Source organism: Rana temporaria, chromosome 4 (assembly GCF_905171775.1).
Source record: "Rana temporaria chromosome 4, aRanTem1.1, whole genome shotgun sequence".
Lineage (NCBI taxonomy): Eukaryota > Metazoa > Chordata > Amphibia > Anura > Ranidae > Rana > Rana temporaria.
In genome coordinates this window covers 39258819-39319653 of record NC_053492.1, presented here as the reverse complement: position 1 = coordinate 39319653, position 60835 = coordinate 39258819, and the positions used below count along the sequence as shown (strand labels likewise).

At 45.1% G+C, this 60835-nt stretch overlaps 1 protein-coding gene across 2 annotated transcripts; it reads left to right on the top strand.

Moving 5' to 3' along the window:
* Positions 1–6671: 6671 nt before the first annotated feature.
* Positions 6672–49584, top strand: LOC120936143 (cytochrome P450 2K1-like). 2 transcript variants are annotated; one of them, XM_040348282.1, is made up of 10 exons: positions 6672–6765; positions 17602–17794; positions 22045–22207; positions 22352–22501; positions 22932–23092; positions 27843–28019; positions 29515–29656; positions 37844–38028; positions 45086–45227; positions 49150–49584. In XM_040348282.1, exons 2-10 carry the CDS (start codon positions 17621–17623, stop codon positions 49326–49328), a joined length of 1473 nt encoding a protein of 490 aa, XP_040204216.1. In that variant the 5' UTR covers positions 6672–6765; positions 17602–17620; the 3' UTR covers positions 49329–49584. The 2 variants fall into 2 exon arrangements, with proteins under 2 accessions (XP_040204216.1, XP_040204215.1); XM_040348281.1 differs by lacking the exon at positions 6672–6765 and adding an exon at positions 7065–7158.
* The last annotated feature ends 11251 nt before the right edge of the window (positions 49585–60835 follow it).

The following is a 60835-nucleotide window of genomic DNA, read 5'->3' as shown; positions in this document are numbered from 1 at the left end:
TTAAGTTGCCTATTAAACCACTTAAGACCCGGACCATTATGCAGGTTAAGGACCTTGCCCCTTTTTGCGATTCGGCACTGCGTCGCTTTAACTGACAATTGCGCGGTCGTGCGACGTGGCTCCCAAACAAAATTGGCGTCCTTTTTTTCCCACAAATAGAGCTTTCGTTTGGTGGTATTTGATCACCTCTGCGGTTTTAATTTTTTGCGCTATAAACAAAAATAGAGCGACAATTGTGAAAAAAATGCAATATTTTTTTACTTTTTGCTATAATAAATATCCCCAAAAAAAGATATAAAAAAAAAAAATGTTCCCTCCGTTTAGGCTGATACGTATTCTTCTACATATTTTTGGTAAAAAAAAAAAAATCACAATAAGCATTTATTGATTGGTTTGCACAAAATTTATGGGGCCAGATTCAGAAAGAATTACGTTGCGCAGCGGCGGCGTAATGTATCCCATTTACGTTACACCGCTGCAGGTTTCCAGCGTAAGTGCCTGATTCACAAAGCACCCACCTGTAAACTTGCGGCGGTGTAACGTAAATCCACTCGGTGCAAGTCCGCCTAATTCAAATGGGGCGGGCACCATTTAAATTAGGCGCCGCGTGTACTGCGCATGCTCCGTCCGTCAAATTACCCGACGTGCATTGCGCTAAATGACGTCGCAAGGACGTCATTGGTTTGACGTTACGCCGTTGTATCTCTTTTGTGAATCTGGCCCATAGCGTCTACCAAATAGGGGATAGTTTTTTTTTTTCTCCATAAAAGTTTTCATTCATTCAAAATGCAGCGTACAATACAAGACAAGGTAATTATTACATAACAGAAAGTAACACAAGGTTATGAAAAGAGCCTGCTACATGATACAACATAAATGTATTAGTTGACATTTTCAGACAAGAACCGAGGTACAAAAAGTGTAATGAAGCGGATAAGGGCGGAGGATCGTAAACTCCAGTTTTACCCTCCCCCACACCCCCCCCCTCAATCTAGTGCGGAGGGGGGAAAGTGGTGCAAGGCACCATTCATGGTCAATACGTAGGGTGAAGTGTATCATGACAGCCCAAAGGTCACGTGTCAAGAGGGAAAGAAGAGAAGAGAAAAAAAAAAGAAGAAGAAGAAAAAGCCAAAGAAAAGGAGAAGTAGGAGGGAGAGAGAAAAAGGGAGATAGATAGAAGAAAAGGGGAAAGAGGGGGGGGGACAAAAAGGAAGGGAAGAGGGGGGGGAAGAAGAACAAGTGAGCACAGTAGGGGGGGAAGATAGAGTTGATGAGAGTGGATCCGCCCCCCGGGCCCCCCCACAATGTAGACAGAGGAACGCCCGACACCTCAGGTGACTTAGGAAACACACTGACGGTAGCAATCAGTGGTAACAAAAAAAATGGTTCCAGCAAGCCCAAGTGAAGGAATATTTGTGCACTCTGTCTTGTGAGATGTAAATCAGTTCCTCCATTTCTTTTATTGAGGAGATCTGCGCAAGCCACTCTCTGACTGTCGGGACAGTGGTGGAGCGCCAATGTCTAGTAACGCAAATTCTGGCAGCATTGACCATGTGCATGGCCAGGGACTTGAAGTAGTCTTTTTTGGGGAGTGACGTATGATGGAGGAGGAACTGGGATGGGGTGTAGTCCAGGGTGTAAGTTGTGATATGAGGCCGTAAACCTCCCTCCAAAAGGGCTGAAGGGCTCCACAATCCTGCCACAGATGAAGCATAGTTCCCACTGCCGCACCATATCTCCAGCAAGTATCGGGAATGTTAGGGGAAAATTTGTGCAGGCCCGACGGGGTCCTATACCATTTAGTGATTACTTTGTAGCCATTTTCTTGAATGGCCACATTCGAAGAGCCCTTGTGAGCGTATTCATAAATAGTGCTCCAATCCTCCCCTGACAGGGACGTCTGAAGATCTCCATTCCACGAGAGTTGTGTGAGAGTCTGTGGAGAGCCGTCAAACAGGAGAGTGCATAAAAGCGAAATCAGATGCCTTTGCAGCGTTTTACGATGGCACAGGGATTCAAAGGGCGTGAGTTGCCGTGACCAGAGCGATTGACTAGCCGTGGTCGTGAGAAAGTGCCGAATATGTCTGTAAGTCCAAAATCATAGAGAGGACGTCTTAGTAATAGATTTCACAGCTTCAAAAGTCAAGGGCCGTCCAGCGGAGTAAAACTGGAGGGCCAGCACGTCCTCGAAAGGCCATTCCTGGCTCAAGAAATCCATCAACAGGCCTGGTGGAAAATCTGAGTTCCCCGTAAGGATGTCAAGGGGTTCGGGTGAGGGGGCGAGGGCCCTAGTACCGAGGCCTTTTTGAGAGTTAGGAGTGAATGATAAATAAATGGATGGGCCAATAGGGATTGGGGCCAGTTCCTCAAGGGTAACCATGGAAGTAGATGTAGGGGTCCCGGCGAGAAGCTTTTCTCGAGAAGGACCCATAGCTTTGTAGAGGTGTGGATATTCCAATCTGCGATCCTTGTGAGATGACATGCGCTATGGTACTTTTGAAGGTCCGGGAGACCAATACCGCCACCAGACTTGGGTAAGGTGAGTCGGGATTACTTTATGCGAGGTTGAGAACCCCTCCAGAGGAAGGCGGAGCATGCCCTCCTATACGATGTAAAGAATCCAGGGGGCAAGGAAATAGGAACTGATTGCATAAGATAGATTAAGCAGGGTAGAATTATCATTTTGATCAGGGCCGACCGACCAAACCAGGAGACATTCAGGCCTATCCAATCTTTAAGGCATTTTTGAGCCTGAAGAAGGGCAGGATGAACGTTTTTTGAATACAGATCTGCTAGGCTGGAAGGGATGCGAATACCCAGATAAGTCAGTGAATCCTGTACCCACCGAAAGGGGAAAGACTCCCGGCAATGTAACACTTCCTGGGGGGGAAGGGAAACGTTCAGCGCTTGTGATTTTGTGTGGTTAATTTTCAGGTTCGAAAGGGTGCCGAAGTGGTCTAGGTCTTTAAGAAGGTTGGGCAAGGAAACCCTGGGAAGCCGCAAAGAGAGGAGAACGTCGTCCGCAAAAGCAGCGACTTTGAATTCCCTCCCCTTCACGCTAATCCCCAGGATATCCGGGTTGTCCCTCAGCCTATTAAGGAGGGGCTCCAGAGTAAAAATATATATCAGAGGTGATAAGGGGCATCCCTGGCGAGTGCCATTGCTGATGGGGAAGGCGTCCGACAGGTGGCCATTGACTTTCACCACGACCGAGGGGCTGGCATACAGGGCTAAAATGTGCGACAGCATACGGGTCCCCAGACCCAAGGCTATGAGTACCTCCTGCATGTAGTCCCAGGCCACTCTGTCAAACGCCTTCTCAGCGTCAAGTGAGAGAAAGAAGCCATGCACTTTGGAAGTCGTGAGCCAATGATGTAAGTTCAGGGTACGAATGGTGTTATCCCTGGCCTCCCGGCCAGGGACAAATCCCACCTGGTCTCGCGAGACAAATCCGGGAACTAAGGGAGCTAACCTATTAGCAAGGACTTTCGAGTAGATTTTTATGTCCACGTTTAAAAGTGATATCGGTTGGTAATTAGCCACCAAAGAGGGGTTCTTACCCTCCTTAGGGATCACCACAATGTGAGCTGCCAGCATGTTGCCAGGTTTGTTCTGGGGGTCAGAAAGGGCATTGAATATGGCCAGGAGTCTAGTGGCGAGCGTGTCATTGAAAGATTTGTAGTACTGAAGGGAAAAGCCATCCGGGCCCGGAGCCTTCCCCGTATTCATTTGTTTAATTGCCAGATCCACTTCCGACGCCAGTATGGGCCGGGGCCTTCCAAATCAAGTGATTGTTGAGGGGAAATTGTTTTGGGGTCATACCGGGAAAGGAAGTCCCTAATTTGCTTGGACCACAAGTTGGTTTTGGACTGGGAAAGGTCATGGGGGTGGAGATTGTACAATTTAGAGTAAAAGTCCTCAAACTCTTTGGCAATGTCCTCGTTCCTTACCAGACGAACACCACCGGGACTATGTAGATGGTGGATTGTGGATGTGGGTTTTGAGTTTTGCACTGTGCGTGCCAAAAGACGCACTTGTTGCCCTGTTCGTAGAAAATTCTCTGGCCAAGGATATATCATCTCTTAGAGCGTTTGCCCAACTCTTCCATGAGAGAAGCTCAGGCTCGCAGCAAGTCTTGTAGGGTGGCCTGTGTGCGGGACATTTTGTGGGATGTTTCAAGGGTTTTAATTGTCTCAATAAGAGAGTTAATGTAGTCCTTGTATTGTTTTTTGGCCTTTACCGTCAGAGCGATCAATTCCCCACGTATCACGCATTTATGTGCTTCCCATAGGGAAACGGGCGAGACCTCCGGGCATGAGTTTTCTGAAAAGTATTGCTGAATGTGTGTGCATATGTGATCAGTCACGGAGGGGTCCTTAAGTAAAGAAGGATTCAGGCACCAAGTCTTCGTTCTAGAAGACATTTCAGGGAAGGCTAGGGTGACAATGATCGGATGGTGGTCCGACAGAAACATGGGTTCTATTGTGGACTGCTGGAGGAGGGTAAGGTCCGATTGGGATAGGAAAAAATAATCGATCCTTGAGTACTTTTGATGTGGGGCCCGAGAAGAAAGTGTAATCCCTATCCGAGGGGAAAAGTGTGCGCCAGACGTTGTGCAGGGTTAGAGACTAAAGGTGTAGGTTGATCTGTCTCAATGCCTTGTAAGCCAAGGTAGAAGCCCCCATAGAGGAGTCCAATAGAGGGTTCAAGGGGACATTGAAATCTCCACCTAAAAGCAAAATGCCCGACTGGAAGGAGGCTAAGAGGTCACATGTTGACCTAAAGAAGGCCACTGGGCGTTAGTTGGGGCAGTAAATATTGGCAAGCGTGACAGGTCTAGACTCATAAGAACCCTTAAGGAAGATGTATCTTCCCTCCGGGTCAACGAGAGAGTCAGACAATTGGAAATTCGCATGTTTAGATACTAGGATAGAGACACCCTTCGTCTTGGAGGAGGGATTAGTAGCATGAAAAGCAGACAGATAGATATGGTTGGAAAGTTTGGGGATGGCGTCCGAACGGAAATGAGTCTCCTGAAGAAAAATAAAGTGGGCTCTATGTTTAGTGAGGGAGGATAAAACTTGAGATCTCTTCTCTGGCAGGTTGAGGCCCTTTTCGTTAAGGGATAGACATTTCAAGGTCAAAGGAGGCATGGTCTGTGCAGGGGCGTACCAAGTGGGGTGCGGAGGGGGGGGCGGTCCGCCCCAGGGTGCCACACATTGGGGGGTTCAGTGGCCGGGTGACATTGCTATGGGGGTGCACTCTGCACCCGACCTCTCCACCGAGGTCGGGTGACACTGTCTAACAGACTCCCAAGGGAGGCGTGTGCTATGTACAGGTTACAGAATGGAGGCGTGTGCTATGTACAGGTTACAGAATGGAGGCGTGTGCTATGTACAGGTTACAGAATGGAGGCGTGTGCTATGTACAGGTTACAGAATGGAGGCGTGTGCTATGTACAGGTTACAGAATGGAGGCGTGTGCTATGTACAGGTTACAGAATGGAGGCATGTGCTATGTACTGGTTGTAGAATGGAGGCATGTGCTATGTACTGGTTGTATAATGCAGGCATGTGCTATGTAAAGGTTACAGAATGCAGGTATGTGCTATGTACAGGTTACAGAATGGAGGCATGTGCTATGTACAGGTTACAGGGGCCCCATAGTCTTCTATTGCCCGGGGGCCCCATGACTTGTCAGTCCGCCCCTGGTCCTGTCCCATCTATTGTCACTGGCTGCCATGGATGAACAGCATCGGCTGTTATTACAAGGAGTGGGAGGGGATGTCAAAATCCTCCCACAGCTCCGCCCAGGTCTCCCATCCACTCGTTCCCGGCTTCCTGCTTCAACGTTGTCCTGATCCTGCGACGAGTGCGGGTGATCTCCAGCGATGAGAAGATCCAGCGACGGGTGATCTCCGCTCCAGCGATGAGAAGATCCATTCATCCGGAGCGCAGCATCGCTGACCTCCTCTCACTGCTGGACACAGCCCAGCGAATGACGCGCTGAAGCTGTGACATTACTTATATATAGGAGGCAGGACCACCCGTCACGTGACCCCGCACCCTCTGACACGTCACTGGGGAAGCCCAGGAAGAGGGAAGACTCTGTCCCCCCCTCTTTTCTGCGGCCGGCCAGGTCAACGTGCTCGGATAAAGGGTCTGGTTATGGATATTTAGGGGGAACCGCACGTCATTTTTTTTAAATTGACGGCGGGGTTCCCCTTAATATTCGGGTTCGAGTCCGGGTTCAGGAAAACCCCAAAGTCCGTATCGAACCCGAACTTTACAGTTCGGGTTCGCTCAACTCTAGTTACAAGCATAACATATGGAAAAAAGGTAAAACAGTGCAAACCATATAAACAAGTGCAAACGGGATTACCAGGATTCGTCAAGTGCCACCACGAGTCGTTCCAATACAGTCCAGACGGGCACGCATCATCAAGGGGTTGTATGGAGAGACACGGAGAAATAAAGTGGAATAGATTGCAGTAAAAAGAAAAAAAAACAAGCAAAGACATAAGCACATGCACAGTAATATGAGATGGTTTGAATGCCTGGAGTGTCAAACATGAAGTAGAAACGGGTAATTGAGGCACAGGGGCAACATCTGACGGGTGAGCGTAGATTGGTTTATGCAAAAACTGTGAGAGAGCTCTCGTGCACGTTTTTTTAAACTGCAGAGGATACTGGGAAATGTATTTCTAAGCACTATGGTCACATGAACAGTGCAGAGAAGCAGGAAGTGAAGAGCAGAAACCAACAGGTACAATAAATGATTGAATTGAATTGCTTTTTAATCGTTTTTAAAAGGATCCATTTAACTATTCTGTCTCTATACCATGTAAACAGTCATTTTAGCACAAACAACTTTTTGTGTTCAACTCCTTTTAAGTGGTTAAACAGTGTTATCCAAAAGAAATGAATGGAACATTAACAAATGTTTTGCTTGGACATTGTACTGCATGTTGTGTGTTTATTGTAGCAGCAGTGGAGAGGAGGTGTAGCCTGGAGATTTGTGGAGTAAAATATCAACAGGCTGTTAATATAAATCTCCACACATAGATATACAAAGCAGATATACAGTTCAAAGCAGGATAACAGAGAGGAGCATCCAAGAAGAGTTTACCAGCCTGTTTTCAGAACACCAGCAGTGAAGGTTAGGATCTCTAAAATTGTTGCTTTTTTATGTTTATGTTTGTGTGTGTGTGAACAATATAAGCATACACAATATATAGATACCAATAGTATGCCTGTTCACTTTATCTACACAAAGATAAAGATTACAGAGCTGATCAACGTCTCCTGCCTACAATTGAGACTACCACATAAGGAATTGTAAGTAAAGCCCAAATCACGGTTAACGATCACGATGCTGTGCCCTACAGCTGATAAAAATAAAGTCCACACTAACAAGTAAAAACACTGCAGCGCCGCAGTATCGTTTTCTGTAGTTTGAGTGTTTTTAAAATGCTTTTTATTCTTTTGGTTATTCAGATGTTGTCTGGTGTCTATTTACAGTACACCTTTGTATTGTATAGTTTATTATGATTAAACGCCTTAGTGGTGGAAAACACCAGCAGTGCTTCCTTTTTGCTTTTGTTTGCCATAGTTTCTTTATTCTGTCACCATGTTATGCAGTACTGTAGATTTGTGACATGGCCAAGGAGAGGGTGATGGGAGGAAAAAGTCTTGCAGGCACAGCCTGTAGTGCTAAAGGCTTTTTGTTAATACCAGGGGAAATCCAGGCTGCAAATTCTAGATTCCTAGAATTGCAACTATTTAACCACTTCAGCCCCGGAAGGTTCCTAAACCAGAGCACTTTTTACAATTCGGTACTGCGTCGCTTTAACTGGTAATTGTGCGGTCACCCAAACAAAATTTGCATTTTTTTCCCCGACAAATAGAGCTTCCTTTTGGTGCTATTTGATCACCCTTTTGCGCTATAAAAAAAAGAGTGTAAATTTGGGAAAAAAATAAACAATACCCCCAAAAATGATTTAAACAAAAAAACTAATTTCTTCATTAGTTTAGGCCAATATATGTTTGTTTACATATTTTTGGTAAAAAAAAAAAAAAAAATCGCAATAAGGGTATATTAACCACTTAACCCCCGGACCATATTGCTGGTCAAAGACCAGAGCACTTTTTGCGATTCGGCACTGCGTTGCTTTAACTGACAATTGCGCGGTCATGCGACGTGGCTCCCAAACAAAATTGGCGTCCTTTTTTTTTTCCCCACAAATAGAGCTTTCTTTTCGTGGTATTTGATCACCTCTGCGGTTTTTAGTTTTTGCGCTATAAAAAAAAATAGAATGACAATTTTGAAAAAAATAATATTTTTTTACTTTTTGCTATAATAAATATCCCCCAAAAATATATAAAAAAACAATGTTTTTCTCAGTTTAGGCCGATACCTATTTTTCGTTAAAAAAAATCGCAAAAAGCGTTTATTGATTGGTTTGCGCAAAAGTTATAGCGTTTACAAAATAGGGGGTATTTTTATGGCATTTTTATAAATATTTTATTTTTTTACTAGTAATGGCGGCGATCAGCATTTTTTTTTCGGTATGGCGACATTATGGCGGACACTTTTGACACATTTTTGGGACCATTGGCATTTTTATAGCGATCAGTGCTATAAAAATGCATTGGATTACTATAAAAATGCCACTGGCAGTGAAAGGGTTAACACTAGGGGGTGGGGAAGGGGTTAAGTATGTTCCCTGGGTGTAAATTACACTGGTGGGGAAGGGGTAAACACTAGGGGGCGATCAAGGGGTCAACTGTGTGTTCCCTCAGTGTGACGTATAATTGATGCCTTAAAGTGGAGTTTCCATCCCAAATTTTTCTTTTTCATTATTGTGCTCATTAGACCTAAAAAAAAAAAAAAAAAAAATGGAAATGCCTGTTGCTATGCGGTCCCACAAAATCCTATGCGGTCCCACAAAATTCCAAAGGCAGATTTTGTGGGACCGCATAGCAACAGGCATTTCCATTTTTTTTTTTTTTTTTTTTAGGTCTAATGAGCACAATAATGAAAAAAAAAATTTGGGATGGAAACTGACATCATCTCCCTCTAATGCTCCTGGGAAATGTGAGTCATCATTTCCCAGGATGCAGTGCGCTACCCAATTATCACTCCCCATCCAAGACTTCCAGGAAGTAAGTGCTTGTGGGCTTCATAATGCCCACAAGCAAAATGACAACGGTGTGGACATAGTTTTATAAAACTATCTTTTTTGAATAACTATGCGGAGCGGCGGCGGATTGTAAAAAAGTAAGTGACCGGATTTATATTATAAAAACGCATGATGAAAGGACATACATTTAAAAAATGCCAATTGTGGTTGGAACCCCGCTTTAAAGACTTCAGTAAAAGATGTGGACTCCAACTTACACTGTGACCCCCAAGGGCATAAACAGTAGCGCTCTGCATTAAATGCCCTAAGTGGCCAAATAAGAGTTAAAAAAAATCGTAGAACAACAACTGCTCTCAAACAAAGGGGCTAGGTTTAGGTCTGCAAGATGAAACTCAGAGTTAAACACAGAACTGCTCTCAGGATAAAGTGACTGGAATAAGTCTTTGTGATAATTCTGCTGCCAGCTACGTTGGGGCCCTTTAAGAACGTTGGTGCACAGGATAATGAGAAGATTTACGGTAAATTAACTAAGTATTGCAGCAATATGTCTAGGAGTTCAAGTAAAGAGGTAACTCTTTGGTATAGATAAATTCTTCGAAGGAGTAGGCCCAATGGCAGCCACCAGGTGTGCACCACAGTTGCAATAGTTGTATGTAATAGTGGACACAGTTACAGTGTTTAAATGTAATAGCACGCACAACTCCAGCACTCTGGAAGGGGGCCAGAACAGAACCTGGGCTATGTTAGGACACATCTAGAACAGCACCAGAAATTCCTAGGGTAGCGGTGTTAGTTCCATGTCTGTAATTCATTTATAAATGGATGCAGCTCAAAAAAGCTGGTAGCATTGTGTGCCCCTCAACTATTCTGAGTAGTGATGGCCCAGATTGCAGTGGCGTCTCTGGTGAGTATCAGAACAGCCAGTGACACAGAAGACCCGATCCAGTCTAGCCTTCTGCCTCTTGTAAACAGCAGTCTCAGACAGGGGCGGACTGACAACTCATGGGGCCCCCGGGCAATAGAAGATTATGAGGCCCCTGGGCTTACAGATGGCCACCACGCCAGGAGGCAGTGCAGAGGCGGGGCATCAAAAATGGCTCTTCCTGTCACTGGCAGGTCCCCGCACATGGGCGAAAACACGGCATTAACCCAGTTAATGCCATTTACAAAAACGGCACCGCTCAGTGCGCCCGTTTCTGTGAAAATATCTCCTTAACCACTTCCATACCAGGCACTTGCGCACCTTCCTACCCAAGCCAATTTTCAGCTTTCAGCACTGTCGCACTTTGAATGACAATTGCGCGGTCATGCTACATTGTACCCAAACAATTTTTTTATCATTTTGTTCCCACAAATAGAGCTTTCTTTTGGTGGTATTTGATCACCTCTGCGTTTTTTTTTTTTTTTTGCGCAACAACAAAAAAAAAGACCGAAAAAAAAAAAAAAAGTTTTAATTTTTTTTGTAAATAAGTACGTTTTCTACTTTGATTACGGGCACCAATGAGGTGGCACTGATGGGCACCGATGAGGTGGCACTGATGGGCACTCATAGGCGACACTGGGCACTCATGGGTGGCACTGATGGGTACTTATAGGTGGCACAGATGGGCACTGATAGGTGGGCATGGATGGGCACTGAGGGGTGGCACTGATGGACACTGAGGGGTGGCACTGATGGCATTGCTGGGCATCACTTGTGCCCATGTTGCCAGTCAGTGCCCATTTGTGGGCACTGATTGGCATCTATTCAGTTCTTTTTTTTTTTTACTGCCCTTTTTTTTACAGCCCTTCCCTTGTGGTCCAGTGTGGGTTTCCATGGTGATCCAGTGTGGGCATCTGAGGGGGGGCTGCGCTGATAAACAATCAGCGCAAACCCCCCCCTGTCAGGAGAGCCGCCGATCGGCTCTTCTCTACTCTAGTGAGGAAGCGCCATCAACGTCTCTTTCTGTTTACATCGTGATCAGCGGTGATTGGACACGGCTAATCACGTGGTAAAGAGCCTCCGCCGGAGGCTCTTTACCGAGATCAGAGATGCAGGGTGTCAGACTGACACCCGCATCACCGATCGCCGCGCTGCGCGCCCCGGCATGAAATCCTGCAGGACGTCAATAGACTTCCAGTCAGGATTTCACAACCACTTCCCGGACGTCAATTGTCCATTGACCGGGCGGGAAGTGGTTAACCATGTAGGTTAAGGCGATATTTCTTGCACCTACAGGTAAGCCTTAATCTAGGCTTACCTGTAGGTTCAAGTGACAAGAGTGGGTTTACAACCACTTTAAAAAAAAGGGCATCACACTAAGTGTGCCATAGTTCCTCAGTGATTGGTGGGCATGGAGAAATGTAGGTGTTCCTAAGGCTGGGTTCACACCTAAGAGGAAGCCATTGCACAGCAGGGTTCCGTTGCTTCCTGGTTCACCGTTTCATGTCTGATTTCAGCCCGAATTTTGGGCTGAATTCAGCCCTGAAATGGACCAAAAAAAGCACACGTTTTTCCTGCAGAACTCACCAGACCTGCTGTGGAGATATGTGAAACAGCTCCACAGAGAGCCAGTCACATTCTCCTGCTATGCAAATTGGATGCAGAGAAAATCTGCATCAAATTCGCATAGGTGTGAACCCAGCCTAAAGGTTTATGGCGACAAACCTTTCCACATCTTCTGGCATCAGCTTCCTTTGTAGCGCTGGTCATTTTGGTCACATGACACGAGAGCTGAAAAGGAAGTTGGTGCTGGAAGACTTCCATGTCAGATGCTTAGTTCACGGGTCTGAACAGGTAGGTATCTATTTATTGCTCAGGATGTGTCAATGGCTGTGGGTCCCCCTCTGATCAGTCTTAATACTCAATATCCCCCACTAAAAGACCACCAGCCCAATATATCCTATTAATACTGTCCCTGGGTGAAAATTCCCCCTTGCTCCAGTCCAGTCTTCATCTATGCTTTTGGAGGTACACCTATAAAGGATAAGCCTCGTACACACAATCAGAATTTCATAGGACAAAGCGCAAGACTTTTGTCTGAAGGGCGTTAGCCGTGAACTTGTGTTGCATACAAACGGCAAACAATTGTCGGCCAACAAACACGAAACTGTGTGTTTTACACCATTTGGGCAACTTCTGCTAATGTTGTGTTATGGTGAGCATTGCTTCTGTAAATGTGTGTTTGTACTTTGGAGTTTTGTGCAATGGACTTTTGTGTACACACGATCGGAAAATTCGACAAGACACAATTGCTGGCAGACAATTTTAAAGCATGCTATCCCACGTTTGTTGGCAGAAAATCCAACAACAATTGTCCAACGGAGCATACAACAGCCTGCCATCAAACAATTTCTGTCGGAAAATCCGATCGTGTGTACGGGCCTTAAGGATGAGCTTGGGTTTGCTCCAACTGTGACCATGTGGCCATATTAAAGTGGTTGTAAACCCAATCTGCTTCAGTTTGCTTTAGTGCGCGTGTGTCGATGACATTGGCACATACAGGGGATATCTCCTAAACCATGCACATAAGAGAGGGGAGTTACAGCCAGGTGGAGGTTAGGATAGAGCCTGGTGCACGGAGGAGAGGGGAAGTTGCAGCCAGGTGGAGGGTAGGATGCAGCCAGATGCAGGGAAGAGAGGGGAGTTGCAGCCAGGTGGAGGGTAGGATAGAGCCAGGTGCACATAAGAGAGGGGAGTTACAGCCAGGTGGAGGTTAGGATGGAGCCAGGTGCAGGAAAGAGAGGGGAGTTGCAGCCAGGTGGAGGGTAGGATAGAGCCAGGTGCACAGATGAGAGGAGAGTTGCAGCCAAGGGGAGGGTAGGATGGAGCCAGGTGCACAGAAAGAGGGGAGTTACAGCCAGGTGGGGGGTAGGATGGAGCCAGGGGCACAGAGGTGAGGGGAAGTTGCAGCCAGCTGGAGGGTAGGATAGAGCCAAGTGCACAGAGAAGAGGGGAGTTGCAGCCAAGGGGAGGGTAGGATGGAGCCAGGTGCACAGAAAGAGGGGAGTTGCAGTCAAGTGGAGGGTAGGAAGGAGCCAGGTGCACGGAGAAGAGGGGAAGTTGCAGCCAGCTAGAGGTTAGGACGGAGCCAGGCACACAGAAGAGTGGGGGGTTGTTGCCAGGTGGAGGGTAGGGTGGAGCCAGGTGCATGCACCTGTCCCTGATTTGGAGCAATGTCCCTCTTTCCTCCTCATTTTGGTTAAAATAAAATGCACTATTTATTTTTCAAAAAGTGTGCTAAACCTTTCACCCAAATCCTAAATTGCTGCATTTGTAAATTTGAAAAGCTAATCTTTTTTGGGGGTCAATTCTCCTTTAAGGGTGCATGAGGTGTCCCTCATTCCCATCTCAAAAAGTTGGGAGGTATGGTGCATGGAGGAGAGGGGAGTTGTAACCAGGGGGAGAGTAGGACGGAGCCAGGTGCATGGAGGAGAGGGGAGTTGTAACCAGGGGGAGAGTAGGACGGAGCCAGGTGCATGGAGGAGAGGGGAGTTGTAACCAGGGGGAGAGTAGGACGGAGCCAGGTGCACGGAGGAGAGGGAAGTTGCAACCAGGTGGAGGGTAGGACGGAGCCAGGTGCACGGAGGAGAGGGGAGTTGCAACCAGGTGGAGGGTAGGATAGAGCCAGGTGCATGGAGGAGAGGGAAGTTGCAGACAGGGGGAGGGTAGGACGGAGCCAGGTGCCCGGAGGAGAGTGGAGTTGCAGCCAGGTGGAGGGTAGGATGGAGTCAGATGCAGGGAAGAGAGGGGAGTTGCAACCAGTGGGAGGGTAGAACGGAGCCAGGTGCACGGAGGAGAGGGGAGTTGCAACCAGGTGGAGGGTAGGATGGAGCCAGGTGCACGGAGGAGAGGGGAGTTGCAACCAGGTGGAGGGTAGGACGGAGCCAGGTGCACGGATGAGGGGAGTTGTAACCAGGGGGAGGGTAGGACGGAGCCAGGTGCACGGAAGAGAGGGGAGTTGCAACCAGGTGGAGGGTAGGACGGAGCGCACGCATGTGCCCTTTGGCGGCTCTTAAAGGAAACCCCATACAGGGTTTTGCACAGGGCACATTCTACCCCCGTAAATAGACTCGAGTCGATCGGGAACCGGTAAAAAAAAGCACCAGCGGTCAGTGCTTATTATTTTCATGTAATTAAATGCTCTTTTATACGTTGGTTTCACTTTTAAAATTCAGCTGCTCTGTAATCACACAGGTGTCTCAGGAGATCAGGACCGATCCGCCCTATACGCAGACTACGCAAGCTGCGTAGGGCCCCCGGAAAATACTCGAGGCCCCGCTGGGAAGCATGGAGTTTCTTTTTGTATCACGGCGATTCCTAACCGAAACAATGGCCGCCGCCGCGGCTATCCGAGTATCCACCTGCGGCGCTGAATCGATGACTCACTAGACTTCAGTGAGTCAGGTGAAGTCAGTGAGACAGCCGCTATTGCTTATGGGAGCTGTAGTCCGCGAGCGGCTAAGTGCTGAAGCTCCCTGCTCCTGGGGGGTGGAGTCTGACTCTGAGGAGAGGAGAGAAGCACAGCCAGCCTATCACTTGTGCTATAACTCGCATGGTGACGGTCAGATAGCATTTTGCCCGCCAGTGCCTCTGGAAACGGTAGGAGGTGAATGTTATATGGCTAAATAGAAAAAAAAAAACCTGATATGTAGCTGGACATTTGTCCAATAGTGGGGATTGGGTGGAGAAGCAGGCTGCTGTGACCAGGTCCGGAATTTGTGTGCAGACTATGCACAATACATGAGCCTGTGTGTTTCAGTCAATTGTCAGCCTGTGCATAAGATGTACCAGGGGGCCACAAATTATATAAATGTGCCAAATTGTCGCCACTGTGCCGTGACATCAATTGTCGCCACTGTGTCCATCAATTGTCGCCACTGTGCCATGCCATTGTGGCCACTGTGTCATGCCAAACGCAGCCACTGTGCCATGCCACGGTGCCCATCAATTGTCGCCACTGTGCCATGCCATTGTCGCCACTGTGCCATGCCAAACGCAGCCACTGTGCCATGCCATTGTCGCCACTGTGCCCATCAATTGTCGCCACTGTGCCATGCCATTGTCGCCACTGTGCCATGCCAAACGCAGCCACTGTGCCATGCCACTGTGCCCATCAATTGTCGCCACTGTGCCATGCCACTGTCGCCACTGTGCTCATCAATTGTCGCCACTGTGCCATGCCATTGTCGCCACTGTGCCATGCCAAACGCAGCCACTGTGCCATGCCACTGTGCCCATCAATTGTTACCACTGTGCCATGCCATCAAACGCAGCTACTGTGCCATCAATTGTTGCCACTGTGCCATGCCAAAACGCAGGTGTGGCAATGGCATATGGTTTACATAGCTCACGGTATCACGGGCCGGGTAGAGGGCACCTTAGCAGAATTGTGCTTAGGGCCCCAGAGAGGTCAGGATCGGCACTGCAGGAGATCACAGACATCCCTCCTCCTACTCAGATCTCAGGTGTTTTCAGAGGAAAGACTTCTCTATTCTCATTCTAAGGCTGGGTTCACACTACTACACTACTTTCATCCTACTTTGCTCAGTGTTCAATGTTTCCCTATGAGAGCGTCTTGTAGTGTCCTACATTGGTCCTACACAAGTCGGTCCGACTTTGAAAATGCTCCCTGTACTACTTTTGTTCCTACATTGATCCTACTTCAGGCCTATTGAATATCATTGAAGTCGGACCAAAGTAGTATCCTGTTCATGAAAGTAGGATGGATGTAGGACCAATGTAGGATAAATGTAGGACCAGTGTAGCAGAGCAAAGTAGGATGAAAGTAGTGTAGTAGTGTGAACCCAGCCTGAAGCCTCATACACACAATCAGACTTCCATCTAAGTTTTCTGTGGATTTTTGTCCGAATGGGCGTTGTCCGCGAACTTGGTATGCATACACACACGGCAGAACATTTTTCAGCTAACTTTCATCAAATCCTGTGGTTCTTCAGCTCTTTACCGCCACCCTTCGGGCAACTTCTGTTATTGTTGGTTGATGTTTAGCATTGGCTCTGAGCATTCGTGTTTGGAATTTAGTCCGATGGACTTGTGTACACACAATCGGATAATCCTCCATCGGACATTTGTTGTCAAAGTTTGAGAGCATGCACAGCGAACATTTTGTCCTATGAAAAATCGAAAACAATTGTCCAATCAAACACATCCGTCGGACCATCAAAAAGTCCTATCGTGTGTATGGGCCTTCTCTGAGAACTGCTAAGAACTGAAATGAGATAAATTATCTGCGTTTGATAAAAGTGCATCTTCGTTTTGTATAAAATGGGGAAGAATTAGGATTTCTGTGACACCCGTGCAAGAAATGGGGGTGCATTTGTCACTGTGATAAGCTGGCACAGAGATCAATAAAAAGAATTAGGCCTCGTACACACGATCGGTCAAACCGATGAGAACGGTCTGATGGACCGTTTTCATCGGACCAAACCGATCGTGTGTAGGCCCCATCAGTTATTTATCCATCGGTTAAAAAAATTCAATCTTGTTTTAAATTTAACCGATGGATACCTAACCGATAGAAAAAAAACGATCGTTTGTAGGCACGTCCATCGGTTAAAAATCCACGCATGCTCAGAAGTCGACGCATGCTTGGAAGCATTGAACTTCGTTTTTTTCAGCACGTCGTTGTGTTTTACGTCACCGCGTTCTGACCCGATAATTTTTTAACCGATGGTGTGTAGGCACGACTGACCATCAGTCAGCTTCATCGGTTAACCGATGGAAAAATCCATCAGACCATTTTCATCGGATGAACCGATCGTGTGTACGCGGTATAAGAAGTTCTGACCCTTTCTCACTCTACTATAAAAAGGTTGTTTTTTTTTGCTCTGCATTCCATTACAATCTCTCATCACAGAAACCTGACGAAGGCAGCAAACCTTTCCTGCACTATCCAAAACTAAAATTGGTCACAGACAGTATTAAAATTATGAAATATTAAACTTTTCACTGCTTTATCCTAACCAGAAATGTTTTATTTATTTTTTTGCTAATGCTTAGTACACACGGACGTGTTTTCCATTGGATAGAAAAACAACGGTTTTCTCGACAGAATTCCTCTCAAGCCTGTCTTGCATACATACGCTCAGACAAAAGTCTGGTGAACTTTTGACTGCCAAGAACGCAGTGACGTAAAAGACTACGACAAGCCGACAAAATTAAGTTCTATGCTCCCGACCATGTGTCGAATTGTTTCCGAGCATGCATGTTTTTTTCCCCTCGGAAAACCAATCAGCCGAACGGTTTTCCCGCCAGGATTTTTTCCTGACGGGGAAAAAGAAATCCTGCTTTTTTTTGGGGGAAAAACTGCGATGGAGCATACACACAGCCGGGATTCCCGGCCAAACGCTGTGTGTACGAGGCATTAGAGTGGACTTGACCAAACAAACAAGCCAACTGATATTGTCCATTACAATGTGCAATGCTTCTTGTTAACTCTCTGTTTTCCCTTTCCCTCTAGACTTGAAGACACAATTGCCATGGATCCTGTGACCATTCTTCTGTCCATCATAGTCATCTTGTTTTTGGTCAAAACCTATAATGACCAAAAAAATCAAAAGTACAAAAACTTCCCTCCAGGGCCAAAGCCTCTACCATTCATTGGAAGCTTGCATATGATTGACCTACAAAAACCTCACTATGCCCTTATGAAGGTAATAAAACGTATTCTGCTGTTCTTTGTAAACACAAACTATTCTGCTGTTCTTTGTAAATGGAACTTATTAAAAAGATCAGTAAACATAAATGACAAATTTGGTTATGAAAAAAGTGATGTTAGTGTAGCGCCTGGTTACTTTAAGTACCGGTGTTATTTAAATTTAGAGGGAGATCAGAGTGTAGTTAAACTCTGATCTAAATTGTTATGTGCAAAGCAGGGTCTCTGTCTCAGCTTGGCTGTGCTGTGGGCACATTCTGTTGTGCAGGGGTGTCCTTCCCACCCCTGTGCAGTAGGTGTCAGCAGTGGAGTCAAGGTTTGGGTGCTTTTCCCCAGCAGCCAATCGGGGGGAGGGAGTATTGAGCCTCGCTGTGCATGCTGGGGGAGGGAATTTATGGGGCAGATGCCATTGGTGCTGGGTTCTTCTTCGTCCAGTGTGGCACCCACCTTTAGGGTGGCCACATCACGGCGCCCTGGCGTTATGGCCTACCGGGGCGTGCGTGCCACGCGGTGTTCCTGGTTTCGGGGCCACGTTGGCCTGGAGCATTTGAACAGCGACGGGGACCCAGTGAGCAACTGGGTTCCCACCTTGAGGATCCCAAGCGGTATGGCTGTTCGGTGGGGAGTCCGTCTGAGGAGCGCCATTGAGAGGCTGGTGATCCAAAAGGGCCTGGACAAACCACCGGGGATCAAGGTAGCCAGACACTAAGGGATTGATCACCTGTCAGTCGGTACCTGGGCGACATTAAGAAGGAGATCCGGGCGTAATTCACCTAAGGAGGATTACCTCTGTAACTGCAGTCAGAGAGGGCCTGTGGCAGAGGTGTCTCCCTGAAGTTCATTTTAAGGAGGGTCTGTGGCAGAGACTTTATCCTACAAAGGTCCGAGCAAAACTTCAGGCTGCCAGGTCAGTGAGAGAGGCCTGTCCGGGTACGCTATACCCACTCAAGCAAGAGTGGCACAGAGAAGTGTTACATTTGGAAAAAGGACTGTTTCCTATCACTATGCCTGAATTCGCTATTCTCCTTTCTTCCTTCAACTTTACTTTCCTCACCACAAGTTTTATTGTTTTTAAGTGCATGAGAATCATGGGAAATCTAGTTCTAAAACATCTAGGGTGCCAAGTTTCGCCATCACTGGTCTAGACTCTATGCAATTAGCCGACCTCCTAGCTGTTGCAGAACTACAAGTTCCACAAGGAATAGCAAGACTCTGACAGCCATAAGCATGACACCCAGAGGCATTATGGGGCTTGTAGTTTTGCAACAGCTGGAGATCCGTTAATTGCATAACCATGGAGACCCAGCCATCCAAATTAAAGTGGCGGTCTGCCCAAAAAAATTTAACAAAAAAATTAAAAGCCAGCAGCTTCCTTAACCTCTATTACCTGCTGCAAAAATAAATGGGGTGATGATGAAGCAGAGGGTAATGCCGCGTACACGCGGTCGGAATTTCCGACAACAAATGTTCAATGTGAGCTTGTTGTTGGAAAATCCGACTGTGTGTATGCTCCATCGGACATCTGCTGTTGGAATTTCCGATAACAAATGTTTGAGTAAGTGGCATGGTTCGAGGGCTATCGACATGGCCTCTAGGTGAGTCTCTTGAACACAGATTATGTCGCTATTGAGTTTTATTGCCGTGTGCCACAGAGAGTGTCTTTTAGCCGGATGATTCAAGCCCTTGGCATTGAGTGATAAGATTGTGATTGGCATTGCTGGATATCGGTGGTGTGCAGTGTATGAGAGAAGATGTGAAACACTTACGGTTTGGCGTAGGTAAGCGAGTGGCGATAGAGACGTACTGTACCCAAAATCGCGGGACCACTAGATGGTTGGGTCTGTGATGCTGTGATTGTGGAACTGGAGCTGCGAAAATAAGTCAACAAGTCAGAATAGTTATGCGAGTAGGTACAATGGTGAACGTTTTCCAGTTTGGTGCGGGTTGATTACCAGAGGGAGAGCTGTGGCGTAAACAAGCAGAAACAGGCTGATGACAGCTATTCCGCTATAGGGGGAAAAACAGTTAATAACTGAGGAAGATTAGACAATGAACAGTAAGCAGTAAACAGCGAACAGCAAGGATTTTCATAGTTGCTGTGTGCCTGACAATCAGGTATTGGACCTAGGCTGGTTCCCTTTGGACCCCTGGTAAAGACGGGATGTCTGCAATTTGCGTTGTGGCAAAGGCAGGTTTACATCCAAGGGGGGCTCCAGGATGATGCCCCATTCATGCAGAAGGTGCATGCCTTTCCGAAGGTCACCGATGGTATGAGTAGATCCATTCCTAGTAATGAGGAGAGTCGCATGGTAGCACCATTTGTATAGGATTTTATGGTTATGGAGGCCCTTGGTTATGGGGTTCAAATTCCTTCTGAGCTGTAGTGTGTATTTGGAAAAATCAGGGAAAAGTTGGACCCCTTCGTATGGTCGGGGAAGAGGCGATTTAGATCTGGCTTCGGTCATTAGTCTCTCCTTGACGTGAAAGAAGTGTACACGCATAAGTACATCTCGCGGCACAGAAGCTGCTAAGTGGGATGGTTTCGCTATTCTCTGGATCCTGTCAACAATAATGTCTCTGGGCGAAACATCAGGCAGAATAGTGTGTATGAGATCCTTTGCATATTTCTGTAAATCTACCGGTAGGATAGTCTCCGGGACCCCCCTTAATTTTACATTATTGCGTCTGGAGCAGTCTGCTAAATCGGCCAGCTTGGCCCGGACCCATTCCTGCTCATCTCTTACCTCTTCATATGTGTCAATCAAATCATTCACAGTGGTAGTACATTCTGTCATACCCATTTCTATCGTGGAAACTCTCTGACCCACTGCATGTAAATCAGAGTTTATCTTGTGAAATAGGGAGGAGAGATCCGTCATTAGAGATGATTGGAGTGATATGAGCATGTCTTTTAATACTGTATGCATGACTGGCTCCCCTGAGGTGGGGAAAGACGCCAAGGAGCTGTGCAGGGCCTCATTGGATTGGAGCGGATTAAAGGGTCACTAAAGGGAAAACATTTTTTGGCTGAAATGACTGTTTACAGGGTATAGAGACATAAAAGTTAACTGATTCCTTTTAAAAATGATTACAAATAGATAAAAATCAATCCTATAATGTGCCTGCAGTTTAGTTTCACTTTTGAACTGGTTTCATGTTCCTGTGAACTAGAGAGACACACAGAACAAAAACAAACAAATCCAGGGCAGTGTTTTGTTTTTAAAATGAATCTGATTGGTTCTGTTAAGTTTTAGACACACAGTAATGAAAGCTTAGACCACCGTGACAAGCTCCCAGTACTGTGGTTTTAAGGAGCCAGACAAGCAGGAAGTGTGGAGATCAGAGCAGAATTACAGCAACTTCAAAGCAAAAACGAACAATAAGTACATGAAACCAGTACTGCAGTAAGGTAAAGGAAGCTATTTATCTAAAAAAAATAATTCCTTTAGTGATCCTTTAAGGCCTGGGGCTCAATTAGTGTGTGGGGCTGCCGTGAGAGCGGTGTATCCATCCGGGCCTTGGCTGGGCTACTAGTAAGGGGGTCTATCTCTGTCCCTTTTGTGGGAGATCCAGGCAGCACTGAAGTGCCCAGTTCACCCCGATTATCGTCCGGAAGATCCGTGTACGCTACACGCGGCTCGGATAGGCCGTCACCTCCGCCGCCATGATGTGAGCCACTGACCTGGTCCTCTGACGGAATCATAAAGGTAGTTTTAGTTTTTTCGGTCCGTGTTCCCCCCATCCTCTTGTGGGACATGACCGATCGGGCTGTGCGGCTGCTGTGGGTGAAGATGGCTTGATTCCCGTGTAACGGGCGGGCTGGAGTCGCTCCGTTGTCCTCCCTCACTGCAGAGCTGGTGGATTAGGCGTCCATCTTTGGCACCGGCAAGCCACTCCTTCCCAATAAATATAATTATTACTAGTGTCATACAACATTAGAATTCTACTAGTACTACTACTACTACTATAGAAATGTACAATTGCGGTGTTGTACAGTTTAGCTGCTTCGTCGAATCTTCTTAGAACATTCGACGGACACCATAAGCCTTCAATGACAGATTCGACCTTAATTAATTAAAATTTTCGGACGAATGCATTTTTTAACTAAACTAAATAAATAAAAACAAATTTCGGGAGTAACTACATTTTTATTTTTCGGACGAAAACGAAATTCCGAAACAAAATATTTCAGTGTGCACATGTCTATTTATCAATATATGATTAATTTTTGTTGCATTGTTTTTATAGCTGTCTGAGGAGTATGGCTCTGTATTTAGCATCCAGCTAGGTATGGAGAAGATGGTTGTCCTATGTGGTTATGACACGGTTAAAGATGCACTTATCAACCATGCTGAGGAATTTTATGAAAGACCATATACTGCAATGTCTGCTAGAACATCCAATGGAAATGGTAAATCACAGAATGTTCTATAAAAAAGCACCCAGAAACAGGAGTTGAAATCATGATTAATTAATGACTTTTAAAGTTAATCAATCAAGATAACTAAAATGTGCTTAGCCTAGCTAAATCATTAAAAATATCATTTGTTTTTAGGTATATTATTTGCTCATGGAGAGAATTGGAAGGTAATGAGAAGGTTTACACTTTCAACATTACGGGATTTTGGAATGGGAAGGAGATCTATAGAAAACACAATTAATGAGGAAGCACAATGTTTAATACAGGAATTAAAATCCTACAAAGGTGAGTTTGTACCAGAGTAAGCCATATAATATTTTAGAAACTAGTATAGTTACTTGTTCCTTGTACCCCAAGTAAAGTCCCAGCCCTATTCTATGAGGCTTCGCTGATGTCTGTTCCCCCACTGGGGAGATTTTCTTTTGCTCCCTGTTGCACCACTATGAAAGGAAGTAATGGAGGGGTTTGCATCAGGCAGAGAGCAATAAAGCAGATAGTATTATTTTTATTTTTTTTGTATAATAGAGTGAGGAAAAATAAAACCACAGACAATGGTTTTGTCAGGCATTTCCACATACAAATCCTAAGGTTCGTAAGCCAGGATTGATTTTCTTGACCACTACCCCAATACAATGCTGTTGTTTTAAAAAAAATAAAATAATTGTCTGGATTTTTCTTGAACCTGGATATTTAAAACCTTTGTTCTCAATTTTAGGGGAACCCTTTGAAAATATGACAATCGTCAATGCTGCGGTTGCCAACATAATTGTGTCTATTTTACTGGGTGACAGATTTGAATATGATGATCCAACAATCCTGAAGCTGATGCGCATAATTAATGAAAATATTAGAAGCTTTGGAAGAATTATGATCAGAGTAAGTGCCAATAAGTTTTATACTTGCATGATTAGGGTAGCTATAAGCATGGTAGGGCATTCTGAGGTGTTGAAACTATTAGACTACCGTATATACCGTATTATCCGGCGTATAAGACGACTTTCTGGATGCAAAAACATGCATCCAAAGTCGGGGGTCGTCTTATACGCCGGGTACAGTCTCAGTACAAAAATCTTCCCAGCAGCGCCTCTGTTCTTTGTTCCTCCTATCACAGATGCCTTCTCATCCTCGGACGAGATGAGAAGACGTCCGTGATAGGCGGAAAACATAACAGAGGCGCTGCTGGGAAGATTTTTGTTCCTCCTATCACAGAACACTCTGCAGTGAAGGCGCGGCTTTGAAATCATTCACGCTCGCGATCGCAGCATGTTAGACTGTCAGCGCTGGGGAAAAAAGTGAGTGTTATTGCACTGGGGGGGGGCAACAAGTTCAGGCACAGTGGGGGCAAGTGATGGCAATGTGGGGGCATGTAATGGCACAATGGCAATGTGAGGGGCAAGTGATGGCAATGTGGGGGCATGTAATGGCACAGTGGCAATGTGGGGGCATGTAATGGCACAGTGGCAATGTGGGGGCATGTAATGGCACAATGGCAATGTGGTTGCATGTAATGGCACAGTGGCAATGTGGGGGCATGTAATGGCACAGTGGCAATGTGGGGGCATGTAATGGCACAGTGGCAATGTGGTGGCATGTAATGGTACAGTGGCAATGTGGGGGCATGTAATGGCACAGTGGCAATGTGGGGGCATGTAATGGCACAGTGGCAATGTGGGGGCATGTAATGGCACAGTGGCACAGTCTGGGCATGTAATGTAATGGCACAGTGAGGGGCAAGCGATGGCACAGTGGGGGCATGTAATGTAATGGCACAGTGAGTAATGTAATGGCACAGTGCGATTTGAAAAAGCCTGTTTCTGTCAGCGGTTCTGGCTCCCCCTCAGCTTCCAGAAAGACAGTAAGAAGGGGGTAGTCTTATACAGTGAGTATATCACAAAACCAAAATTTTTCCTGGAAAATTAGGGGGTCGTCTTATACGCCCAGTCGTCTTATACGCCGGAAAATACGGTACTCGAGTATAAGCTGTTTTTTTCAGCACGTTTTTTATGCTGAAAAAGACCTCCTCGGCTTATACTTGAGTGAGGGTCTCCCGCTGTGTCAGTCTTAACTGCAGCCTGGGCGGTTCACTATAACTGTAAGCCCCACCTCCTCCTCATCCGTGATAGATAGAACACTGAACACTGATAACAATGCTGGGAAACTGAATCCATGTTCCGTCTATCACGGTATACCAAAAGGTGGGTTTTCGTTACAGTGGACGGCTGCTGACTGCAGTTGCATGACGCAACGGGAGATCAAAGGCACAGTGAGGCTGCAGATGGGCACAATGAGGCTGCAGATGGGCACTGTTGACCCTCTTTTCCACTTACTGTAGCTGCTGCATTCCCCACCCTAGGCTTATAATTGAGTCAATACGTTTTCCCATTTTTTTTTTTGGTGGCAAAATTAGGTACCTTGGCTTATGTTCGGGTCGGCTTATACTCATGTATATACGGTACTTTTCTATTACTTCATATGCGAGCACCAAACCGCAACTAAACAGAGTAATGGTGGACAGAAAAAAGGCAGAACCCCACCCCATAGAAGTGACATCCAGGATGAGTGAGTGAGAAACTTATATAGCGCAACATATGCAAACTGAATCGCCTCTGGGCGCTTAGTATCCCTTCCCTACTGTACTTTTGCCCTCAGAAAAGATGGGTTTTGAGTTTTTTTCTGAATGCCAGGTGATTTACCTCCAACCGGATGCTGGTTGGTAGAGCGTTCCATAGTCTAGGTCCTTGAATTCCAAATCTTCGTTCTCCTTTTGGACTTCGTTCTCCTTTTGGACTTGTATCTGGCTTTGGGTATCTGGAGTAGATTTTGGTTGGTGGATCGCAGAACGCGATTGGGGGATGCTAATAAACCCGACCCCCAGAAGTGATATCATCTGGTTGCAGTTAAGCCTTGCTCCTGGAGTGCTGCTATCCAGGTCACACTCTAGGAGATGGCACTATGGTTGGCACACCAGAGTGGTGTGACCCCTAAAGGTAAAAGTGTTCCTATAGTATATTATTGCAGTGCCAAATATTAGGGAAATATCAGTCAGTGATGTTCAAACAATGTAACTTATGTGAGACCCTAATTCAATTGGTATAGCTTTAACAACTCTTTTTTTTTGCCCAATGCTATTAAAAGAAAGTTCAAACTAAGTTTAAAAAATCAGAATCAATGTGTTTCCCTACAGGGATTTACAAACCATCACCTTGGATCATCAGCCTCCTGGCTTACACATACATTACTGTGGCTCTGGCCTTACACTTCAGGCCCTTGTCTGTCGTCTGCAGACCATTCTCTCTCACAAATGCTTTGTCTATACACCTAGCAGCCCTCTGCTGCTCTGACTCCCATTTCTCTTTTCTAAGTGGAGCCCTCCTGACTTCTGGATATATACTTCCTCTGTCTGCCAGGGTGGAGCCCAGAGCCCTAGTCCTGACTCTACAAAATGACACAATCGGTGTGCCAGTCCTTCACGAAACACAGACCCAGTATTGGAGATTTCATTCCTCTTAGATCCCTACAAAATCTGTTCTCCAAGTCTCAAATCGTGTTTTACCAACTGATGAGGAAACTAAAAAGCCAGTTTCCTCTGAATGGCACAAGCCCCATGGAGTCCCTAAACCTGTCTGGATAAGAATTCTGGGTCATAAACTTGCTTAACACCATGGCAGGACATAGCACTGACAAACTTACCTAAATGACAATGTTAAAGGGATTGTAAAGGTATCATACTTGCCTCCACTGTGCAGCTCGTTTTTGCACAGCGTGGCCCCGATCCTCCTGTTCTGGGATGCTTCGGCGGCTGTCTCAGCTCCTCCCCGCAAGAACAAACCACCTTCATGCGAGCTCGAATGGTGGTTAGTTCTTGTGGGCGCGCTCCCGTGATACAGCCGGCGGCTATAGCCGCTCACTGTATCACTCGCCCCCCCCCCCAGTGTGCCGTGTCATTGGATGTGATTGACAGCAGCGCAAACCAATGGCTGCACTGCTTTCAATCAACCAATGAATAAGCGGAGAAGCTGAGAAGCCAGCGCGTTCACATGGCAGGACTTCCAAGGGGTCAGGTAAGTAAATCCTCAGATGTTTTTTCACCTTAATGCATTAGGGTGAAAAAAACATGTACTTTTACAACCCCTTTAATTTAAGATCATTTCTATCATACGATATAGCACAGTAGAACAAGACCCAGAGAAGAAAAATTGTGAAGTGTCAGGAAAGTGTTAAAATGTGAGGTTATATGATTGGTGGTTGAAGGTTAGATGAACAGTGAGGCGCCACAAGAGTAAATTCTATAGCAAATTCTGGGATTTTGGCCTAGAAGTTGCAGGTGAAGTGCATTTTTTTTAATGCCCAATCTCCCTTATTTCATTTTCTTATAATAGCTAAAAGTTGGGGTTGGTGGGAAGGATTACTGTCACAGCAGCTCAGTGGTTTAGGGGGTCTTTGGGAATCTGTAAGAGTTTAAATTGTGCAAAAACTGGGGGCCCAGTTGATTGCGTGGTGCTTGCTTTTGGTCAGTTATTGGTGGTTCTCCCAGGAGTAGAGTTGCCACCTTTTCTTCCAGCTAAACCCGAACACCCATGCTATACTAGTGTATTTCCACTTGTGGAGGACTTTGTGGTTCCTTAATGCTTTAGTAATGGTTGCCAAGTTACAGTGGCATTGTAGTGTATGCCTGGAGAGATCAGGGAGTAGCCTTATAGTGGCTTATTGTGGAATGATGTTGTCTGGTCTTGGTGACGCTTGTAGGATTTTTTTTCCTTTTACGTGGTAATAATGAACGCTTAAAAGGACATCCCTTTGGAGTCTCCTTTGGGGGAAAGGAGGGTTTAGGGATCCTGTGAATTCTGTCCACTATGAGGTCCTGTGCTGTCAGCGTTGGTACCAAGGTGGAGAACAGGGTGTGGGCATATTGGTGGCAATTTGGTGGGACAAACTCTGGAATACCCCTTAGTTTCAGGCTGTGTCAGGATTTTGTGGCCGCATACATCCATCTCTGGGTCAGGCTGTGGCCAAGCTGGTGAGTCCCTCCTTGGCTTCGATTTTTCTGGACATCCCAGGTGAGGACTCGCTCAGCAGTTTGGTTTGGGAGGATGAGCTGAAAGGCATCACATGGCTTCTGCAGCCTTGTTATTAGGCCATTGTTTTTGGGGCGCCGCCACCATTTTGTTGTAGCCTGTGCGGGGCTGCCACAAAGAAGTTTGAGAGTTTGTGCGGCTGCTGTGGGTTCTTTCTGCGCCTTGGCATCTGTGAGGTGTGCAGCGGTCTGATGGCTGTGCTTAGAGCTGTGGATTTGGAAGGCAGTGGATTATCTCTGGCGGATGAGTGGAGCTCCTATGCTAAGCGTTCATCTTGGAGCCCGATCACCACCCCCCCCATGATGTGCACTTTCTAAAGAATATATAAAGCTGAAGACAGCAGATATGCATGAAAAACTTATGTAGGGAGATTTTTTTTCATCTCTGTGTATCACCTGAGGCTGTTAATTTCACTGGGTATATAAGTGGGTTTTCATCCACTTTAAACATAATAATTAGTAGTACTATACAATTATATGAGTTGAATTTTAAGATAAAATGTTTCTTTTTGTTTGTTTTTTTGTTTACCATTTTTTTTTTCTTATCCTAAGCTTTATAACATGTTTCCAAGACTGATAGGCTTATTCCCTGGCAGCCATCAAAAAGTCTTTCAAAACTTTGAAGTCATGAAAGCTTTTATAAGGGAGGTATTTACTAAACAGAAGAAAACACTGGACATAAATGATCAAAGGAACCTTATCGATGCGTTTCTGGCAAAACAGCAAGAGGTACAAGTCCTGTTTTGTCAATTACTGTTAACTGTTTATTTGTATTCCTTTCACAGTTTCTCTATGAGGAATAATAGTGATCACATGACTAAGAACCATGATGATTGGTTGTATCTGACAGCACAGCATGGGAACAGAGCTAGTGGCTAGGGATGGGCTATCTGTTGGACTCGAACATGAGTTTGGCACAAACATTGTCTGTTCGCCGAACAGCGAGAAAGTTGGAGTGTTCGCGGCAAATTCGAAGAGCCGCAGAAACACCCTTTAAAAGTCTATGGGAGAAATCAAAAGTGCTAGTTTTAAAGGTTAATATGCAAGTTATTGTCATAAAAAGTGTTTGGGGACCTGGGTCCTGCCCCAGGGGACATGTATCAATGCAAAAAAGTTTTAAAAATGGCAGTTTTTTTCGGAAGCAGTGATTTTTAATAATGCTTAAAGTGAAACAATAAAAGTGATATATTCCTTTAAATTTCATACCTGAGGGGTGTCTATAGTATGCCTGTAAAGTAGCACATGTTTCCCATGCTTAGAAAAGTCTCTGCACAAAATGACATTTCTAAATGGGAAAAAAAGTAATTTAAAACTACTCGTGGCTATAATGAATTGTCGGGTCCTGTAAATACAGATAAAAGTAATTGAAAAAAAAAAAACAGCATGGGTTCCCCCCTTAGTCCAAAAAAACGTGGGGGTTCCCCCAAATTCCATATCAGGCCCTTCAGGTCTGGTAAGGATATTAAGGGGAACCCTGCACCAAAATGTAAAAAAAAATTGCGTGGGGTTTCCCCCAAAAAATCCATACCAGACCCTTATCTGAGCATGCAACCTGGCAGGCCGCAGGAAAAGAGGGCGGGACGAGAGAGCGCCCCCCCCCCTTTCCTGAACCATACCAGGCCACATGCCCTCAACATGAGGAGGATATCCCCATGTTGATGGGGACAAGGGCCTCATCCCCAAAACCCTTGCCCGGTGGTTGTGGGGGTATGCGCACGGGGGGCTTATCGAAATCTGGAAGCCCCCTTTTAACAAAGGGGACCCCAGATCCCGGCCCCCCTATGTGAATTGGTAACAGGGTACATTGTTCCCCCTACCATTTCACAAAGAAGTGTGAAAATGTTAAAAATGACAGACGGCTTGGGACAAGTCCTCTATTTAAAAAAAAAAAACATTCCAGAGATGTAATCAATCTAGTCTGTCCAGCATTGTAATCCATTCTCAATGTCCCATGGTGATCCATTCTCCAGCAATGCTCTCCACTCCAGAGAGGAATGACGCACGATCCTCCCTGCACAGAAAGCACCCAGCTGAATGACGCGCAAGCTGTTTGACAGTTTTTTTATAACCGAGGGTCACACGTCACGGGTGGCCCCGCCCTCGGTCCTCAACACTGGCCAAGGAGGGCTTTATGGTAACAGTGAGATGTGATGAAATATTGACTTTGTAGGACAGGATATTGATTTTTCAATGCATATTTCATCCCCCATTTTTTTCTGTGTAGGGAAAGCCAGAATCTACTTTGTACTTCCACAACGACAACTTATGCATGCTGGTGAGCAACCTTTTTGTTGCTGGAATGGAGACGACATCTACCACTCTGCGATGGGGTCTCCTACTAATGATCAAAAACCCAGAAATACAAAGTAAGAAAAATAATTCAAGATATGCCGAATTACAATATGTGATAGTTTCGATCTATTTTTTTATCTCTAGTGGCATTGCCATTTACATGCTGTACCCCTGCTTTCACAACCCTGTGGTTTACATAAAACATGTCTTCAGAACTCATAGAAGCAGTCATTGCTATCAATATCTTTTTAAATAACTTGGAGCTTTGGCTTCCCGAGTCATTACCTGATAAAAATATGACACTTCCCTGCCACTCATTTAAAGCATGCATGTTCCAGGTCTGTGACATAGAAAACCGATGCCTGGCACACACAGTCAACAAACTTTTTTTTAAAGATGGCCATCAATGGCCGTCCCATTCTGCTTTTGTGACAGGGTCAACTTAACTTTCACTGCTGCCACTAAAATATGTGACATATAGACAAACTCACAGCCACTTTAGCAGTCCAGAGTTTGTTTATATTTGTAGCGGCCTGCTCCTGTTGGGCTGGCGCTGCTTTAATTTTAGGGGGAAGTCTGAGAGTTAGTTGACTCAGACATGTATGATTTTGAGCAAGTTTGGCTTCTGTTCCAGCCGTGGCTGTGCTGTGGGTGACCGCTGTTGTTCGCCTGGGGTGTCGTTGCCACCCCAGGCCAAGGGTGGCAGCAGCTAGGTCAAGGAGATTTGGGTGTCTCTCCTCGGCAGCCAATCAGTGGGGGTTTATCGTCCCGCTGTGCTTGCTGGGGAGGGGTACTTAAGGGACAGACATCATTGGACCAGGGGCGTCGGTCTTTCCACCACCCCGTGTGTGGCCCTCCTGGCCGGGGGTGCGTATTCCTGTAATCCTGGCTCTGGATCACGTTGGTCCGGGGTTGTTATTTGTCTGAGTGGGCCCAGTAGTCAGATTGGGTCTACGTTTTCAAGGGCGATCCTGTGCTGTCCGTCCCGGAGGGAGAAAAACGCTTGATGAAGGAACTATCTTGGAGAGGACCGAGCATGAGGCTGGTATCTCAGGAGAGGCCTTGAACTTCATCGAAGGATGCACCATTACTGAAATGGTGATCGCCTGTCAGTCCTAAATTCTACAAGTTAATCTGCAGAGATCCGGTTGCTGAATCCTGTGCTACAAGGATCTTGGACCGAAAGTGTCTCCATCTGTGGGAAGGTCTGTGGCAGAGACTGTAACCTATTCCGTGCGCCATTCCGGCTGCTAGGCTAGTGAGAGAAACCTTTCCGGGTGTGCAATACCCACTCTGGCTACAGTGGCGATGAGAACTGTGTTGCTGGAAGCAGGAGTGTTTCCTGATGGAAATAATGCACCTGAACCGATTTACCTGTTACCCTTCCACCACTTCTTCTTTCCTTACCAAGTTCTACAAATTAATCAAAGAAAAAGAAGTGTAAAGTGTGGACATTGAACTTTTTCAACTCTCATCCATCACCCTGGACGGCGAGGAAATAGAGGTAACATGCCGCCCAAAAGTGTCCAGCAGCTCTTTCGGGGGTAGTGCTACATATTTTTATAGTGCACCAGCTTACTTGTATACGTGATTCAGGAAGCTGTAAAGCTACCTGATTACTTCTACATGCTTGTCCTCCTCTTCCTCTCCTCCCCCTATTGTTCTCATGGCTTTCATTTCAGAACGTCAGCATGGTGAACAGTGGAAAACCAGCAAACTCTCTTTTTGTAATCTTCCCTTCAAATTACAAACCAGGAATAGCTCATTTGTACAGTAGTCACTTCTAGGTTTAGAGCTGCCAAACACCAGAGGCTATAGCTAGGGAAGCAGCAGATCAAGTATAGTCTGTGTTTGATCAGCAGTGTTAATATTGGCAGCAAATTTCAATTTAGTTTTAGTTTCTGCAAGTGTTTTAGTCACAGTCCTTGTATAAATGCCATTTTAGCTATAGTCCCATTTTAATCATTGTATTTTAGACTACTAAAACCTCTAGTACATTTTCGTTAATTTTAGTCAACTAAAATCGAATGTGTTTAGTTAATTTGTAATGCATTATTTAAGCATTTCGCTAGAATTTCCAAACTCAACATATACTCCTTGAGTAAAAAAAATGGTATTAAGGTTTGGACAAACTCAGAAAATACAGATTTAGCTGCTCTGTACAGTCTGAGGAGGCATGCTGCAGAATGCTCTGGACGGTGTTTTGAGGAGGCCTGTAATGCCGCCTAGTGCTCTGGACGGTGGTCTGAGGAGGCCTGTAATTCTGCAGAGTGCTCTGGACGGTGGTTTGAGGAAGCCTGTAATTCTGCCTAGTGCTCTGAGGAGGCCTGAAATGCTGCCTAGTGCTCTGGACAGTGGTCTGAGGAGGCCTGTAATGCTGCCTAGTGCCCTGGACAGTGGTCTGAGGAGGCCTGTATTGCTGCCTAGTGGTCTGAGGAGGCCTGTAATGCTGCCTAGTGCTCTGGACAGTGGTCTGAGGAGGCCTGTAATGCTGCCTAGTGCTCTGGAGAGTGGTCTGAGGAGGCCTGTAATGCTGCCTAGTGCTCTGGACGGTGGTCGGAGGAGGCCTGTAATGCTGCAGAGTCGGGTGCCACACTCGTGTATCTCATTTTGTGTTGCAGCTAGCCATTAGTTCTTTCTTGCACAGTCTTCTTTTTTTATGTCATAAAGATTTTATTGAAAAAGAAGAGTTTTTACAGGCATCTTCAGCATCATCATCAGAAATAAGTCAAAACATACAGACCAAGGAGCTTCCTTTGCATGTAGGACACAGGTACATATAGAGCATTCCTAGAATATCCAATCAGGACTGCAGTAAATAACATGAACAGCAACATATGTAACATACAAGTTAGGTAACCTACCCGGCAATAAGGCTTATGTGAGTCTAGACTAGCTCCCATGAATTTCGTCCCGGTAATGTAGACCAATGGGTCTACCATATCCATTTTAAATCTTTACATTATCGCTTCTTTCCCGGAAAAGACCCAAACCCCTACAGGAGTGGAAAGAAGTAACCCCTAAGGCAGATCTATCTCCTCACTAAACCTTACCAGTAGGTCCCGTACAACTTAAAGAAAGGAGAAAATAAAATGGATGATCAGTAAGGGGGGGAAGGGGGAGAAGGAAATAGAGGGGAGAGAAGAAGAAAAAAAAAAAAAGAAAAAGGGGGGGGGGGGGGGAGAATCATTGACAGGAATTCTTAATGCACGTATTCGGGAGAGGGGGTGGGAATACCACCAACTACCCTCTCCGGCTTCTATATCTAGGTATCAGTGCAGGTCCACCAAACCGTTAGTTTTTTTCCCGGACTGGGCATCAAAGTCGCTTTTAGCTCACAGTCTTTGTAAGATCACGGTAAGCCGAAGAATCTCGAAACTTAAGCCAATCATCCCAGATATATGTAAATCTGGAAATTCTATCTTGTGCGTTGTATATCAGCTCCTCCATCGCTGAAATGTGGTCAATGCGTGTCACCCACTCCTTAATAGATGGTGACCTCACAGCTCTCCAGTGGACAGGTATGCAGAGCCTAGCTGCGTTAATCATGTGTATCGCTACTGATCCACTGTATCGTTTCTTGGAGATTTTTGAGAGATGGAGAAGATATTGTTCTGGGGAAAACTCCAGGGGTAGCGAGGATACTTCAGTCGTCACCCTGTGAACCTCCCTCCAGTAAAGTTGGATAATCGGGCACTCCCACCAGATGTGGAGGAAAGAGCCTGTGTCCTGTCCACTTCTCCAGCACTGATCCGACACAGACGGAAAGAATTTGTGGATAAGATCTGGGGTCCTATACCATCTAGTCCTAATCTTGTACCCGTTCTCTTGGGTGTTCACATTAAGCGAGCCTTTATGTATGTACCAGTGAACTCGTTCCCAGCTCTTTGCTTCAATTTGTTTGCCCAGCTTATTTTCCCAAAAGGAATGCTCCTTCTGCATAGCCGCAGAAGGGTTTGCGAACATGGATGCATATAATACCGAGATCACATGTCTTTGAGGAGCCGTGCCCACGCATAAAGACTCAAATGCCGTGATCTTTGGGTTGTCTAAAAAATGCTGTATCTGAAGGTAGGGCATAAGGGGAAAGTCTCCAGTCCGAGACATCAAGGACAGCTCTCTTATGGAGCAAAATTTACCCCTAAAGAAGAAGTGCTTGGCCAGCATTTCCGAGTGGGGCCACGTGCTCATCAAGTAAGATCCATCCATTCCCGGCTGAAAGTCGGGATTCCCTCTAAGGGGAGTAATGCCACATTCCGTCGCCGAGATTGAATGTGCTCCACAGGCTTTCACAAAAGCCTTCAAGGTTGCCCCAACCAGAGGGTGGGACTGAGCATCGGGCTTCCAATGCTTCCTGGACATCCAAGGCACCTTGCTCAGATCTGACCCAGTGACCATGCTCTCCAAAAGTACCCAACTTTTGTGTCGGGTGTGTATCCTCCAGTCCACTACTCTCGTCAGGTGCGTGGCCCAGTAGTATCTCTGTATGTCCGGGAGGCCGATGCCCCCATCTAATTTCGGGAGCACCAATTTCGACCAGCTGATCCTTGGTCGTTTAGACCCCCACAAAAACTTGCTACATATCTTCTTGTATGTCGCAAAAAAGGGGGGCGGCAGGGAGATCGGCAGTGTCTTAGCACAGTCTTCTTATTACTTATGTAGCATTACCCCTGGAAGAGCTGCTGGTTTGTTTTGGACGGCATGTTACCTCGTGGCTCTTCCGCCATCCTAGGGTGTAAGGTGCATATAGCAGTAACGGAATGTCCACGACAGGTGTCTTTTGCTGTGCTCTTTATTACCCAGCCGGGTAAAAACATTAAAACTTGTGATGAAGAGTAGAGGTGAAGTAAAAGAAGAAGTAGCAGACTCAGGCGCAACAATAGGGAAACAGTCCTGCTCCCAACAATGCTTTGTATTCTTTGCCACTCTAGCCCGAGTGGGTATAGCGTACCTGGACAGGCCTACTCTCACTCTAATCGCTCTAACTTGAAGGAAAAGTCTCTGCCACAGACCCTCCTGAAATGAACTCAGGGAAAAGACCTCAGCCACAGGCCCTCTCTGTGATTGTGATTACAGAGATGATCCTCCTTTTGATAGAAATGCGTCTGGATCTCCTTCAGATACCGACTGAGAGGTAACCAGTCTCTCAGTGTCCGGCTACCTTGATCCTCGGTGGTTTGTCAAGACCCTATTGGATCTCCAGCCTCTCATTGGCTCTCCTCAGATGGACTCCCTCCCCAAACAGCTAACTCGCTTGGGATCTTCAGGATTGGGAACCCAGTCGACTACTGGGCTCCCGACCACGGCTCAAATGCTCTGGACCAACATGGTCCCGGAACCAGGTACACCGTGTGGCACGTACACCCCGGCCTGGAAGGCCATTATGCAGTGGCGCCGTGATGCGCGGTCACCCTAAAGGTGAGTGCCGCACTCCGAAGAAGAACCCAGAACAATGGTGTCTGCCCCATAAATACCCTCCCCCAGCATGCACAGCGAAGCTCAACTCTCCTGATTGGCTGCTGGGGAAGAGCACCCAAACCTCGACTCCACTGCTGCCCCCCATCGCCCTGGGGTAGGAACTACACCCCAGCAACAATAGACAGCCCACAGCATAGCCAAGCTGAGACAGAGACCAGTTTCAAACATAATGACTGGATCAGAGTCAGTTAACACTCTGATCCCTCTCTAAATTTGACTAGCACTGGTACCTTTTAAGTAAACAGGCGCTACTTATAATGCGCAGTGCTCTGGATGCCACCATGCCAGTGGTCACTGGCCAGAGGGAGGCCTGTAATGCTGCACAGTACTGGATGGTGATCTTGGGTCTGAGGGGTGGCCTGTAATGCACAGTTCCTTGGATGCCACCATGCCAGTGGTCACTGGTGAGAGGATGACTGTGATGCTGCACAGTGCTGGATGGTGGTCTCAGGTTTGAGGGATGGCCTGTAATGCACAGTGCCCTGAATGCCACTGTCAGTGGTAGGAGGAGGCCTGTAATGCGCACACACAGTGCTTTGGACAGACTGTGGTCTGAGGGGAGGCCTCAGGCCTGCTGTACTTGTAATGTTCACTAGAACTACACACTCAGTCTGCTCTCTGTTCTGGACATGGGCAGTCATCTCGTGAGTCGAAACTCGTGAGCGGGACAGTCTCATCGGGACTCTGTAGACCTGCATGTAATGCACAGTTCTGCTCTGGTCTCTGGCAGTCGTCATGGATAGTGCACACAGTCAATTCAACACGCTTTCTTCTTGGAAGCGGAAGCAGGCGGAGCTCCGTGAAAAACGGAAGTTAGCTCACGAAGGTAAACGTTCATATTTTCGTCCCATTTTCGTTTGTTAACGAAAACGTATTAGATTTTCTTCATAGTTTTTGTCAGTGGATGAAAATGTGCAGTACTTTTCGTTTAGTTTTCGTCACTTTAAAAATGGCGCTGACGAAAACTTTGACAAAATAGTTTTCGTTGATGAAATAATTTTTTACTTTCTGCTATAAAACATTCCCAATATTTTTTTTTTTTAAATATATAAAATCTTCATCCAGTTTAGGCCAATATGTATTCTCCCAATACGTGAATATTGATTGGTTTGCGCAAAAGTTATAGCGTCTACAAACTATGGTATATTTTTATTTTGAATTTGTACTAGTAATGGCGGCGATCAGCGACTTATAGCAAGACTGTGATATTACAGCAGACGAATCGGACACCTAACTGACACTTTTTGTGGACCAGTGACACTAAGGCCCCATACACACGATAGAATCCATCCGCTGAAAAATCCCAGCGAATGGGTTTCAGCGGATAGATCCTATGGTGTGTACAATCCAGCGGATCTGTTTCCGCTGATTTTTCTCCCATGCAATGGATTTCCAGCAGATAAATATTTGAAGACATGTCTTCAAATCTATCCGCTGGAATCCATCCCAACGGATTGATCCGCTGGTCTGTACAGACTCACGGATCAATCCATCCAAAGGGATCCCCCACATGCGTCGTAATGATTTGACGCATGCGTGGAATTCCTTATATGACTGCGTCGCGCACGTCGCCGCGTCATCATCGCGGCGACGGCGCGACACGTCATCGCCAGAGGATTTCGGCGCGGATTTCGATTCGATGGTGAGTACACTCCATTGCATCAAAATCCGCGCAAATCCTTGAGAGGATTTATCCGTGGAAACGGTCCGCTGGACCGTATCCGCGGATAAATCCTCTCCTGTGTATGGGGCCTAATACAGTGATCAGTGCTAAAAATGATGCACGGTCATTGTACTAATGACACTGGCAGGGAAGGGGTTAACATCAGGGGGCGATCGAAAGGTTAAATGTGTTCCCTGGGAGTGATTACTAACTGTGGGAATGGTGCTTTGACTGGGGGAATGTAAATATCCGTGTTCCTGATTAACAGGAACACAGGAGCTGCACATTCCCCTCTGACAGAGCAATGAATGAATGAATGAATGACTTGTATAGCGCTGCTCATGCGAACTGAATCGCCTCTGGGCGCTTTTTCCAGCCAGTGTCTGCTTGGCTGGTGCGGTCATTTTACCCCGTAGGATCGTGACACGCTTGGGACACACAGTCATACACACAGATATACATATATATACTGGGCCAATTTGGACAAGATCCAATTTACCTACCAGCATGTCTTTGGAGTGTGGGAGGAAACCGGAGTACCCGGAGGAAACCCACGCAGGCACAAACAAGCAGTGATTTGCTTGTAAACAAGCAGTGATTTGCCTTGTTTACAAAGGCAGACCGCCGTTCTGCCTTTCTCCTGAACGATCGGTGGACATCACTTCCGCCGGACCCGCTGACTGGACACATCGGGAGTCAATCACAGCAGGAATGGGTCGCCGGCGGCGCGCACACCTGCCCCAGACCCGAAAGGGTCAGATCACGTATGAGATTTGTACTCTGGAGCTGAGCGGCCGCCCTGCCGCAGTAAATCTACGGTGGGTGGTCGTTATGTGGTTAAGGTATCCTTGGCAATGGACATTGTGCTGGGGAAAAAACAGTTTGCAGGCAGGATAGATCCTCTTGCTTTGCACTGCACAATTTGCAAACGATGATTTATTGTCCTCCCTCATATGTATCTTACCAATTTTTGGTGCACCTTGTGGGTCACGGTAACAGTATTAACTGGTGATATTGCTATACTTGTTTTATTTTTTCATTTTAAATGTATGAAGTTGGGTTAATTGCTAAATATACATCATGTTGACGTGTGTGGGTTTTTTATTTATTTTTTTGGCAGAAAAAGTTCAAAATGAAATTGACAGAGTGATCGGATCAGCTGAACCCCAAACTGAGCACAGGAAGCAGATGCCGTATACTGATGCTGTCATTCATGAAATCCAGAGGTTTGCTGATATTGTACCTCTGAATCTCCCACATGCAACTGCTAAAGATGTCACATTTAGAGGGTACAACATTCCAAAGGTGAGTGTAAGATACAGTGTGTATCAAAAAGGCATGGGGCCTTGTGTCCAGGAACGGGGATTGGAGGCCATTTTTAGTACCCCACTATAGATACAGACAGTAAACAGCAGCATGCCAGGTTGTGGCTATGTAAGCCGTTTGGCATAACTTGGATATAGGGGAGACAGGCAGAGAACTGTGTAGGATTAATATCAAATAAATGGTCATGGACACAAGTCTAAACTGTTAGCCACATTGTGCTCAAACAAGGACATTCAGCATCATCTAGCCCTCCTTACTGCCCCTGGCTTGTCCTTTTTCATTTATTGGATATCGGCTATTTTAATCATGGAGGCTCAGTATCGCATGTGGGTGATGACCTGAATGCAAATACAGCCTGCCTAGAAATGCCCATTCCTCCTGGCATCCTCCACTAGATTTCTGGCAGGATCAGTAGTATGCTCTTTCATAGATTCAGTACTGTAAATGGATGTAGTCCCAATAAGATAGAAAGTATGTTACTGGCAGGATCGCCAGATGAATATAATAAGAAAAAGAACAAATATGACTATCACATCTAAGGACTAGTGTTCTGTGTCCAATGCTGCTTTATGCATTGACATTCCTCTCTAGAGCAAGTCTGTCCAGACATTGGTTTTGTACAGAACAGCCCCAAACCTCCTTTACTCGAGTCCCCCACCAGCACTCCTGACTCCTTAATCAATGCCCCCATTAGCAAGCCGCTGGGACAGCTGAGATTCTCGTGCATAACGCTGGATCGAGAGGGGGCTCAAATGAGTTTTCGGGGGCTGTGGGGGGTGAAAGCACAGGAAGGGACCCGATCGGCTCTGTCACTACTGACGGCTCTGATAAGTTGCAGAGATGGCCGAAGCACGGCAGGAGGTGGGCCCTTCTCCCACCCCGATAAAAGTAATCTTGCAGTGAACCCACTGCAGAGACCACTTTTATCAGAAAGAGGACCATCCGCCGTTTTAGAATATACCAAGGTTATGGCAGCTATGTCACACAGCCGCCGTATAATGACGGAGGGCTGTCTGCAAGTTAACTATTCGATACGACACAGAAGTTGGACTCAATGCAATTTTACTTACGCTAATTACAGTACAGAGTATAATGAAATGGAAGGGCTCTCGCGCTATCGATATTCTAAACCTAGGGGGCACTGCTGCAGTTACCTGAAATTGGTCCTAGCCAAAGGTGAAAGCAAATGAAATAAGTAATAGTGACTGCGCTGTGTGGGTGTAGAGGTTTTTTGTTTTTTTTGTTTTATCCCTCTACACCCACACAGCGCAGTCACTATTACTTATTTCATTTTCTTTTACAGTACAGAGTATGTTTTTCCAGACTTTTGAAGTTTAAAGGGTTACTAAAGGAAAACATTTTTTTTTATTTAAATTAACAAACGTTTTATACTTGCCTCCACTGTGCAGTTCATTTTACACAGAGTGGCCCCGTTCCTCGTCTTCTGGGGTCCCTCGGCGACTGTCTCTGGTCCTCCCCGCAAGAAATCACCACATTTATGCGAGAGAGCTCACATGGTGATGAGTCCTTGTGGGCGCGCTCCCATGATACAGCGAGCGGCCATAGCCGCTCACTGTATCACTCAGCCCCGCCCCTCGGCGCACCGTGTCACTGAATGTGATTGACAGCAGCGCCAGCCAATGGCTGCGCTGCTCTCAATCTATCCGCTCTAGCCAATCGGCGGCCAGGCTGAGCGGCGAAGAGGATCTCGGGACAGAGCATGTGACTTTTGAGGGGTCAGGTAAGTAAAACCGGGGCTCGGGGGGGGGGGGGGGGGCGGCATCATCATCAGATGTTTTTTCACCTTAATGCATAGATTGCATTAAGGTGAAAAATTGTCTTCCTTTACAACACCTTTAAAGCAGTAGTTCCCCCTCAAAAAAAAAATTAAGATTAGATTCATGATCATTTTGTCTAGGGGAATCGGCTAGTTTTTTTTAAAAACAAAGCAGTACTTACCGTTTTAGAGATACATCTTCTCCGCCGCTTCCGGGTATGGGTCTTCGGCACTGGGCGTTCCTTCTTGATTGACAGGCTTCCGACAGGCGCATCTATCGCGTCACGATTTTCCGAAAGTTGCCGAACATCGGTGCGCAGGCGCCGTATAGAGCCTGCGTTCGGCTTCTTTCGGCATCTCGTGACGCGCTGTATGCGTCGGTCGGATGCCTGTCAATCAAGTAGGAACGCCCAGTCCCGACCATCATACCCGGAAGCGCCGGAGAAGATGTATCTCTAAAACGGTAAGTACTGCTTCGTTTTTAAAAAAACTAGCCGATTCCCCTAGACAAAATGAGCATCAATCTAATCTTAATTTTTTTTTTGAGGGGGAACTACTGCTTTAAAGGTGTTGTAAAGGAAGACAATTTTTCACCTTAATGCAATCTATGCATTAAGGTGAAAAAACATCTGATGATGATGCCGCCCCCCCCCCCCGAGCCCCGGGGGAACTACCGCTTTAAGAAGACCGTCGCTTTCCTGAGCCCTTTCTCTGTGAATACTGTACCTAACAATGACCAGGATCTCCTGAGGAAGCTATTAGAGAAACGTGTAGTGATCCATTGGTGCTGGCATTGTGATCCCATCAGCTGGCCTTCAGATAGAAGACTACTGTTATGACAGCGTACTCGATATTCCAAAGGCCATCTGCACATATATGGGAGAATGTATATAATATTGCTCACCCACGCATTCATTTTTGTAACATGTGTTTATGATGATATTTAAATAACTTTTGATATTTTATTTGTTATCTTTTTTGAGTACCTCTTTCCCTACTGGGATTATAGTGGCAGCCTTAAAAGTCAGTGTTTCAATGTCTTCTTTGTTCTTGTTCACGTATTTGGATGTGGTGCCACGCATTGCGGATTTTGTCTCCATTTCTTCTTTAATGCAGTACAGAGTGTTTTTCCAGTCTTTTGAAGTCTAATGCCCCGTACACGGAAAAAAAATGACATTTTTAAAAACCTCATTTAAAATGATCGTGTGTGGGCTTCACATAGTTTTTTGTCTTCTGAAAAACGACCAAAAAAAAATTCGAACATGCTTAAATTTTTTAAAATGTCATTTTTTGTGTCGTAAAAAATTATCGTGTGTGGGCAAAAACGACGTTTTAAACCCGCACATGCCCAGAAGCAAGTTATGAGACGGGAGGTAAAACTACCATTCATAATGGAGTAAGCACATTCATCACGCTGTAACAGACAAAAAAAGCATGAATCGTCTTTTACTAACAAGTAACCAGCTAAAAGCAGCCTCAAGGTGAATGGAACTTCCCCTTTAGAGTGCCGTCGCTTTGTTCATCATTTTTCAAAAACGATGGTGTGTGGGCAACATAATTTTTAATGATGAAGTTGGAAAAAATTTGTTTTTTTTCATGATGAAAAATGACATTTTATTTCAAGACAAAAAGTGATCGTGTGTACGGGGCATAAGAAGACAATGACTTTCCTGAGCTCTTTCTCTGTGAATACCTAACAATGACTAAGGCTCGATTCACACCTATGCATGTTGCTTTTGAGCGTTTTTGCAATGCTTTTTGCGGTGCTTGCTGCGTTTTTTGACATGCGTTTTTACCGCGATTTGCATTTTGCGTTTTTTTTTAGCCAGTAATTTTTTTATTTTTTTTTTACATTTCCTTTAACAACCAGCTATAAACAGGTTAAAAAAACGCAAATCGCGGCAAAATCGCGGCACTTGCGTTTTTGATGCAGGTCCATTGAATTCTATTGCATGCAAAACGCTGCTTTTTGCAGGAAAAAAAGTCCCTGACCCTTTCGAGGCACAAAAAAGCATTGATGTGAACATGTTCCATAGGAAACCATGTTAAAAAATTTTGATGCATTTCTGCAAAATGCATCAAAAAAGCATTAGTGTGAATGGAGCGTTAGGAAACATGGAAGAGGGGAGGGCCTAGCTAAGACTAAACTAACTAAACAGGAAGGGGTGGACAGAGGGAGGAATCAACATTTCTAATAAAGTTGCAGTGGGCCAAAACCACAACTTGATGTCAGCATGCTACAAATAATAATGTCAAGCTGTTCTATACAAGACATATAAAATACACAAAGTGGGATAACTAGCATGCCACAGGTAAAAAAAAAAAAACTGGTCTGGTATGGATCTGGAGGGGAACCCCACGCTAAAATAAAAAAAAACAGCATGGGGTCCACCCGAAATCCATACCAGACCCTTATCCTGGCATGCAGCCCCCCCCTGAACCATACCAGGCCACATGCCCCCAACATGGGGGGGGGGTGCTTTGGGGCATGTGACGCCCATTGCCTATATAATAAATGTCAAAGCGCAGAGCGGGCATACAGCAGGAGGTGGAACATTCTTAATTCTTTCTATTTGTTGGGTCGCGGGCAGCGTGATTGATAATGGATTTACATCGAGGGACACTATTTTTTTTTGGGGGGGGGGGAAATGCGCTCGCTCGTCCCCCCTCCTTTTCCTGACCTGCCAGGCTTCATGTGCGGATACGGGTCTCTTATGGATTTTGGGGGGGACCCCACTCCAATTTTTGGGGGTTTATGTTGACGTGTTACTGCGAGTCATTTTAAATGGGATTGGACTTTTTATTTTTTTATTTTTTTCTAATTCAAATTTTTGCTGTAGCATGTTTTATGTATGCTACAGATGCACCACTTTACAGGCACATTAAGGGGACCCCCCAGGCCCTATATTTAAAGGAATTTTTCATTTTTATTGTTGCACTTGAAGCATAATTAAAGCCACTGCTCCTGAAAAAAATTATATATTTGATAAATGTCCAACAGGGCAGTACCCAAACCCCCATACACCTTTTATTGGCTACTTTTGTATAAGCTTTCAAAATGGGCACATTTTTCATGTTCAGCTCCCATAGACCTCAATGGGGGTTCGCTGTTTGGGTTAGAACATTTCCCCTATTCGAGAGTTCTGCTGCGAAAACCGGGGTGTTCCGCCCATCCATACTCATTCACATAGGAGAGGGGGCAATATCTGGGCCCCTTTAATATTAAAGGAAGTCCAATATTCTGATAAGATCCCTGCCTGCAAACCCCCTAGGGCAGTTTGCCTCATTACTAGTTCTTATGCCGTGTACACACGACCGTTTTTAATGTCATGGAAAAAAAAAAGTTTTTCTCGATGTGATTCTTGTCAAGCCTGCCTTGCATACACACGATCGTGAAAAAAAAATGCTTGAGCAAAGCGCGGTGACGTACAACACGTACAACAGCACTATAAAGGGGAAGTTCAATTCGAATGGCACCACCTTTTTGGGCTTGATTATACAAATTTCCCTTCTCATAACTTGCTTCTGAGCATGCACGTTTTTTTTTCCCCATCGTTAAAGCCTACACCTGACCATTTTTCACGACGTGAAAAACATCGAGAAAAAATAGAACATGTTCTAAATTTTTAATGCCCATTTTTCACGTAGCGAAAAATGCTCTGGAGCCTACACACAATTGTTTTTAATGACCAATTTAAAAAATGGCATTTTTCTCGTCATGAAAAACAGTCGTGTGTACGCGGCATTAGAGATAATAGTCAGCAAAGGAACAGAATACAGGTTATCAACTAACAATATAACAAACCACTCTAAATGGTATTTTTTACAGACCAAAAAGGAAAATACCTTTTAACCTTAAAACCTCTAAACACACTGTCACCCACTTCTCTCTGATGGATAGAGTTTTAGAACTTTAAAGCGGAGGTTGACACAAAAAGTGAACCTCCGCTTTTTGGATCCTTCCCCCCCTCAGGTGTCACACTTGACACCTTTCAGGGGGGAGGGGGGTGCAGATACCTGTCTAAGACAGGTATTTGCACCACTTCTGGGTTCGGATCCCCGCGGGGAATCCAGCCTGGCATGTCATCCCCCCCGCTGTCTTCTGGGAAACACTGTTCCCAGGAGAGAGCAGGGACCAGTGACGGCGCACCGCGATCCTCGCGCATGCGCAGTAGGGAATCGGGCAGTGAAGCCGCAAGGCTTCATTTCCTGATTCCCTCACCGAGGATGGCGGCGGAAGCAGCCGAGGACCGAGCGATTGCTCAGCCTCGGCTGCTGATATCGCTGGCGCGCTGGACAGGTAAGTGTCCATTTTTTAAAAGTCAGCAGCTGCAGTATTTGTAGCTGTTGGCTTTTAAAAAAAAAATTTGGCTGAACCTCCGCTTTAAGTAATATATTGCTAGTTCTGTTTACTGGGGAAATTCATACTCTCCACTTGTCTTGGTGGCCATTGTTACCTAGACAAAGATACATGGAAAGTCCTGAATTTTTAAGTTGCCACCTTAATGCCGCGTACACACCATCACTTTATGTGATGAAAAAAAACGACACTTTCTGTGAAGTAAAAAATTACGTTTTTGAAACTTCAATTTTCAAAGACGAAGTTGCCTACACACCATCGTTTTCTCACAATGATCTTGCAAAGTGAGGTTACGTTCCACCACGTTTTACCATTGAAGCTCGCTTCATAAGTAGCTTCTGGGCATGCGTGGATGAAAAAACGTCTTAGAAAACAACGTTTTTTGCTACACACGGTCAATTTCTGTGAAGTAAAAAGTGCACTTTTGAAAAACGACACATAAAATTGAAGCATGCTTCAATTTTTTTTGGTCGTTTTTTACAAGACATAAAACGACGTTTTCCCCCACACACGGTCAATTAAAGTGACGTTTTTAAAAACGTCATTTTTTTTCATCACATAAAGTGATGGTGTGTACGCGGCATTAGAAGTGTAGATAGGAATTATCCCAATAAGGCCACTTACAGTGACAGAGAGCCCCAATGGGTTATTTTCCCTCTACTGTTTTTTGTCCTGTTGGGAAGTTTTTTCCTTCACTTCCTGCTGTGAAGATACAGTAGGAATGGAAAGGAAATCTTCCCAAAAGAACAAAACTTGAGAGGAATTTAACCATTCCCTGCCATACCCAAAATATGAAAAACACATTAAATTGTTTTCCATAAGAAATACTGCATTTTGCATCATACTTATACTAAAGCACAACCACTTATAAATTATATTATTGTGTTTTTTTTCCACAGGGGACCACTATCATCCCATTGCTGACCTCTGTCCTTAGAGATAAAGCTTACTTTGAAAAACCAGATGCGTTTTACCCTGAACATTTCCTGGATTCAGAAGGAAATTTAAAGAAGAACGAGGCATTTATACCTTTCTCACTAGGTACAGTAATGTTCTTGGGAGCAGGTGATTGATGATGTTGGGTCATGTCAGTAATCAGTAAGATACATTCACACAGATCAAAGAAGGCTCTTAGTATTTCAAGACATTCCAATTGTGGTGAAAAGTATCCCTGTAAAGTAGATAGTAATAGTCGCAGTAATGTGGTCGATGGTAATGTGGCTTGAATAAGCTAGATGTTTTCTAGCTTATTCAAGCCACATCTTTCTGTCAATGGCTTAGAGCGCTGATCGGGAGTCGGACGGCTGCTGGTGTTCCAGCATGCATGTCTTACTGAAGCCGGTGTTCTGCCAAGCTGGTTCCTCCTATCGATATGGTTCCCTCTGGACTGCGCAGGAGAAATCCGAGCCAACGGAAATCTCAGAGCGGGAACAGCTGTTCGTCAGCTGTAGACGTGCTCGCTCCCGATGCCTGATTATACACGCCGCCGATGCTTGGTAATACACAGTGCTCTATAGTACACGCCGCAAGGGGCGGATGTGATATTGAGCAGTCCTTTTTTGGGGGATGGTTTTCTCAATAAAATACACATCTCGCACCTGCCCCTTGCTGTATAGAGCGGCGTGTATAACCAATCAAAAAACCACTGCTCAATATCACATCTGCCCCTTGCTGTATAGAGTGGCAAGTACGTGTATTACCAAGCATGTATAATCAGGCATTGGGAGCGAGCTTGTCTACAGCTGACAATCAGCTGTTGAGGCTCGGAGATTTCCGTGGCCTCCTACTGCTCATGACCAATAATTCGATGTTTCCGCGCTAGGACTAGGTGTTTGAACGCTGCTGCCTCCCCGTGGGTACCCTCAAATGAGGGTCAATAAATGTAGATGTTGACGTTTAGGGGAAATGGCGCTGCTAGCCTGGTACTGGGCTGTAAATCTCTAGGTTGTGGGCAAGTATATAGGCAAATAAATAATGTTGGGTTCCTTCCTGTGGTTTAGCTTGTATATGCAGCCACCATTAGGATATGAGGTCCCCCTTTTTATTGATTTGCAGTGTGTGACCGCTTGGTCCTCAGTTAATGTGTTGTTCCTATATGTCCTCCAAAACCCAATAAGAATGTTTGTGGGAAAAAAAGAAAAAATATAAAAAAAAAAATATATATATATATATATAGAAAGTTGCTATAAAGAAGGGGTAGTCAATTAACGGTACCCTAATACCAGTGAATGATTAGTGTGCAATGTCGATTACAATTGGACCTCAAATTGTCCACCAAAAATCTAATAAAAAACATAAATTAATCAAATATGTAAACCTTAAGTGGTGATCACTTCAAGTAAAAATATATATATGTTGGCCATGAAAAAGATATGTATGGCACAGTTGAAGTGAAATCTCGTTATCCGTGATAAGTGCTTCTTATCTAAATCATGCGTAAGGCATATAAACAGTTATTAGTGCTCAAACCATAATAAAAATGACAATATGAAATGTGATTTCATCAAGCAATAAAGAGATTTCACTTCAACTGTGCCATACATATCTTTTTCATGGCCAACATATATATATATTTTTACTTGAAGTGATCACCACTTAAGGTTTACATATTTGATTAATTTATGTTTTTTATTAGATTTTTGGTGGACAATTTGAGGTCCAATTGTAATCGACATTGCACACTAATCATTCACTGGTATTAGGGTACCGTTAATTGACTAGCCCTTCTTTATAGCAACTTTCTATATATATATATATATATATATATATTTTTTTTTTTATATTTTTTCTTTTTTTCCCACAAACATTCTTATTGGGTTTTGGAGGACATATAGGAACAACACATTAACTGAGGACCAAGCGGTCACACACTGCAAATCAATAAAAAGGGGGACCTCATATCCTAATGGTGGCTGCATATACAAGCTAAACCACAGGAAGGAACCCAACATTATTTATTTGCCTATATACTTGCCCACAACCTAGAGATTTACAGCCCAGTACCAGGCTAGCAGCGCCATTTCCCCTAAACGTCAACTCCTACTGCTCATGCTCCACGCCTGGCAGTCGAGGTAGGAACCTATCCGATGGAGGAACCAGCTCAACAAGACACCAGCCGAACAACATACACACACTGGCAGAATGTCAGATACTTTTTTTTTTTTTAAACTGGCAAATATCTCCCGACATTCTGCCCGTGTGTACGGGGCTTTAGGAACATACTCCAAAATGTATATCCACACAGGTAGCACAAACACCTTAATCCAATCATAGAGACAAAGGGGTAGATTCAGGTAGAATGGCTTATTTTTATGCGGGCGTAGCGTATCTCAGATACGCTACGCCGCCGTAACTTAGTGAGGCAGGTTCTGCATTCACCAAGAACCTGCGCCCTAAGTTATGGTGGCATAGCGTAAATCTGCCGGTGTAAGCGTGCCTAATTCAAATTGTGAAGAGGTGGGCGTGTTTTATGTAAATAAAAACACGACCCCACGTAAATGACGTTTTTTACTAACGGCGCATGCGCCGTCCGTGAAAGTAACCCAGTGCGCATGCTCCAAATTAACCCGATAAAAAGCCAATGCACAGCTCTATTCGCAAACGACTTACGCAAACAACGTAAAATTTTCGAAATTCGACGTGGGAACGACGTCCATACTTAACATAGGATACGCCTCATATAGCAGGGGTAACTTTACGCCGGAAAAAGCCTAACGTAAATGACGTAAAAAAATACGCCGGGCGGACGTACGTTTCTGAATCGGCGTATCTACCTAATTTGCATATTCCTCACGTAAATCTATGGAAGCACCACCTATCGGCCAGCGTAAATATGCAACTAAGATACGACGGAGTAAGAGACTTACGCCAGTCGGATCTTAGCCAAATTCCGGCGTATCTTGTTTTCTTAATACAGAAAAAAGATACGCCGGAGCAACCTAGGAGTACGCGGCATATCAATAGAATCAGAGGCGATTCAGTTTGCATGTGTTGCGCTTTACAAGTTTCTCACTCACTCAATCTACCCCAAAGAGTATAACTGGTTTGCAAGACACCTGGAAGAGGCCATCTATGTCAAACTGGAACAGCCATCTCTGAACAGGTATGGTGTGGGTGGCCTTCAACACCATCTGTCTTCCACATGTAATGTCATTGATCTAGCAAACTTTACATCGGACATGAACCTTCAATTCAAACCTTTGCCCAAACAAATCAAATGATTAAGACCTGTTCAGACTTCCTAACATTATGGGGTGGGATTATGTAATTTGAACAATGTGGTTCCACAACTTGCACCCCTTCCATTTAGTTTTTGGATATTCAGCATTCCATTCCATGGTAACTAGATATTAGGCACTCTGGTTCAGACATTCTTAGGCTTTTAACCTTTTTTACTTTCACTGTTAAAAACTTTTATTGGAGGAGATCAATGAGCTCCTATCGCAGATCTCATCTGCATTACTTTAATCAGGAATTACTTTGTTTTGAGAACTTGGGGCCAGCTTGACTCGCATTGTTCCACACTACTGTATCACACTGGCAGTTAGGGTTGCCACCCATCCAGAATTCACCCAGACAGTTCAGAGTTTTGAAACATGTGTCTGGGTTTCAGGCAGACTGAAACCCAGACACATTATTCAGACTGGGCTGTGGCTCCCCAAGTAACCAAGATAGTCACACACAAATCTGTTGTCTTCTGGGAGCTGAGGGCGGCTGTCTCGGGGGCAAGTTCAGCATCACTGGGGGGGCAGGGTAATGATGTCAGCAAGAGTAATTTGGCTACACCCACTTTTTGCTGCAACACGGCATTACTACTCTCCTTGAGGCACCCAAAGGTGTCCAAGGCCGTGAAAGTGTTCGGGTTTGGCTTGAAGAAAAGGTGGCAACCCTACTGACAGCTTGCATATTGACGGTATTCTGAAGTGTTAGCATTAAGTTTTAATATTTTCCTGTCCTTCACCAGGTAAGAGAAGCTGTGCCGGAGAAAACTTGGCAAAGATGGAGCTGTTCCTGTTTTTTACAACACTGCTGCAAAACTTCACCTTCCAGGCCCCTCCTGGTGCGAAGTTGGACCTGACCCCTGCACTGGGGTTCACCAATGCCCCCTTACCACATAAGATCTGTGCTATATCTCGCAGCTAGAAAAAAGCCAAGCCAATCTACAATCATGGTTGACCCACATGGAAAAATCAAGAAAAAACTGAATTAGTGAAAAACTTGAAATTAAAATCCACTTTTGTTTTGTTAAATTGCAGGGAGGCTTAGAAAAAAAGGTCATCGCAGATTCTTTTCTGAGAGTAGTGATGTTTTGTTGACTAGTCAAATTTTATTCAACTGTTACTGCATCTACAGCAGCTTCCTGTATTGGAAATCTGATTTAAAATACCCCTCACTTTTATACATGAATCTGTCTGTGGTTTGTAGGTCCTTATTATTTGATCCGCGTTTGTGCCAGTCAGTGAAGTTGGGACGTCACCTTTTGCTTAGGGTGACCACATTTCCAAACTGCCATTCAGGGACACCCCCCCCCCCCCTAAAAAAGATATATGTTTTTTTACATATTTTTTTGCGTATTTTGGGGGCAGGGGCGTATCATGAAATCAGCGGGCCCGTGTGCAAGATCAATCAAATGCTGCCACTGTGCCCCATCTAATGCCACCACTTGTGCCTCATGAAATGCAGCCACTTGTACCCCATCAAATGCAGTCACTTGTGCCCGTCAAATGCCACCACTGTGCCCCATCTAATGCCGCCACTCTTCCCATCATATGCCGCCACTGTTCCCATCAAATGCAATCACTTGTGCCCCATCAAATGCAATCACTTGTGCCCCATCAGATGCAGTCACTTGTGCCATCAAATGCAGTCACTTGTGCTGTTGCCATCAAATGCAGTCACTTGTGCCATCAAATGCAGTCACTTGTGCCATCAAATGCAGTCACTTGTGCCATCAAATGCAGTCACTTGTGCCATCAAATGCAGCCACTGTGCCCCATCTAATGCCGCCACTGTTCCCATCAAATGCCGCCACTGTTCCCATCAAATGCCGCCACTGTTCCCCATCAAATGCAGCCACTGTTCCCCATCAAATGCCACTACTGTGCCCCATCAAATGCTGCCAGTGTGTCCAGCAATTGTTGCTACTGTGCCCCATCAGATGCTGCCAGTGTGCCCATGAATTGTCGCTACTGTGCCCCCATCAGATGCTGCCAGTGTGCCCATGAATTGTCGCTACTGTGCCCATCAGATGCTGCCAGTGTGCCCATGAAATGTTACTACTGTGCCCCATCAGATGCTGCCAGTGTTCCCATGAATTGTCGCTACTGTGCCCCCATCAGATGCTGCCAGTGTGCCCATGAATTGTCACTACTGTGCCCCCGTCAGATGCTGGCAGTGTGCCCATGAATTGTCGCTACTGTGCCCCATCAGATCAGATGCTGGCAGTGTGCCGATTAATTGTCACTACTGTGCCCCATCAAATGCTGCCAGTGTGCCCATGAATTGTCGCTACAGTGCCCAATCAAATGCTGCCAGTGTGCCCATGAATTGTCAATACTGTGCCCCATCAGATGCTGCCAGCCAGTGTCAATTGCCCCTATTTGCTCACCTTTTAAGATGATGATAATATGGATGAAGTCTGCATTTGTTGGTGGTGGGGCAGGGGGGCAGTCTTCAGCCAGCGCCGGGCAGTCTTCTCTAACTCAGACAGTCGGGCCGCTCGGGCGGGAGGAGGAGGAGCCAGGCCTGAAATTTACAACAGTGCACTGAGTTGCCCACTTGCCCTGCGGCAGCGGGAGGTCGTGGGACGGACGGTGGTGGCCTGCGCTGGGCTGGGCAGTGGGCTGGAGCCTGGAGCAGTGGAGGCGGAGCGTGATGGAAGAGGTCAGAGCTCGGAGGGCTCGGTCTGCGCCACGGTAGTGCTGCTGAGCTGCTCTCTCTGTTAGAAAGAACCATGGCTGAAGGAGGAGGGGAGGAGGAGGTGGGGGTGGAGTCAGAGCCTCAGAGAGAGAGAGAGAGCTGGGCACGGTGACGTCACTGGTTGCTACACGCCAAGCGGGGCGGCCTTAGCAACCAGTGACTTAGAATTATGTAATTACAGCGGCACTGACTGCGGCAGTGAGTGTGGCAGCCGGCAGGCAGTCAAATGTGTTTGATACTTTGATTCTGGGATACTCTATTGTCCCGGATTGAAGGCTCCCGGGACATGGGACAAAATTTTAAATTACGGGACGATCCCGGGCAAACCGGGACACGTGGTCAACCTACTTTTGCTGTGGCTAAAACCCAACCTCTGCAAGAGACTTATCAGGGATACACATACATGTAAAAGGCTTATAAGTCTTGGTTCATACCTATGTACAGTGGTGGCCTGTGCATTATGGGCGCATTGGTGCCTCTTCCCCTAACGCCGCCGCCCGGCCCCTTTCAGGACACCCGGCGCATTAATTACAATTGTGGGAATAGGCTGGGGGGTGTATTTTAAAGCACCTGTTTAGAGCTAGAGGCTCTATCAGGCTTCAGGGTGGGCTTAGGGCGCGGAGCCCACCCAGGTGTGTTGCAACAGCGAATGAATATTTGCTGTTGCAACACTGATCCTACTCCCTGCCACTATGATTGTTCTTGCAGTGCAGGGAATCGTCGGCTGAAGAGAAAAATACTGGGTTGATGCCTGTAGGTGCACTAACTATAAGCACTGAAACCGGAGGACGTCCATATACACCCTCCTGGTGGGAAGCGGTTAGGATGTTTGGAAGTATAGTAGATTTTTTTTTTCTTTGTACTAGGTGACAGTATGTGGCAGTAATATGTACATATGGTCTTTGTTACTTGTTACAACTATTTGACGCATGTACGATTATATATAATATTTGTATTAATTTATTGGCTTGTAAAACTTAAAGTGGAGGTTCACCCGAAAAGTTAGTTTTTAAGATTAGATTGATGCTCATTTTGTCAAGGGGAATCGGGAAGTTTTTTTTAAATCGAAGCAGTACTTACCGTTTTAGAGAGCGATCTTCTCCGCCGCTTTCGGGTATGGGCTGCGGGACTGGGCGTTCCTATTTGATCGACAGGCTTCCGACAGGCTTCCGACGATCGCATACATCGCGTCACGATTTTCCGAAAGTAGCCGAACGTCGGTGCGCAGGCGCCGTATAGAGCCGTACTGACGTTCGGCTTTTTTCGGCTACTCGTGACGCGATGTATGCGACCTTCGGAAGCCTGTCAATCAAATAGGAACGCCCAGTCCCGAAGACCATGCCCGGAAGCGGCGGAGAAGATCGCTCTCTAAAACGGTAAGTACTGCTTCGATTTTTAAAAAACTACCCGATTCCCCTTGGCAAAATGAGCATCAATCTAATCTTAAACATTTTTTTCGGGTGAACTCCCGCTTTAAGCCCCATACACACGGTGGGACTTTTTGAAAAAAAAAACATCAAAATTAGCAAGTTTTCAAAAAAATCCTACCCTGTTTACGCTCCATCGGGCAAACTTTTTTGGTTTTCATCGGACAAAAGTTCGCTCTGCAAATGGACAAACTTTTTGGCAACAAAAGTCCTACGGTGCAAAGTCCTATCGTGTGTACAGAAATCCATCGGACTTTAGTTCGAAGTACAAACACGCATTCTCAGAATCAATGTTAAAATCAACCAACAATAGCAGAAGTTGACCAAAGGGTGGCGGTAAGGAGCAAAAAAAACACGTGATTTTGGGAAAGTTTGCAGAAAAGTCCTGCCGTGTGTATGCTATGGGTGTTCCTGGCCAACTCCCTTTGGACAAAATTCACGGAAAAGTTTGTTTGAAGTTCGACTGTGTGTACATAGTTTATAGTGTCATAATACATACAGTAGTTAGGTTGAAAAAAGACACAAGTCCATCCAAAAAAATAAAATAATAATATCATACAATCCCATATACCCAATTCTATACCCACAGTTGATCCAGTTTCTTATTAATAAAGAGAAATTTTGCCAAGAAGTATTTCTAAACCGATATCAATCCTTGTGAAATTTAACTTTCAGTGATATGTTATGGTCTAGCACAGGGCTCAAAATTTCAAGTCCTGAGCTACAAGCCAGGCCTCAAGGGTTACTCGCCACCAGTTGCCCCACCCAGCCCGCCCCGCCCCTAATTTCGCCCCTAAACACGCCTTTATAAATCTCATGAAATGACACTTAAATGTTTTATGCCAAATTAAGTTATACAAATAAATATTAACAACAACTGTATCCGTGTCCACCAAATGTAGCCCGTGTCCACCAAATGCAGCCCGTGTCCACCAAATGCAGCCCGTGTCCACCAAATGCAGCCCGTGTTCACCAAATGCAGCCCGTGTTCACCAAATGCAGCCCGTGTCCACCAAATGCAGCCCGTGTCCACCAAATGCAGCCCGTGCCCACCATGCAGCCCGTGTTCACCAAATGCAGCCCGTGTCCACCATGCAGCCTGTGTTTACCAAATGCAGCCCTTGTCCACCATGCAGCCTGTGTTTACCAAATGCAGCCCGTGTTTACCAAATGCAGCTGTGTCCACCATGCAGCCTGTGTTTACCAAATGCAGCCTGCTAAAGGTCATATTCAGCCCCGCCCCCTGGCTGGGGGACTTTGATTGACAGATCACCCATCACCAGGATTGGACAGGTGATCTGTCTATCAAAGTTCCGGGACCAGGAGGCGGGGCTGGAACTGTATGAAAACTGTAATCATGTGTTCCCCACGCTGCTCTCTAAACATCCGGGCGGCTCTCTCTCTCTCTTCCCCCTCCGTGGTCACTGGGAGAAGGACTCCCATTACACTCAGGCTGCCGGCGGTGCTCGGCCCCCCCTCCAGCTCCCAGGCAGCCCTTCCTGGCCAGACCTCAAAATCCACGAGCAGGCGAGTGGATTTTTTGAGGGCTGGTCTAGCATAGTGTATAATTTCTTAACAATAGATTATTCTTTAATCACTTAATTTCCGGAAGGTTTTACCCCCTTCTTGACCAGGCAATTTTTTGCCATTTGGCACTGCGCTACTTTAAAGTGGTTGTAAACCCACTGTTACAACTTGCACCTACAGGTAATCCTAGATTAAGGCTTACCTGTAGGTGCAAGAAATATCTCCTTAACCTACACGGCTAAGGAGATATTTTCACAAAAACGGGCGCAGGCGCATTGAGTGGTGCCATTTTTGTGAATGGCATTAACGGTGTTAATGCGTGTTTATGCACATGCGCAGGGATTTTGCGTAGGAATGCGCGCAGGAGTGACGTCATCGCCGCTCCAGACAATCACAGCGCTGGAGCGGCGAAAACAGGAAGAAGCTCCAGGGGACATGGCGGTGGACGGGACCGAGGCAGGCTTTGGGGGCTTTGATCTCAGGTAAGTGACACAGAATGAGCTAGTATGCTGCGCCAATTATGGCTCAAGAGGACTAAGTCCATGCCCCACACTATTTAGGTAGTGAAGTAGAGTAAAACGAGTCTGAAGTTTTAATACGAGTTTGGCGCTCGTGGATGTTTTACTCTACTTCACTACCTAAATGTGAGTTTTTTATCTTTTTTTTTTTTTTAACTTATCCATTATATGGAGTCACGCTATGGTCTCTCTTTCGCTCTTCTTAATGCTTCCATGATACATTGAGCCTTGCCATTTGGACGAATGAGGATCAGATTACACTCTCACCTGTATAGCTGACACTCTGAGGGGGATACGAGTTCGGCACTCGTGGATTTATGCCCGCTGTCCTTTCATTCATGTGAGTGTATTTTCTCAAATCTTTACCCATTTGAGGTACCCTCACAGTGTCACGATATATGCATTGCATATATCTTCTCTATTCAATGACATACATTGGCCGCTGAGAGCTGTCTTAGGAGTCAGGAGGAGGTGTTTTATAGGCCTACTCATCCAGCTGCGATCAGTATCTCTGTTAGCTGTTTGGATAAACAGCCCTGAGGTGAGCTGCTAGCACACTCAGAGGTGTCATCACTAGTGTTGAGCAGAATACGCCATATTCGATTTCGCGATACAGGCATACCCCACTTTTAAGTACACAACGGGACCAGAGCATGTATGTAAAACGAAAATGTACTTAAAGTGAAACAATACCCTTTTTCACTTCTAGGGTGTAGTGGGGGGTCAGGGACTGTAGTGGGGGTGTCAAGAGCTGTAGTTGAGGTCTCAGGGGCTGTAGTGGGGGTGTCAGGGGCACACTGGAACATGGTGGGGTATGCTCTCGGAGCTTCAGCTCCTTCTACTGCGGCTGCAAAATGTCCGTACAGTACTTGTAAGGCACTTTACATACACTCGCAGGTATGTCCTTACTCGCGAGTGTATGTAAAGTGAGTGTACTTAAAGCGGGGTATGCCTGTATATCACGAATATATTGCCGAATATTCGAGAAATATTCGCTAAATTTGAATATTCGTGATATTTTATCGAAATGAAATTTTTGCGAAATTTCGCTATTGCGAATGCGAAAATAATTGCGAAATTTCGACAACAGCGGAAGGAGCACTCTGATTGGCTCAGAATATTCGTGATATTTTGCACTCTGATTGGCTCAGAATATTCGTGATATTGTATCGAAATTTCGCAAAATGCGAATGCGATATTGATGGCGAAATTTCGGAAGGAGCACTCTGATTGGCTCAGAATATTCGTGATATTTTACAATACAAAATAATTGTGAAATTTCGACAAATGCGGAAGGAGCACTCTGATTGGCTCAGAATATTCGTGATATTTTACAATACAAAATAATTGCGAATATTCGGCAAATGCGGAAGGAGCACTCTGATTGGCTCAGAATATTCGTGATATTTTACAATAGAAAATAAAAAGTGTTTTGCATTGGTGGTGATTCTTTACTCTATCCATCTGTCACAGCCGTTTGTCAATCAAACACCTTGAAGATTGAACACGTTCATGCTGCATGCTTTGGACTTTTTTTCACTTCACATATCAAAGACATTTTTATGAAAGATTATTTTTCTATTATTGGGACTATATTTCTTTATATATTTGTTTCACTGTGTATTTCACAAGTTATTTGCGCTTGCTTATTTTATAATTTAAAAAACAAAAAGAGAATGCAGCGCTAATGAGTGACAAATCAACACTATAAGTGAATAATTAGTGATATTAACAAAAAAAATAATAAAATCAATGGTTAAAAAGATCATTCCAAGAAATGGATAGTTCAAAAATGAGAAGAGAAAAACCCCAAGGCTGTAAATAGTCCAGAAATTAGTGAATGATCGCACTTAATTTTCTCACAAGTGAAATGTGAAAAAACTAAAAAAGAGGGTTTACACAGAAAATCCATATAAAAAAAGATCCATAAAGGCTTCCAAGATGGTGAAGATAGAGTGATGAGAGATGAAATTCCACACTGCACCCGTGCTTGTAAATTGCCTGCTTACCGAAATTAAAGACTGTATCTCACCAGTCTCATAAAGCCTATGGGAATTGAGATATCCCACAACCCATCCACCTGGATGATCAGAAGGCTCAGCATAGGATCCGAACGGAACCGTGGATAATAAAAGAGAAAAGGATTCTCATAGCGTATAACGTTTAAAATCAATGAATATTTAATAAAGGTTGCACTTACAATTAAGTAGTGAATAACAGACAGTAATGGAAACAATCACAGGAAGGATTCCTTCTCCGATGCTTCAATGCTACGATGCTCCTCGCTACTAGTGTTGCTCACGAATATTCGCATTGCGAATATTCGACTCGAATATAGCATATTCGAGAAATCGCGCTATATTTCGAATTTCGCGGTGAATATTCGCAATTCCGAATATTCGCATTTTTTCAATTTGATTTTTAAAACAGATCACATCCTATCGACGTCTAAAAGCATTGCTGGTATGATTAGAGACCCTGGGCAGAGTAGCTAAGCTGAGGCGATCCTTTTATGTTGCCAAATTGAAAAAAAAAAAATTGCGATTTTTCGCTATTGCGAATGCGAAAATAATTGCGAATTTTCGATAACTGTGGTAGGAGAACTCTGATTGTCTCTGATGCAAAAGGGGGGGGGGCTTTGTGTATGTGTATGTTATGAATATTTGTATGTTTGATATTATTATTTTTTGTAAGAAGGAAAAAATTGCGCATACCTTAAAAAAGGGGAGAATACAGCAGCAACTCAAAAATGTTATACAACATAAATTAATACAAGACAGAAAATGGAGTCGCTCTACAAGAATAAAAAATATGTCTAGTGACAAGACATGTGGGCAAATTATAAAATAAGCAAGCGCAAATAACTTGTGAAATACACAGTGAAACAAATATATAAAGAAATATAGTCCCAATAATAGAAAAATAATCTTTCATAAAAATGTCTTTGATATGTGAAGTGAAAAAAAGTCCAAAGCATGCAGCATGAACGTGTTCAATCTTCAAGGTGTTTGATTGACAAATGGCTGTGACAGATGGATAGAGTAAAGAATCACCACCAATGCAAAACACTTTTTATTTTCTATTGTAAAATATCAAGAATATTCTGAGCCAATCAGAGTGCTCCTTCTGCATTTGCCGAATATTCGCAATTATTTTGTATTGTAAAATATCAAGAATATTCTGAGCCAATCAGAGTGCTCCTTCTGCATTTGCCGAATATTCGCAATTATTTTGTATTGTAAAATATCAAGAATATTCTGAGCCAATCAGAGTGCTCCTTCCGCATTTGCCGAATATTCGCAATTATTTTGTATTGTAAAATATCACGAATATTCTGAGCCAATCAGAGTGCTCCTACAGCATTTGTCGAAATTGCGCAATAAATATCGCATTCGCATGTTGCGATATTTCGATAAAATATCACGAATATTCTGAGCCAATCAGAGCGCTCCTCCAGCATTTCTCGAAATTGCGCAATAAATATCGCATTCGCATGTTGCGATATTTCGATAAAATATCACGAATATTCTGAGCCAATCAGAGTGCTCCTACCGCAGTTATCAAAAAATCGCAATTATTTTCGCATTCGCAATAGCGAAAAATCGCAATAATTTCATTTCGATAAAATATCACGAATATTCGAATTTAGCGAATATATCTCGAATATTCGAATATATATTCGAGATATATCGCGAAATCGAATATGGCATATTCTGCTCAACACTACTCGCTACCAGGACTCACACACCGCCGGCGTTCAGGACGGAAACGCGATGACCCTTAGGGTTCTGTGTTCCGGTTATTTTATAATTTGCCCACATGTCTTGTCACTAGACATATTTTTTATTCTTGTAGAGCGACTCCATTTTCTGTCTTGTATTAATTTATGTTGTATAACATTTTTTAGTTGCTGCTGTATTCTCCCTTTTTTTTAAGGTATGCGCAATTTTTTCCCTCTTACAAAAATAATATCAAACATACAAATATTCATAACAGAAACATACACAAAGCCCCCCCCTTTTGCATCCGAGACAAACAGAGTTCTCCTACCACAGTTATCGAAAATTCGCAATCATTTTCGCATTCGCATTAGCGAAATTTCGCAATTTTTTTTTTTTTTATATTCGGCAACATAAAAGGATCGCCTCAGCTTAGCTACTCGGCCCAGGGTCTCTAATCCTACCAGCAATGCTTTTAGACGTCGATAGGATGTGATCTGTTTTAAAAATAAAATTGAAAAAATGTGAATATTCGGAATAGCGAATATTCACCGCGAAATTCGAAATATATCGCGAATACTCGAATATGCCATATTCGAGCCGAATATTCGCAATACGAATATTCGTGAGCAACACTAGTCCTCACTAGGGATGAGCCGAACACCCCCGCGTTCCATTTGCACCAGAACCTTCGAACGGACCGATCGTTCGTGCGAACATTTAGAACCCCATTGACATCTATGGGACTCGAACGTTCGAATTCAAAAGTGCTAATTTTAAAGCCCAATATGCAAGTTTTAGTCGGAAAACGTCTTTGAGAACCCGGGTCTTGCCCCAGGGAACATGTATCAATGGAAAAAAAGTTTTAAAAACGGTAGTTTTTTCTGGGACAGCGATTTTAATGCTGCTTAAAGTAAAAAAAAAATGCAAAATTCCTTTAAATATCGTACCTGCTGGTGTCTATAGTATGCCTGTGAGGTTGCACATGTTTAAAACTGTCCCTGCACAAAAGGGTGCTATAAGAAAAAAGTAATTTAATACTGCTTGCGGCTTTAATGTAATGTTTGGTCCCTGCAATATGCATAAAAATCACTGAAAAAAATAGCATGGGTTTCCCCGCCCCCACTCCCCCCAGGTCATTACAAGACCCTTTGGCCCTATATACTTTGAACAGCAGTATACAGGCGGTGCAAACAAGACAGGGGGCCATATTCTCAAAGAATTACGCCGGCGTATCAGCAGATACGCCGATGTAAGTCCGAATCTAAGGCCGTCGTATGTTTAAGTGTATTCTCAAACTGAGATAAACTTAAACATGCCTAAGATACGACGACCAGCGCCGTTGTATCTTAGGCTGCAATATCTACGCTGACCGCTAGGTGGCGTTTCCTTTGCGGTCAGCGTAGAATATGCAAATGACTAGTCACGCCGATTCACGAACGTACGCTTGCCCGTCGTAGTGTTTTTACGTCGTTTTCGTAAGTGATACGCGGCGTAAAGATAAACATGCCCCCTAGGTGGCGTACTCAATGTTAAATATGGCCGTCGTTCCCGCGTCGCAATTTGAACATTTAACGTCTGTGAATGGCGCTGGACGCCATTTACGTTACCGTCAAAACAAATGACGTCCGTGCGACGTCATTTAGTGCAATGCACGTCGGGTAATTTACCCGACGGAGAATGCGCAGTACGATCGGCGCGGGAGCTCGCCTAATTTAAATGATCCACGCCCCCTACCAGGATCATTTGAATTAGGCGTGCTTGCGCTGGTGGACTTTACGCTACGCCGCCGCAAGTTTACAGGTAAGTGGTTTGGGAATCAGGCACTTGCCCGTTAAACTTGCGGAGGAGTAACGTAAAGGAGATACGTTACGCCGCCGGATATCTACGAGAATCTGGCCCAGGGACTGTAGGTTTGTTGTTAAGTAGAATCTGTTTTGTAATTTTCAACTGACACTTCTTTAAAGTGTAGCTTCAGCCATAAAATCTTTTTTTAAGCTTTTCTGAAAACATAGAGAAGGGTTATCACCCCTGTAACATTTGTTTTGCTGTCTGTGTGCATCTGTTCAGAAGATTGCACCTCACTTTCTGTCCCAATGACCAATTATTTTTTGCAATTTTTTTTTTTTTCTGTGAAACAAGGATATGTGATAAAGCATCAGTGGACAGGAGACACCTTTTACAGAAGAGAATTTCCCTTGCTAGGGGTAGATTTCCTCTCACTTCGTTTTGTCTCCTTCCGTTTGCAAGTAGGAGTCGTTTGTAAGTTGGATGTTTGAAAGTAGGGGCCTGCCGCATATACTCTGCATACATTTGGAACCTAGGTGTTGGTGTTGCCACAACACTGTAAGCCCTCACAGTTAGTCTTGGTGGGCGCTGGAACGCCCTGCTGTGAAATATTAGATCAAGAATTGTAATTACATGCCCCTGTTGAACCGGGGCAGAAAAAATTGGGCCTTAGGAACTGGTGCTGGTGCCACAACACTGCAACCCTCACAGATACTCTAGTTGGAGTGCAGGAATGAGCCTGCTGCAAAGCA

Bases quoted from the DNA above. Each gene is read 5' to 3' on its own strand.
- LOC120936143 (XM_040348282.1), top strand. From the start codon at position 17,621: ATGGATCCTGTGACCATTCTTCTGTCCATCATAGTCATCTTGTTTTTG. The intron at 38,029-45,085 runs GTGAGTGTAAGA...TTTTTTCCACAG, and splicing joins GAGGGTACAACATTCCAAAG to GGGACCACTATCATCCCATT. The intron at 45,228-49,149 runs GTACAGTAATGT...GTCCTTCACCAG, and splicing joins ATTTATACCTTTCTCACTAG to GTAAGAGAAGCTGTGCCGGA.